The sequence below is a fragment of the Sorex fumeus genome, unplaced genomic scaffold, assembly GCF_029834395.1.
Source record: "Sorex fumeus unplaced genomic scaffold, SorFum_2.1 ptg000122l, whole genome shotgun sequence".
Classification (NCBI taxonomy): domain Eukaryota; kingdom Metazoa; phylum Chordata; class Mammalia; order Eulipotyphla; family Soricidae; genus Sorex; species Sorex fumeus.
This window is the reverse complement of record NW_026606179.1, coordinates 53,290,932-53,363,020: the sequence shown is the minus strand read 5'-3', so window position 1 is coordinate 53,363,020 and position 72,089 is coordinate 53,290,932.

Genomic DNA, 72,089 nt, shown 5'->3' with positions numbered 1-72,089 from the left:
AATCAGCCGTGGTAAATTATAAGCCATCCTGAGTAGCAACCCTCTGGCTGGCATCCCTGTTGATGGTTTTCTCTAACAATAGGAATCATGCACTTTTTTTTCCTCCCCCTAGGTCCCACCCTGACACTCGTTAGTTTTGTTTACCAGGAGCTTGGTCTTTAAGCAGTGTCTGGGTTTTCTCAAGATGGGGAATTGGCATTTTATTGCAGAGATCCCATTATATCCCCATAGGAGGCTGTCACTTCCTTAAAGTGCACCCACCTTTGGTGCCAATCTTTCACTCCTGAATTTTCCTCCTGACTGCTGGGAGCTCCCAGGCATGCTGCATGTCACCTGCTCCTCCAGCTCTTGACAATCTCCTTCCTTTGTTTCCAAATCCTAAGCAAATTGCTCCGTTGACAATCAAAGCCTGCGAACATCAAACAGCTGCTCCAGACAGGTGTGTTCTACAGTACCTGCTGTTTGCTTTCCTCAGCAGGGACTGATATGACAAACAAAAGGGAGTTGGGTGCCAACTTCCTCCCAGCATTTTTCAGACTTGGAAATTCACCCTAAAAATAGCCTTCATCAGTGGGGTGCTGTACAATCTTACTGATTCCTGCGGTTCTTTGCAAAATGCTAGGAATCTCAGTGGCTGCATCCAAGCCAAAAAAAAAAAAAAATTGCAGAGTTCTGGAACTCTTCATTTATAAAGGCTACCTTGTCACCTTACAAATAGCTTTCAGGCCAGGCACATAGCTCAGTGGTAGGGCACATACCTTGAGTATACGAGGCCTTCCCTAGGTTTAGTTCCCAGCACCACAAAGCACTGTAGCACTGTCCTCCCGTTGTTCATTGATTTGCTCAAGGAAGCACTAGCAACGTCTCCATTGTGACACTTGTTGTTACAGTTTTTGGCATACTGAATGTGCCATGGGGAGCTTGCCAGGCTCTGCCCTGTGGGCGGGATACTCTTGGTAGCTTGCCAGGCTCTCTGAGAGGGACAGAGGAATCAAACCCAGGTTGGCCATGTGCAAGGCAAATGCCCTACCCGCTATGCTGTTGCTCCACCCCGGCACCACAAAAACAAACAAAAAATTACACCTACATCTATGTTCCAGACTTTTCTTTCTTGGTGTGGAAAAATTCAAGTTTGCAGTTTGGAAGGGAAAGAAGTCTCATTTCTTCCATCTTTCCTTCTGGCACCACAGGACCTGGAAGGCCAGCATCCATTATTTTCTGTAATTGGATTTATTATGTGCTTTTCATGTACGATTCTGGATGGGACTGAGTTCTTCCATGAGATGTGCCTGTACAAAATTTGGAAGGTGAGGGGGGCAGGTGGCCATGTTTTCTGGGATTGCTGTTCTCAGCAGTGCCATAGAGACTCTGTGAGGAATTTCCTTGAGGTTGCCTTCCTAACACTTTCTGATCACAGTGATTTTCTCATCACAAAATGCACAGCAATTTCCTTGGTGGATTAGTGCTCAAAGTTGCTCCTGCAAGCCCCACCTGCATCTGTCTCTTGAGGGTTCCTATGTCGTCTCCAAAAGCTCAGGGATAACTGAATAGAAGCGGGGGAGGGGTATTGGCAGAAGTTAGGAGGCACAGTGACCAGCACTGGCTGGAGAGCAATCCTTGAAGAGAAGAAGCTGTGCATCGGGGGTTATGTTGAGCAGAGCTCGGGTAAATGAGCAGTCTAGATATATTTTAGTAGTTTTCCAGGAAACTAATGCATATTCATATGGGAGAAAGTGAGTCCCTGCAGTTGAGGAACAAACAGAGGATATTCATCGCATATACAAACAATTCCAGAGTAACAGCATCACATCGGGGTGTGTTTTCAGTAGCTAATGAAGAAAAAGGAGAAAGGGGGGGGGGTGGAGGAGGGATCAATCCTCCATAGTTTCCACTGACCAGTGCTCTCTGAACAGGGGCCCATGTCCTTATCAGTATAAAAATATTCTTAAGCTTATCTCTTGGAGTATGGAGACATTTCAAAAACTTAAAATTTGAACCCCCATGCGACCCAACAATTCATATTGACCCCCAGAACACAAAAACATTAATTTATAAGGATACAGACACACCTGCGGTCATTTCAAATAGCCAACATCTGGAAGCAATCCAAGTGGAGAAAGAAACTCTGCTCTGTGTCCAAGATGGAATACTACTCTGCCATGAGAAGAGACGAAATCTCACATTTCACTTTAATTATCATGCATTTCACTTCGTGAAATAGATCTGGTTAGAACTGGAGGGTATAGTGCTGAGTGAAGAAGGAAAAAGATAAATAGTGTAGGTTCTCACTTCATATAAGTAGAAAGAAACAAAGCAAGAGAATAGATAAGGGCCAACAGAAACACTTTCTGATTATGGTGGTTTCCTTATAAACCAAGGGGCGGTGGTGGGGGAAATGAACTCTCTGGTGGTAAAGGTGAAGTGATACTGTAAGGAAAAAATGGTTGTAAACTGAGATACCTCAAAAATACTGATTGCAGAAGTGAACCCGAGAAAGCCCATCTTCACGTGGCATCCTGCCTGGACCCTGAACTAGAATAGGGAAAGCAAATGAAATATGAATAAACTAGGACACTGCTTTTTTATATCTGTGTTCAGGCCACACAGAGAGGTACTTCAGTGCTATACCTGGCTCTCTGCTTTGGGAGGGGACCCTTTGATTCTGGCAGTGCCAGAAGATACATGTCAATGTTAGTATTATTTTTAAAAAACATAATAGTTGATTTTAGCTAGTAAAAACTATTCCATCTTGAGCCAATCGGTGACAGAAGAATGTTGGGAGACGGCTTCTCCCAGAAGGTTTTTCACTCCCTCGGAAACACGGGCCTCAGGCCAGCCAGTTTGAGCCTTCCCAACCCCAGAGTGTGGCTAAGTTTTCCAGGGGAGAAAGACAAGGGGCAAAATTGCAAAAAGCTTTAATTATTTGATTACACTAGTAATTTTGTGAGTCATTTAATACCCTGCTTTAACTTACTAGAGCGAATTCTCTTCTCTAGACTGACCCTTAATCAAAACAGAGAGCAATTGGACAAGACATTCATCCCCCACTGCTTGGCAGGGTGTGCTGAGGTAATCACGCAGCCAGCAGGGGTCCCAGGCAGCTGCAGGCTGGAGGCTGGGCGGGAGGACTCTGCCGGAGCAGCACCTGTCGCCTTGGGGCCTCTGCTCCTACCTGGCTCGTCCTCACGGTCCTCCTGTTCCTAAATTAGAGGCTGTTTGGACTTTGAATTCCCTGAGTCCTCGGCACCCTTCTCTAGCAGTCCTTTCTGCTGATGCTCTTACTAATGTGCACATTTCCTGGACCCCAAACTCAACAGTCCATCCTTAGTGAGTGAGAGCAGAGCGTGAGTCCCAGGAGCTGCGGGTTCCTTGTGCGCAGAGATTCATGACACCATTCAGGAGAGGGAAGAATCAACGAAGCCAAGGACATATGTGTACCTACCTGTGTGCTCCCCAGTGACACCTGAGCTACTCTTTCCATCACTTGGCTCCACATGGGTTTGGGCCTTTCAAAAACCTGCCAGTTTAAAGGATGGCATGCGAGCAGGAGTAGTGGCCAGGAGAACTTTCCATGGTGATGGATTGGCTCAGAGTCAGCACTGTTCTGTGTGGCAGTCATAAGCGCAAGTGAAGACTATACACTTGAAGTGTGACAAATGTGTCTGAAGAATGAAATTAAAACTAATTTTAGGGACTGGAGCAATAGCAAAGTGGGTAGGGAGCTTGTTTTGCATGTGGTCGACCTGGGTTTGATTCCCAGCATCCCATATGGTCCCCAGAGCACCGCCAGGGGTAATTCCTGAGTGCAGAGCCAGGAGTAATCCCTGTGCACCACCAGATGTGACCCAAAAAGCAAAAAACAAAACAAAACAACCCCCCCAATTTTAAAAAATAGTGACCCCCCTGCCCCTAACAGAACCCAGGGCTCTGGGTGACTCCTGACAATGCAGGGTTGATGGTTTGGTGCTCAATGGACCAGGGGGCCCTAGGGATCAAACTCTGGGCTTTATGGATGCTGGACATATACGTGACCACTTGCTTACCTTCTGGCTCAATTTATAATCTCTATATAAATAATTTTAAGTTTAAGAAGCCACAGTGCCCAGCAACTGCCATATTGGAGAGGGTATGTAACTGGGTAAGAGTTGACTCCAAAATAAAAAATAACACAGTAAGCTCTTCGGGGTGGGGGGGGGGGAACAGGTGCTTTTCCTTTCTTGCCCTACCTTGCCAAAGCCAAAATTCCTGTTCAGAAACCTTTGGTTTAGATTTCCAGATAAGACAAAGTTCACCATTCTCCTTTCTGCTGAGGGCACAGCAGCCAACACCCAACACCCAACACCCAACACCCAACACCCAGAAACGGCCCAGCTGCACATCAAATCTCAGAAAAGAATGAGGAGCTGCTGAAACTTCCCAGGTGGGACCAGTCTACAGGTTGAAAACTTCGGGGTACTCTCAGAATGGGAGTGGGTCAATCCCTGAACCCCCCAATACACACACACTCGCACTGCTATGGGAAAATCCAGTAGCTCCTGCCCACGCTCACCATCTTGCGGGCAAAGAAACAGCCCAGTAACATGTCCCCAAAAGAATATGATGCCATCAAATCTTCTCAGGTTGATTGGTCTTGCCCGAGAACTCCCAGCCTTCTCAGATGGAGACAGGCAGATTCCCTTTTGCCTGAAGGCATAGCAGCCCTCAGTTACACCCGCAATTACACCGACACCTTCCAGCATAGAAACGGCCCAACTCCACAACTGAGCTTCATCAAATTGCCAAGCCACCAAATTGTTCCCGTCTAAAACTCCTGGTTCATGCCATACCTCAAAAACTCATAGTATGGTCACCCAGTGGGCTCACAGCAAATCTCACGGTAAAGTTGCATAGAAGCCCACCAAGCTCAACGGGCCTAAACAACACAGATTGCTCAGCTGGCACCAACCAGCCCAGATCCTTAGACAATGGCTTCAGCAACATCATTGTGAGATATAACAATGATCACAAATTGACTCTTATTGATCTAAGTTTTGATAATTCCATTTGCCTTTGTGTAGCAACGAACAATATGATGCAAATGTGTACTTTGCAAAGCGGGAAGACTGGGATGGTGGGTGGGAAACTGGGGACATTCATGGAGGGAAGGGCACACAACTGATGGTGGCCTTGGTGTTGGAATATTTAATGCCTGAAACAACTGTATTATGAAAAATTGTGTAAATCACGGTGCTACAAAATTTTTTTATAAGTATGCCTCAGGGATTTATTCCATGGCTTGAAGGCCAGCCACACATGCTAGGGGAAATGGCAGCTCAGATAAATAAGGGAGCACCAAATAAAGCGTGTTGGGAGGATCCTCCCAAGATGGGAGGTGCATGCTGAAAGTAGACTATAGACCCAACATGATTGCCACTCAATGCCTATTTTGCAAACAACAGCACTCAAAAGGAGAGAGAGAGAACAAAAGGGAATGCCCTGCCACAGAGGCAGGGTGGGATGGGGGGTGGGTGGATGGGAGGGATACTGGGACCCATGGTGGTGGAGAATGGGCACTGGTAGAAGGATGCATGTTCGGTTATTGTATAACTGAAACCCAAGCACAAAAATTTGTAAGTCTACAACTGTACCTCATGGTGTTTCATTAATAAAAATAAAAAAAAATATAAAATAAAAAGTATGCCTCAGGCAAGCAACACATGAGGAAATTTATTGACCATTCTGGTACCCACTGGTACCTCACCTCTTTTTACAAATGTGAATCCAGTTCTCTTTTCTTATAAAACTAACCCTTCTTATGATAGTGTAGACAAGAAGTAGACTTGGAGACCATGAATTCCCCATCTTGAACCTTCCTATTCTTTCACTGTGTCTCTCCATCGCTGGGCCTCAGGGCAGCAGTGGAATGGGGTCTTAGAGGTTATAAGTCCACACTACTTCGGCACACAGGCATCTCTGTGTAACTGTTCTTTCTGTCATAGCAGAGCAGGACACTGCAGATAAACTTTTCAGTAGGTATGGACTGAGAGTTTTTCTTTCTGACATGTGACAAGAATCTTAAAACTTAAGGAGAAAGAGAAATAGGAGCCTTCTGGGGAAACTTTACAAATGGGACTCCAATCTTTCAAATACTCTGCCTCACTTTTAAAAGCAGCTTGACTGTTTTTTTTTAATTTATTAAGGTCTATTTATTTTAATTTTTTGATTTTGGGGCCACATCTGGCTGTGCCAAAGGGTTACTCCTGACTCTGTGCTCAGGAAACACTCCTGGCCATGCTCAGGAGACCATATGGGATTGCGGGGATTGAACTTGGGTTGGCCACATGCAAGGCAAGAGCCTCACCGCCTGCACTATCTCTCCAGCCCCGCAGCTTGACTCTTTAGAAACCTCTACTTCCACTGAAGTGCAGGAGTGTGGTAGCACAGAAGCAGAACGCTGCTGAAAGAGTGTCGTGGCCATGTGTTGAGTGGACCTCCTGCCACTGATGCCACGGATGGGTCAGCACTGTGTGAATGCTTCCTTCTGGAAAGGATAATCCACTACTCCTCAAGACCTCACTCCCTTCCTATTCCTTACAGTGGCTAGTTGCAGCTGGATGTCATGGATGAAACAACCCCCTGAAGTCATCAAGGTTTGGTGTGGGTAGGCGACCTCAGCACATCCCAATCTTGTCCACTTTGCTTGTGACTCTTGTGACACACACAAAAGAAGGGGGAAAGTATGTAAAAATAGGGCAATGATGCACACTTAGCACACACATGCGTACACCTGGCTGCAGAGTCTCAGCCAGGAAGCTCTGCAGACGAATTGGGAGGATCCTTTCACCAACACTGGTTTCTCCCCTAGAATGCCTACAGATCATTGTTTTGTAGCTCAAGAAATAACAATCTTTGAATTTAGTAAATTTCTGCAACTTACTTACTGCAACTGGTGGAGGATAAATCACCAACCAGACTTGGGTTTATTTTGCTAAGAATTCATATTTAGACCTAAAAATAAATGGGATTTTTCTCTTTCTGAGTTCTCTCATGTAGACAATTTGTTTTTCCTGCTGGGAACAGAGCTTCATGGAGACACACATCATGCCTCTATGGTCACAAACTATGAGTCTAGAATTTAGTAGCACTTGGGGCATTGTCAAAATATTGACTTGATCCTGGTGGAGTTCCCAACAATTTTGCATGGTCTTTTGGGAAGATAAACACATCTGCTTGGTCCAGAGCAGGATCTGAACTTAGAATTCTGAAGGCCAGGTTTCCCATGAAGCTGAATGGCTTCTTCCAGATGGTGCTATACTCAACTGGAAGGATTTCCTCTCCCTTCTTCAATCATCTTTCATCTCCTTTCTCCTGTCCCTGTCACATACCATTTCTCACTGTACATACTTATTTTTTAAAAAAATTTTATTAGTGAAATACCATGAGGTACAGTTGTAGACTTACAAATTTTTGTGCTTGGGTTTCAGTTATACAATGATCGAGTACCCATCCCTCCACCAGTGCCCATTCTCCACCACCACAAATCCCAGTATACCTCCCACCCCCCCAAACCACCCTGCCTCAGTGGCAGGGCATTCCCTTTTGTTCTCTCTCTCCTTTTGGGTGCTTGGTTTGCAAAAGAGTAATTGAGTGGCAATCATGTTTGGTCTATAGTCTACTTTCAGCATGTGTCTCCCATCCTGGGCGGATCTTCCCAACACCCTTTATTTGGTGCTCCCTTCTCTATCTGAGCTGCCTTTACTCCTAGAGTGTGCGGCTGGTCTCCAAGCCATGGAGTAAACCCCCCTGGTACTTATCTCAGCTATTCTTGGGCATTAGTCTCCTATTTTTTACTTTATGTTCCCTAGATGAATGCAAACTTTCTATCTCTGTCCTTTTCTTTCTGACTCATTTCGCTTAGCATGATACTTTCCATGTAATACCACTTGTATGTAAATTTTATGACTTCATCCTTTCTAATAGCTACAAAGTACTCCATTGTGTAGATGTACCAAAATTTCTTTAACCAGTCATCTGTTCTCGGGCACTCGGGGTTTTTCCAGATTCTAGCTATTGTAAACAGTGCTGCAATGAACAAACAAGTGCAGATGTCACTTCGACTATACTTTTTTGCCTCTCTGAGATATATTCCCAGGAGTGGTATTGCTGGGTCAAATGGGAGCTCAATTTCTAATTTTTTGAGGATCGTCCATACTGTTTTCCAAAAGGGCTGAACCAGTTGGCATTCGCACCAGCAGTGAAGAAGGGTCCCTTTCTCGCCACATCAATGCCAACACCAGTTGTTTTTGTTCTTTTGGATGTGAGCCAGTCTCTGTGGTGTGAAATGATACCTCAATGTTGTTTTGATCTGTATCTACCCGATGATTAATGATGTAGAGAAATTCCTTATGTGCCTTTTAGCCATTCGGATTTCTTCTTTGAGAAAGTTTTTGTTCATTTCGTCGCCCCATTTTTTGATGGGGTTGGATGTTTGTTTCTGTGGAGTTCAACCAATACTTTGTATATCCTTGATATCAACCCCTTGTCAAGTGTGTATTTGGCGAATATCCTTTCCCATTCTGTAGATTGTTTTTGTATTTTGGTCACTGTTTCTTTTGAGGTGCGCAAGCTTCTTAGTTTAAGATAGTCCCATTTGTCTATCTCAGTTTTCACTTACTTGGCCAGTTGAACACACTTTTACAAATTTAGGTGCAGTGCTACTCTGAAAGCAAAAACTTCTGAGTGGTTCACCTGGAGGGAAAGGAATATGGGGAATATTCTCTCTTCATCTTCGTCCTGTTCTCATATAAATCTAGTTTTCTTCACATTAAAACCCCATTTCTCCCTAATTCTTCTGGATGATGGGCCATATGAGACTTCCTCTCATTCAGGGAACCTCTGATTTGAAGTTGATAATGTGCTATGATGTATCTCTCATACACCTCTTAGGATACACAAAGAATTAGCCTTTTATTATGGAAAATATAAAATATATTCAAAGGTTAGCAAAAGAATACAGTGAATCAATCACTTCGATAATGACTAATAGTCTGCTATTATTATTTCATTTATCTGACATATTATTATTTTTTGGATTCATTTTTTTTAAGTAAGTCCAAGTTATCAGTTCATTTCTCTTACAAATATATCAGGAGTTACTCTAATTTTAAGGACTTAAAAGTCTCATTGTCACATTGTCTGGACCAGATAGAGAGTACAGCAGGCAAAGTGTTGCCTTTTATACAGCTGAACCTGGTTTGAGCTCTGCTATCTCATATGGTCCCTTGAGCACTGCCAAGAGTGATCCCTGGGCACAGAGCCAGGAGTGAGCCCTGAGCAGCACTGCCTTAATGGCCATAAATAAGACTGATGGGGTCACTTATACCAAGTCCATAAAAGCAATTAAAAGAAATATCACCTTCTTCTTTCAATGAGTTTTGATATGAAATCTAAGGTATATTATAGAGTCAAAAAAAGAGTTAACTAGAAAGTATACAAGAAAATTCTGGAAGAATCTGGAGGGAGAAGGCAACAATAAAATGGAGTGGAAATCCTAATAAATTCCATCCTACCAATTTTGAATTATTTTACCATATTGATTTTAATGGAGAAGATTATTCATGAGTTCTACTCAGATCTCTTTAATAGCCACGTCCACCCTGACCACATACCAAATTCCGCAGGACGGATATGTCATTCCCAATGTTCTTCCTTTCAAAATCCGACACACCATCTCGTCGGTAAAGAAACAAAGAGCACCTGGTCCAGACAAGGTCAGACCCGAGCTCCTGAAAAACCTACTGTCAGTACTCATCAACACACTGGCTTGGCCCTTCACATGCTACCTGTCTGAATGTAAGGTTCCATCCCAGTGGAAAACCAACAGGACTGTATTACTATAAAAGAAGGGAGACATCCACGACATTGGCAACTATCACCCAATCTGCCTATTGTCTGTCATCTACAAGCTGTTCACTCGAGTCATCCTGAATAGGATTGGCAGAACACTAGATGAAGGACAACCATGCGAGCAAGCCAGGTTCTGAAAAGGTTTCAGCACGATTGACCATATCCACACAATAACCAAGCTCATTGAGGTTTCTCGGGAGTTCAAGATGCCTCTCTGTCTAACATTCATTGATTTAAAGTAAAGAAGGCCTTTGATTCTGTTGAGATGGAAGCGGTCATCGAAGCCCTAGCCAATCAGGGCATTCAAACTCAATACATCAGGATCCTCCGTGAGCTGTATTGCGGATTCACTACCAGGATCTCACCATTCTACAAAGAAGTGATCATCAATGTCAAGAGGGGTTCAGCAAGGTGATACTATTTCACCAAAACTCTTCAGTGCCACCCTCGAGAACGTCATGCGACAACTGGAATGGGAAAGCATGGGAGTGAAGATAGATGGTCGGCAACTACACCACCTCCGCTTAGCTGATGACATCATTCTAATAACACCAAACATCAGCCAAGTGGCACAAATGCTGGCCAACTGCAACCGTGAGTGTGGAAAGGTTGGATTACAGCTGAATCTCACAAAGACAATGTTCATGAGAAACAGTCTTGTTTCTGATGTTCCATTCACTCTCAACGGAACAAACATCTCCAAATGCAACAGTTATGTGTACCGAGGTCGAGAAGTCAACATGACGAATGAGCTGGCACCTGAGTTGCACAGGAGGAAGAGAGTGGCTTGGAATGCCTTCAAGAGTGTCAAAGAAATAACTAAGAGGACGAAGAACCTCCAGCTCTGGAGCACATCTCTTCGATTCCACTGTTCTTCCTGCATTAACTTACCCCTCAGAGAGCTGGGCCATATGAAAACAGGATGAGAACACTATTCGGGTCTCTCAAAGAGGAATCAAAAGAGCTATGCTTGAAGTATCATGCTTCACTCAAATGAGAGAAAGAATCCGGAGTTCCGACCTCCATCAACGCTCAAGATCAGGGACACTGTCTCATTTGCCAAGGCATCAAAAATGAGATGGGCTGGACACGTAATGGACTACAGCCATTACCAACTGGATTCCACAGGGCGTCAAAAGATCACGTGGCCGCCCACCTACGAGATGGTCAGACTTCTTTTTCAAGACCCTGAATGATCAGTTTGAGGCTCTTCATGTTCCTAGAATAAGTAGATGCCATTGGGCTACACTAGCACGCAACAGGGATGAAGTGGAGACCTTCCTGGCACCCACTCGAGCAAATGGATGAGTAACGGGATATCGAGTGATCAAGTGATTGATTTTAAAACTCAGGTTCTTTTTTTTTATCATTTGGGTCAAACCAGCAACTCACAGGGGTTACTGCTGGCTTTGCACTCCAGAATTACTCCTGGTAGTGCTCAGAGGACCATATGGGATGCTGGGAATTGAACCTGGGTTGGCCACATACAAGGCAATCGCCCTACCTGCTGTGCTATTGCTCCAGCCCCTAAAACTCAGTTTTTAAATGTGTATTCTAATCAGAACAAATCTGGGAAATACTCTCTGTTTCTCTGTGCAAATATTAGGGTAGAGATTCCGAGCCTGCAGGCTTGTCTGATGTTCCTCTCTCTCTCCTGGTCACCCAGGAAGGTGACATTCCTCTCTGAATATTGTTAGGGATCATGTGACTGGGTTCAGCACTAACATATGTGTAGGAGTAGTATATATATACACCCTTCCAGACATTTCGAGACTCTTTTTCCTTGTTCTGGTCCCTCTGGGGCCCTTTAGATGACAATTCCCCACAGTGAGGGAGCCAATTTGACCTGCCATCTACTGGTTTCCATTTCTTGCTTCTTTCCCGGCCTCCCATGCAATGCTCATATGTGCTGTGGGACTCTCTGAAATACTTCCAGATCAGTGCTCAGCTGACAGTGATGGAGGTCACACTCAAACAGTGCTCAGAGCTTTCCAGAGCAATACCTGCTAGTGATCATAGGACATGCGGTGCCAGGAATAGAAGTTGGGGTCTAGTGCCCACAAAGCATGCATTCTATCCCTTTGTGCTATCTTCCTGGATCCTGGACCTGTTGTTTAAATGTTAGTCACAGTTAGATATTTGTGTCAATCTTATTGGGTGTTATGCTGATATTTTTGAAGATCTTACCTACTAGAAGCACAGCACAGAGGACTGCCCTAGCTGGCTTCCCCAGTGTGCAGACTTTTTATGCACAAAGAAGAAACTTTTGTATTAATTCACCCAATTTTGGGATGTTTCCTGAGCTTAGCAGATATTCTTCCAAGTAAACTGGCAATGACAGTTAGTACCACGGGGCAGGAGGGATGCCTGCAAAATGGGTTTCTGTGGACCACATTACCTGCCCTGGTGATGCCATGTGGATTGACTCTAAATCTCTTCCCCTCTGCCCCAGGCTCCTAATCTCTATGATCTGTGTCTATTTACCTCTTCTAAAAATAAACCATGTAGAAGGCATACCAGGATGTCCACCTTTCCATGGCAATGATATCCCAAGAGAGCAACCACAAAGGCTAACTGCATATGGGTCATCTAGACTTACAAAGGACCCCAGAAAATGCAGTTAATTTGTCTAAGTTACTGAGCGTCATAGCTTAGTCTAGTCTACCTATATATCCTCAGACCACTTACTTTAGTTTAGGAAACCTTACTTTAGTTAGGAAAAACAACTGCACAATTTTGTTTTTTTTTTGGGAGGGGGCACCCCTCATGGTTCTCAAGGCTTCCTCCTGGCTCTGCACTCAGGAATTACTCCTGATGGGATTTGGGAGACCTTATGAGGTTCTGGGGATAGAACCCATGTCAGGTGCATGCAAGGCAAGTGCCTGACCCTCTGTCTGATCTCTCTGACCTACACAAACCTGTCTTCAAATAAATTGTGGCATAGCTCACATAACTTATTGAATACTGCACTGTATAATAGTGTTTGTTGAGATCATCAGGAGCTACAGCTTGATGTGGGCTCCTTGTTTAGCAAAGGGTATTATACTGAATACCACCAGCTGAAGAAAAGACTGAAATGGCTTCTACACAATCTATGTATTTGAGCTCCAAATTGGAAAAAAATCCATGTAGGGAGGGTATTTGAATTGGAAAATGAATTATTTACATTAGTGTTTTTTTCCAGAGTTAGAAAGAATACAAGGTCCATACTGACTAGAAGGCAGTCAATGACCCCGAGTTCTACTTCGTCTAGAGAGATGTCCTGCGACAGTAAGTCAGATGGTGGAGGAGTTCAGAGGGTTAGGGAAGAAGTCTGGGATTTTCTCTGAGGCACATATGAACAAATGGAATGAAATGTTCTGTTAAAATCAATCTATGGTTTTATGGTACTATGCATGGTGATGAAGAAGAGGGAGTGAAGGCAGGAAGAGTGATTCCTTGTGGGGTTGAGGCTGGGCTCTGGTTGAATGAAGAGTGAATGAAGAGTATCTGGAAATAAAAGAAAAAAAGAACAGATCTTGGAGATTAACTGGATCCTGGGTGGGGGAAGCAGGCACAGTATTTATAACCATGATCAGAGAAGTAAGAGGAGGAAACTATGAGTTTAAGATAAACCTACTGAATTTTAGGTGAGATGGAAGTAATAAGAACAATAGGTGATAGGAGATTCTGTATTGGAGGGCAGAGGAAAACAGTGATTTATAAGAATGGGAGGAGCAGCAGAAAGAACTGGAGAAGGTTGTTAAAAGAAGACTGAGAATCTGAGATATGGGAAGAGGACTTGAGAGACTGACAGAGTAGCAAGTATCAGAGTCACAAGGGGAAGAGTCAAGACTGGTGTGCGGAAGTGGCAAGACTGATGGTGACATCTGAGGGTGGTTTCACTAGCACTGTCTGAGCCAGGGCTCTCCAGATAAACAAGCAATTCTGTAAGCATCTATCTATATTGGCTCAAACAACTAAGGAGGCTACTTGAAGTCCCAGGATCTGCAGTTGATGAGCTGGAGACCCAAAAGAGCTGGTACAGAGAAGGAATGCAAGTCTAAAGACTTGAGAATTCAGAGAGTCAACTGCATGCATTCCAATTCAGAAGTTCATGGGTTCAAGACCCAAGCAGAGCAGATGTTTCAGTTACAGTTTGAAGGCCAGAAAAGACCAATGTCCCAGCTCCATAATCAGGAGTTCCCTATTCTTCAGACTTTTGGTCCTATCTGGGCCTTCAGCTGATTGCTTGAGGATCATCCTCATGATGGAGGGCTATTAATTTCACTCAGTCTGTGGACTTAAACATTCATCTCATTCAGACAGACCCACACTGGCATACCAAAATAAAACCAAATATCAGGGCACTCAGTGCCTGATCAATTTAACATATAAAATTCACCATCACAAATGTCATGAGATCAGTTTCAGGGGGCAGGGATGGGGTACAAAATAATGTTGAGAGTCAAAGGGAGAAAAATCACAAGATTACCTGAAAGGGCAGCGGGTCGCCCAAAATTCCTTTAAATGATAGAGAAGACCTTTGGATCTGAGTCTTCTTCACTAACTCAGACAGACAGTCATTCTTTCATTTCCCCTTCTGAAGATGATTAAATTGGGTATAAAATTTTCCATTCTAATAATATTTGCTCAAAGGTAAGTTTAACTCAGTTTGCATTGCTGGTAGGCAGGCCAACTATTGGCAAAAACAGGTAGCTCCGAAATGATCAGGCACAAAGGGAAACAAAATAATCCAGCTCTTGATCTAAATGTGTTCCGGATAAAGGTACATTTTGCTTACCAAAATAATCAAAGTTAATTATCTATGTTATGTGTGGCTTTTCATTAAGGTGAAACATGGTTCTGTCTCTCGATGAGCATGTCAACTACTTCAGTGCTTACTTAAGTACAGAAAATTACACCTTTCGAGGGCTGTTGCCAGATGTTCTCAGAGGGAGCCAAGGAACTCTCAGTTTAATTAGCTGGATTGGGTAACAGTGATATGTCTCTGTACCAGTCCCCACCTAATCAATGCTCCAGCTGAAGAGACAGAGCAGGAACTGATTGCAAAATCTTTAGCGTTGTGATAAATCCTTCTTAAGCTTAAGGACCATTTTCTAGAATCCTGGTTCCAAGTTTCCCTAGTGTTGCTCCTTACTAAGTCCCCCGCCACCCCTGCTTATAATAGATACAACGACCCCTCTGGACCTGGACCTCAGCCCTTGCAAGTTTTCTTCCCAGAAATGACTTCTTTCCCTTGTCATATAGCTTAAAGGAGACAGTGCAACTACCTGTCAAATAGCCCTTGTCTTCAGAAAGTCCTGGCAACAGTGCGCTTTCCCTTTTGTTTTGTTTTTGGCCACACCCGACGGTACCCAGGGATTACTCCTGGCTCTGTGCTCAGGATCACTCCCGGTTGGCTTGGGGGCCCACATGGGGTTTGGGGGGACAAGTCCTGTTTCCTTCCCTTTATTTAACAGAGAGTCCTCTCTGTGCTGCTGATTGAGACCCAGCATTAATTTACAATTCAACCCCCAATATATTTTTAGAATCATCCGATACAGTATTACCATATCATATATAAATGTTCAAGAAATGTTCTTGTTAGATCGTTGAGTGTGATTGTTAGAGTATAAAGTATAATTAAAGGAAAGAGATTATAGTTAGCAATACTGTGTTACATACTGCAAAGTTGTTAAAAAATCAGATCTCGCATGTTCTCACCACAAAAGAGAACTGATAATTATGGGGCATGATAAAGCTGATGCTATGGTGATAATCATATTGCAACATAAATATGTACCTAATCAGTGTTGTATTGACTAAACTTATACAATGTCATATATCAATTCTATCACAATAAAAAGAATTTAAAAAACAGAAAGCGCTCTGTGTTATACTATACATTATAAAAAGTATTAAATATATCACATATATTATACCTACGCCATAATAATATATTTATTTTTTATCAGAATTTTTTTTGGTTTTGGGTTCACCCCTGAGAGTGCTCAGGGATGACTCCTGACTCTGTGCTCAGGGGCCACACCTGGTTGGCTCGGGCGACCACATGTGGTGCTGGGGATTAAACCCTCATAAGGCAAGCACTCTACTGACAATATTTGTGTCCCCGCCCCCCCCGATACCTCTTTTTAAATGGTATGTTCTATACTGTAGTAATTAATTATATTTCAATTATACTTAAATAATCTAACAGGAGCCTTCACTATTGGGTTAAGGTCCATGGGCTTCAGAACAAACAGAAGAGAATCCTTGGGCTGACTAGAAACTCCCACATACAATAGTCCACAGAACAGGCACCTTGGGGCGCAGGGCAGGAGGGCCTTTCTTCCTGGCTTCAGTCTCCTCATTTCCAACACAGTTCCGGCTCCTACCACCCCCTCATTCACTCACCCAGGGACAGCAACAGCTGCAGGTTCCCTCCAGTTTTCTTGCTGCTGCTGCTGCTGCTAGTAGCCCCTGCCTTAAATTCTCTTCCTCTGCACCCTTCCTGCAGTGCTGCCTCCCACTGGGATCTTGACTGATGAGATTAAATTTAAGAAGCTGCAGGTAGGGGGTTGCTTTTCGTCTTGCTGGAGAGTCCTCAGTGCCAAGCATAACAAACACTTGTTTGATAGAGGAGAGGGGGCTTGGCACCCCAGCGGGAAAGGAGGAGGAGGAGCTTTGAAAGCTTCAGGAGAGGAATCAACCCGGAGCATGAAGCGAACATGCTGGCGTTTGGGCATAGACAAGTCTGATCTGTACCGCTAATTTTGAGACTTTAAAAAGTCAAATAAATCCTTCCTGGAGGCTTGTGATTCCTGTCCTGTCACTGTTTTTTTTTTTTTTTTTTTTTTTTTAAAGAGAGCTACATCAAAGCCCCAGGCACCAGAATTCCCCAGAACCCTAACTTCACAGTCCTGCTGGGGGACAACTGCAGATCCTCAATTAAGAGAAGTGGAGGTGAGCAAGGCACCCCCTCCTGCTATAATTACCCCTGCCTTAATATTCTTTTTCAAGCTTTGTTAATTGAAATTAAACAGCTGCCTCATTTAGACAGGGACACAAAAAAATCCATTTTCAGCCTTCTCTGATTTAACTCAGACTGACAGGCTGTGAGGAAACCAGGGGCAATTTCACGCCCCTGGTTACCGAGTTCCCCAATGCCTGACCCCAGAGCGAAAAGAGTGTTAGGAGGGGATGTCTTTCCTGCTGCAGGAGTGGCGCTGTCCAGAAGCCCACAGGACAAAGGCCACATTAAGTTAGTCTCATGAATGCGTGGCCAAGTCTTTTCAGTGCTCTGAATTACCAAGATACCTACTATGTTATGTTGTGGGGGCCCAGAAATACAGAAGAAAGAAAAATACCTGTCCAAGTGGGTCCTTGGCAAGGCAAGTCATCCAGGTTGCAATGGTGGTCAGGGGTGGTTTTGTGACCACAGTGTAAGCTATAAATGAAAGGATGCTGAGAGGAAAGAAATATAACTCTGCACCCAGGGGTACCCTAGGAACTTCTGGAGAGGCGGTTCCATCAATCCCAGTCAATCCCAGGACATCCTGGTACTATAGGTCTCATGAAGCAAACTGGACTGTGAGTTGGAGGGCTTGAGTGTTCTGCTTCACCAGATTTCATGTGTGCTTTTGGCCTCAGTTTCCTCATCTTTATAAATGAAAACAAATACCTATTCTTATTGGTGAGAGAATCAGTGAAAGCATAATGATCTCTTTGGATGAAAATTCCAGCCGATGTCATGAAATAATAAGTATTAATGTGCACCCAAAGGAGCTAAGGGCTGGGGAGGTGCTCCAGTGGTGAAGTACTCGCCTGGTGTGTGCAAGACCCTGGGACTGAGCACCAGCACTGCCTGACCTCTCAAGCACTGCCAGGAAGGTCATGGTGGCTCCCAGTTCTGCTCTGCCGGACAGAGCAGCTCCAGGAGAAGCCCAGGCCATTCCCCTCCCCAACGCAGCCCTGTTGAGTGTGGCCTCTATCAAAAACACAGGAAAACCTGAGAAAGATGAGTACTCAAACAGTGATATCAGACATAAGAAGGAGTAACTGAAATCTAAAAAAGCTCTTACCAAGCAGCAACTTACTCAGGGGGAGCAAGTGGGAGTTAATTCATATTTACATTTTCTCTTTGGTACAGGTGTAAGGAATGAATGCCACCTCCGTTCAAGTGCCACCTAATTAGAGATCATTTACCTGATCACCCTAAAAGACAGTACCTCTGTCATTTATTTTTACCTTTCTTTCTTTCTTTCTTTCTTTCTTTCTTTCTTTCTTTCTTTCTTTCTTTCTTTCTTTCTTTCTTTCTTTTGCTTTTTGGGTCACACCCAGCCGATGCTCAGGGGTTACTCCTGGCTCTGCACTCAGGAATCACTCCTGGTGGTGCTCAGGGGACCACATGGGATGCTGGGAATCAAACCCTGGTCGGCAGCATGCAAGACAAACGCCCCCCGCTGTGCTATGGCTCCAGCCCCTACTTTGCTTTTCAAATATACTTCTCAGCTTATTAGCTAAGTCCCTTGATTAAAATATAATGTCTAAGAGAGAAGAGATTGTGTCTATTTTGTTCACTATTGCCCCCTCAGGACCTACAATAGGGTTTGCCACATTGTAGATTCCCAATTAGTATTTACTGAATGCACTGAATAAATGCATGATAAAAAGAACTGTCAGTGCAAAATATTTGTTCAAGTACTTTGGTAAAATATTAGTATCAAAATTACCATCTCAACTATTTTTGAGTGCCCAATTCAGTGTTTTTAACTAAATTCCCAATGGTGCGCTACCCTTACCACCACCCATCTCCAGAACTCTTTAGTCTTGTAAAACCGAGACTCTACCCGTTAAACACTAGCTCCCCATTTCCCTTCCCTCTAGACACTGAGAACTACCCTTGTATGTTCTGTCGCTAAGATTTTGACTGCTCTAAGTGCCTCATGTAAGTGGAATCACACAGTGTTTGTCTTTTTCATGACTGGCTTGTTTCACTTAACATAATGTTCTCAAGGTCACATGTGGTAGCATGTGTCAGAATTTTCTTCCTTCTAACGGCTGAAGTGTTAAATATTTTGATTCTACAAAAATTTTTGTATGGAGGGTACTAGGAGATATCCAAATACTCCATCCACTCTTCTTAAACATGTGCTTTATAAAAATAGTGACTATGCTGAAATTATATTGAAACTGCAAAACAAACTCAGCAAAGAAATATTCACTTGTTCTAATATTAAGGACAGTATCAAAAGAGGATGTCAGTATCAGTATATAAGACAGAAGTGGATGAAGACTCTAGGATACAGAGAACCATTAGTTGACTCTCTCTCTCTCTCTCCACATATATATACATATATGTATATCTTTTATATATACATATATGTATATCTTCTATATATGTAGTTTTTGCTCACCAGTTCATATAATAAAAACATACACAGACACACATATTATTCAATATGGGGAAAGTTTTTCCTGGAAGTGATGGGCCATCTTTTATTGAGTGAATATCCTTATACAGATCACTCACTCTAAAGAATATTCAGGCTTCTAGATTCAATGAATGACATTCTGTTCATTGAAGGTGATCTTAAAACCCCAAAATAAGATATATAGGACTCTTGATTAAATACAGTGGATCAACTCCATGTCTTTATCTCTGCTTACATCTAAGAATTTATTAAAATACTGTAGCAGAATTTAAAAAAGATATAAACCAACTATAGAGGTGACCTACCAGATGAGAAGCTTCAATGATTTTTGAAAGTTAGAAAGCAGATGACTAAATGAAATGATTCACTTAGCAGGGTTGAAGAGGTCATAGCTTATGCTTCATTTAGGGGGTGATATAAAAAATGGCCTTGGGTTGTAGGCACAGGCATTAGAAAAAACCGTGACCAGAACATTTGACCTATCTCCCTCCTTCCAATCTCATTTCTCAGGAGACCAGCAGAATACCTCTCTCCTCCTAGCAGACCAAAGTTTGTTTTTTGGATTAAAAGGTAGATCTACAGACTGGATTCCCCCACATGGCATTTTCCACCCAAAAACCCTAAAGTAAATCTCACTAACTAGCTATCCTTAGTACCAATCTCAAATAAAATTCCTTCTGATAAGGATCTTACATTTATTTATTTAATTGGGAATTGAACAGGTTTTATTATTTTATTTTAATTTATTATAGTTTTTAATTGAATTACTGTGAGATACACGGTAACAAAGTTGTTTATGATTTGTTTTCAGTCATACAATATTCCAACACTCATCTCTTCACCAGTGTACATTTTCCACCACCGATGGCCTCAGTCTGCCTCTATGGCAGACACCTTTCTTCTATTTCTCTATTGCTTGAATATAACATTTAAATAGAAGAAAACAGCAAAGATTTTTGAGAAAAATGTCTAAAGTGAAAAGTAGAAATAAAAATAACAGTAAAAAGAATGAAAGTGAAGAGAATAATGTAGAGAACATGAAAAATGTGTAATACAAAGAAAAATCTATAGTCCATTATCTTATAGGGATTTGAGAATGAGAACTTAAAGTAAAAATTTTATGAAATCAGGCTGTACAGCAGGTAGGGCACTCAGAAATTATAGCTGGAAGTCAAAAGAAAAATTGTGTGCAAATATGATGCTAGAAGACAATAATAGAAGAAAATGAAGTAAGACCTTGCAAATGCTGATGGAAATTAATTTTAATCTTGAATTTTATAGTTGGACAAATATTAGAAAATATGAATATAAAGATATTGCAGGCATGGACAGATGTAAAAAAAGTTGCCTTGTTAGAGAGAAATGGCTCGGGGTCACATCTCCAAAAGAACAAGATGCCACTGAATCTCCCCGGGTAGACTGGTCTGGGTTGAGAACTCTGGGGCCTCCTCAGAATATGGGGTGGTGTGTGCAGTTTTCTCTCTCTGCCTGAAGGCACAGCAGCCTGCAGGTACACCTGACAACTTCCAACATAGAAATGGCCCAGCTCCACAACTGAATCTCACCAAACTGCCAAGCCACCAAAAAGTTCCAGATCCATAGCTTCTGCTATGTATGACACCTCAAAACTTCATAGTATTGTTATCCCAGTAGGATCACAGCAAATCTGATGAGAAAGTTGTTTAGAAGCCCGCCAAGCTCAATGAGCCTACACAACAACACAGACGGCTCAACTAGCACTAACTAGCAAAGTAGTTCCTCAGACAATGACTTTATAGTGTTATTCCTCATATGAGGTATAACAAAGATCTCACACTGACTCTTATTGATCTAAGTTTTGATAATTTTATTTGCCTTTGTGTTGTAACAAACAATATCAAGTAAATTTGTGTGTGTATTACAAGGGGCAGGCCGGGGTAGTGGGTGAGAAACTGGGGACATTGGTGGAGGGCAGGGCACACAGGTGGTGGGATTGGTGTTGGATTATTTAATGTCTGAAACAACTATATTATGAACAACTTGTTAAACACAGTATTATAATAAAAAATTCAAAAAAAGGAGAAAATTTGCCTTTTTAGTTCTCCTATTAGGAAGCAATCATTGTGGTCGTGGTCCCCTGAAATGAGAGTCTAAACCAAGAGAGAAGAGGAAATCTAGGGACCAGGGAATCCATCCAACTCAGAAAAAAGGTGGAGTGGACTCTCCAGATATTTGTGATAGCAGGAATACAGATTTACTGGTGCAGATTAGAACAAGAGAGAGAAGAAGAACTCCAGGGGGAAAAAGGCTGTGGTAGGTAGTTTCTAAAATGGTCTAGAATGATCTCAGATTCCTGGCAGTTATGCTCTTATATAATTCCTTTCTCTTGAGTACAGTCTGGAGCTGGTAACTTGCTTCTAATACATATAAATGATAAAAGTACTGGGGTGTAACTTTCATGATGAGGAGAAAAAAATATTTTGGCTTCCATCTTGTTCATTGTTTTTTGTTTTCATGGTGAAGGAAATTAAACCATAGGAATGCATGCAAGTGATCACACACATACACACATGCAGAAAAGCACACACACGCGTGTGCACACACATGCGTGCGCACACACGCGCACACACACACACACACACACACACACACACACCCCAAATGTCCAACCACTGACCTACATTCCTGGCCCTCACCCTCTTTTTTCTTCCATCTGATTGCTTTGATGAAAGCCAACTACTGTATTGTAAGCTGCCTACAGAAAGGTCCATGTGGCAGGACACTGAGGAAGGGCCCCAATCAAAGCTCACTGAGGAGATGAATCCTATGAATTACCTATTGAGTGAACTTGAAATCTAGGAGGACTCAGTATTGAGATGACCCAGCCCCAGTGGATACCTCCAGCACAGCCTATGGGAGATCCTGAGCTGTTGATTGATTGTTTTACCATAGGAATTGTGAAACAACAAACCTCTGGTTTAAGTCATAATGTTTTGGGCAATTTGTTACACAGCTATAGATAACCAATACAAGGGAGTTGAATGAAAACCTAATGAGATGGAGATGAAAAAAAGACCAAAGGTAAGTAGGAAGAAAATCAATAAAAATCACACAAAAGTTTCTATAAATACCAAAGATTCCACTGAAACTGAAGTTGTAGTTCAATAAATCCAACTGTACTTTCAGGCCTGGCTTAAGAGAAAACAGTATTTGTTTTGTTTTTGGCCTCATCCAGAAATTCTCAGGGATTACTCCTGGTTCTGTACTCAGGAAATGCTTCTGATGGTACATGGAGGGGACCACATGGGATGCTGGGGATAGAACCTGGATTGACTGTATGCAAGGCCTACGTACTGTATGATACATATCTTTCTGGTCCCAGAAAACAGTATAGTATTAACATAGCTATAATGTTGTCATTATTCACTTAATCACTTAACTTCCCGTTAGTCGTCGATTTGCTCGAGCGGGCACCAGTAACGTCTCCATTTGTCCCTGTCGCGTGCTAGTGTAGCCCAATGGCATCTGTTCGCTCCGGGAATATGAAGAGCCTCAAACCGATCGTTCATGATCTTGACGAAGAAGTCTGACCATCTGGTAGGTGGGCGGCCACGCGGTCTTTTGACATCCCGTGGAATCCAATCAGTAACAGCTCTAGTCCAACGGTCGTCTTTAAATCTCATTACGTGACCAGCCCATCTGATTTTCGACACCTTGGCAAATGAGACAGCGTCCCTGATCCTTGATCATCGACGGATGTCAGAACTCCGGATTCGTTCTCTCATTTGAGTGAAACGTGATATTCCAAGCATGGCTCTTTCTATTCTTCTTTGGGAGACCTGAATGGCGTTCTCATCTTGTTTGCGTAGGGCCCAGGTCTCTGAGGCATATGTTAATGCAGGAAGAACAGTGGAATCAAAGAGATGTGCCTGGAGCCGGAGGTTCTTCGTCCTCTTAGCTATTTCTTCGACGTTCTTGAAGGCGCTCCAAGCCGCTCTCTTCCTCCTGCGCAGCTCGGGTGCCAGGTCATTTGTCATGTTGACCTCTCGACCTAGGTACACATAGCTGTTGCATTCGGAGATGGTCGTTCCATTGAGAGCGAATGGGGCGTCAGGAACGAGGCTGTTTCTCATAAACATTGTCTTCGTAAGATTCAGCTGTAGTCCTACCTTTCCACACTCACGGTCAAAATCAGCCAGCATTTGTGCCGCTTGGCTGATGTTTGGTGTTATTAAAACAATGTCATCAGCAAAGAGAAATCGAGAAGTTCTACATGGAGCTAGAGAAGTTCTATAAAGAAGACCACACCTTCTACAAGATCATTGTGGGTGATTTTAATGCCAAGATAGGACCAAGAAGATCAGCTGAAGAACTTCACATCAGGACCCATGGCCTAGAATGGAACGAACAGGGTGAGAGACTGTCTGAGTTCATCATGTCGACCAAGACCATTCATGGTAACTCACAGTTCCAGAAGGCAGAATCTAAACGATGGACATGGGAGTCTCCTGGTGGACGATTCCACAACGAAATAGACCACATCATATTCAATCGACGGTTTTGCCTGACTGATGTCGCTGTTGTCCCAAAATTTCGAACGGGATCGGACCACCGTCTCCTTCGTGCAAAATTCTACTTCACAAAGCGGGGAGAAAGGGCTGCAAAGTTCAAAAAGAGAACTCCCAGAATGACCACCAACTGGGAACTCTTTGGTACTATTGCGGCAACATGGGAAGATGCCATTGTTGACAACATTGACGAGGAATACGATCGACTGGTTCAGCACCTCCATGAATGTGCGAGGAACGCCAAGAGAGAGATAGCCACAAAAAGTCGCCTATCTTCAAAAACTCTTGAGCTAATTCGCCAGCGTGGTTTGGCGCATGCGTCAGGCAACCGCAAGCTAACGTCCGAGCTTGCAAAGCAGTGCAGAGATGCAATCAAGGAAGACCTCAAAGAGAGAAGAGCAGAAGTACTGGTAGATGCGGCAGAAGCTGGGAAAAGTATTCGTAAGGCCCGCCTGTCCTTCGCCAACTATAAGACCAAGATGACTGCCCTCCGACATCCTGATGGATCTATCACATCCTCCAGAACGGCAATGGAGAAGATTATCCATGACTTCTACTCAAATCTCTTCCATAGCCATGTCCACTTGCCGACATACCAAATTCCACAGGATGGGTATGTCGTTCCCAACGTTCTCCCTTCCGAAATCCGACACGCCATTTCGTCAGTAAAGAAACAAACAGCACCCGGCCCAGACAAGGTCAGACCTGAACACCTGAAGAACCTGCCGTCAGTACTCATCAATACACTGGCTCGGCTCTTCACTGGCTACCTATCTGAATGCAAGGTTCCGTCCCAATGGAAAACCAGCAGGACCATACTACTGTTCAAGAAGGGAGACATCCATGACATTGGCAACTATCGCCCGATCTGCCTATTGTCTGTCATCTACAAGTTGTTCACTCGAGTCATCCTGAATAGGATTGGCAGAACACTAGATGAAGGACAACCATGCGAGCAAGCCGGGTTCCGCAAAGGATTCAGCACCATCGACCATATCCACACGATAACCAAGCTCATTGAGGTTTCTCGGGAGTTCAAGATGCCGCTCTGCTTAACGTTCATTGATTTAAAGAAGGCCTTTGATTCTGTTGAGACGGAAGCGGTCATTGAAGCCCCAGCCAATCAGGGCATTCAAGCCCAATACATCAGGATTCTCCGTGAGCTCTATTGCGGATTCACTACCAGGATCTCACCATTCTACAAAGAAGTGATCGTTGATGTCAAGAGAGGGGTGCGGCAGGGTGATACCATTTCACCGAAACTCTTCAGTGCCACCCTCGAGAACATCATGCGACGACTGGAATGGGAAGGAATGGGAGTGAAGATAGATGATCGGCAACTACACCACCTCCGCTTTGCTGATGACATTGTTGTCATTATTAAGTATATAATTTAAATAGGAATAATATAAGATGAAATAAGATAACTAAGTTCTCAATACTCATGATTTGAAGCCACTGGGTAATTTCTAACATTGCTAACACACAAAAAATTGCAGTTTGCATGCATAATTTCTGCTGCATCTACCAGCACTGCTACTCTCTCTCTTTGAGGTCTTCCTTTATCATTTCTCTGCACTGCTTTTCGAGCTTGGACATTCAATTGTGGTTGCCTGAGGCATGCGCCAAGCCACGTTGATGAATAAGCTCAAGAGTTTTCAAAGATGGGTGTTTTTTTGTGGCTATCTCTCTCTTTTCCTGCCTTCTGCCGCATCTACCAGCACTTCTGCTCTTCTCTCTTTGAGGTCATCCTTGATCGCATTTCTGCACTGCTTTGCAAGCTCAGATGCTCACTTGCGGTTGCCTGAGGCATGTGCCAAACCACGTTGGCGAATAAGCTCAAGAGTTTTTGAAGACAGGCATTTTTTTGTGGCTAAGAAGAGCAGAAATGCTGGTAGATGCGGCAGAAGCTGGGAAAAGTATTCATAACACCCACCTGTCCTTCGCCAACTACAAGACCAAGATGACTGCCCTTCGACATCCTGATGGATCTGTCACATCTTCCAGAAGGGCAATGGAGAAGATTATCCATGACTCAGATCTCTTCGATAGCCATGTCCACCTGCTGACATACCAAATTCCACAGGATGGATATGTCGTTCCCAATGTTCTCCCTTCCGAAATTCAACACGCCATTTTGTCAGTAAAGAAACGAACAGCACCTGGCCCAGACAAGATCAGACCTGAACACCTGAAGAACCTGCCATCAGTACTCATCAATACACTGGCTCAGCTCTTCACATGCTACCTGTCTGAATGCAAGATTCCATCCCATTGGAAAACCAGCAGGACTGTACTACTGTACAAGAAGGAAGACATTCTTGACATTGGCAACTATTGCCCGATCTGCCTATTGTCTGTCATCTACAAGCTGTTAACTCGAGTTATCCTGAATAGGATTGGCAGAACACTAGATGAAGGACAACCATGTGAGCAAGACGGGTTCCAGAAAGGATTCAGCATGATCTACCATATCCACACGATAACCAAGCTCATTGAGGTTTCTCGGGAGTTCAAGATGCCGCTCTGTCTTATGTTCATTGATTTAAAGAAGGCCTTTGATTCTGTTGAGACTGAAGTGGTCATCGAAGTCCTAGCCAATCAGGGCATTCAAACTCAATACATCAGGATCCTCCATGAGCTATATTATGGATCCACTACCAGGATCTCACCATTCTACAAAGAAGTAATCATCCATGTCAAGAGAGGGGTTTGGCAGGGTGTTACCATTTCACCTTCAGTGCCACCCTCGAGAATGTCATGTGATGACTAGAATGGGAAGGAATGGGCGTGAAGATAGACAGTCAGCAACTACACCACTTCCGCTTTGCTGACAACATTGTTCTGATAACACCAAACATTAGCCAAGCAGCACAAATGCTGGCTGACTTCGACCGTGAGTGTGGAAAGGTTGGACTACAGCTGAATCTCACGAAGAAAATGTTTATGAGAAACAGTCTCGTTCCTGATGTTCCATTCGTTCTCAATGGAACAAACATCTCTGAATGCAACAGTTATGTGTACCTAGGTCAAGAAGTCAACATGACGAATGACCTGGCACCTGAGTTGCACAGGAGGAAGAGAGTGGCTTGGAACACCTTCAAGAGTGTCAAAGAAATAGATAAGAGTTTGAAGAACCTCCAGTTCTGGGCACATCTCTTCGATTCCACTTTTCTTCCTGCATTAACATATGCCTCACAGACCTGGGCCCTACGAAAACAGAATGAGAATGCTATTTGGGTCTCCCAAAGAGGAATCAAAAGAGCTATGCTTGGAGTATCATGCTTCACTCAAATGAGAGAAAGAATCCAGAATTCAGAACTTCGTCAATGGTCAAGAATCAGGGACACTGTCTCCTTTGCCAGTGCATCTAAAATCAGATAGGCTGGACATGTAATGAGATTTGGAGACGACCGCTGGACTAGAGCCATTACCGACTGGATTCCATGGGACGTCAAAATACCATGTGGCCGTTCACATACAAGATGGCCAGACTTTGTCAAGACCCTGAATGATCAGTTTGAAGCTCTTCGTTTTCCTAGAATGAGCAGATGACACTGGGCTGTAGTAGCATGCAACAGGGACAAACGGAGACGTTACTGGCACCTGCTCAAGCAAATCTATGAGTAATGGGATGTCAAGTGATCAAGTGGTCAAGTGATGCATAATTTATAAATATGGATAACTATGATAAGTATTGAGCAGAAATTTGGGGCTATCAGAAGACAAACCTAGAAGAGCTGAAAGTGTTTGTCCTGTGGAAAAGAATAAAGGTTTAATATAGGAGAGGAGTAAAATGGAGATTCCTGGTTTTCAAGATAAGTTTGGACTCCATTTAAATGCTTAACTTTGTGTATGTTACTTTGATGTTAACTTTGCTGGACATAATATGGGAACACAAAGATTGATAGAATAAATTTAAATATTGAAGAAGCTGGAAAATTTTAAATAAAAAATTTAAACGTGCATTTTTAGGTGTCCAGAAATGAAGAGAACTCAAAGCACATGATGACAGGTGACTTGTGGAGCAACTGGACAAAATTTATGCCTTAAAACCTGGACTTTAACCCTTCCACAGATTCTGGAACTTGCCTCTTTACCAACAGTGAAAAATGTTGCTAAGAACTGAGCACCTCCAGTTATGGCCCTGAGATTTCTTCCCCTCACAAATGTAGCTAAAAAGCTCTGCCTGTCAACTCAGGATGAACATGAATAGACTATGTCCGAGGCAGAGGAAGAAACTTTAAGAGATTACTGCTATCATAATATGTGAATGTGGCCAAATTCTCCTACTATGTGTATATCAATTCAGAGTCTAGATGCCAATGAGACTTTAAGTAATAACATTCTGTCTGGCAGTACTGAATCTTTCAGGGTTGTACAAGCAATGATAGAAGTGCATCATAAAGACACATTTTTCACACAGAGCATGTGTAAGACTCCACAAAAAGATAATTATAAAATAGAAATACATTCAATATTATAAGCAAAGAACATTCGGTTCAGGAAAATAGAGCTATCATACTAAAAATCTAATAGAAATAGAGGAATACAAAAGGCATTTTAATAATATGCTAAAGATTCTAAGAATTGATGAAAAGAAACTTTAATATAAAATTAGTGCATCATAAAAGGACAGGTCAATATATATATATATATATAAGAAATGAAACATGAATTTAGAAATAAAACTGAAGCATTTAAATATATACTCAATGGTGAGTGAAACAGTTTAGATACGGTTGAAGTAAGAATGAGACAATTGGAAGAGAGACCAAATGAATAATACAAAGTATTGTGCAGTCAGGTAATAAGTTATGAAGGAAAAAATAAAAAGAAATCCTAGAAAGATTCTAATGTGTGCCTAAAAAATAAAATAGAGTGAAGAATAGTAATAGCTGAGAAAATTGATTAGAAATTACAAAATCGAAGTCATATTTGTGTCTTTTGATTGAAGAAGTGTAGAGTCCCAAGTGTAATAAAACAAACAAAATTCAAACCTAAACACAGTACAATGAAGTCAGAAAATAAGGAAATAAAAACTTCCAGAAAGAAAAGGCAAAAACACAATTGGTGGTCTACAAGAAAACAACAACAACAATAAAACCAACCAAATACCAGCCACCATACTCTAAATTCTGTAAAAACAACTATGCCTGGATATAACAGAACAACCTTCAAAATGCATAGGGAAAATAACTGACAATTTGGAATTTTCTATCCAATTAAGTGACCATTTAAAAAGTGAGGTAGGGGCTGGAGCGTTAGCATAGCGGGTTGGGCATTTGCCTTGCACGTGGTCAACCAAGTTCGATTCCTAGCATTCCATATGGTCCCCTGAGCACCACCAGGAGTAATTCCTGAGTGCATGAGCCAGGATTAACCCCTGTGCACTGCCAGGTGGGACCCAAAAAGCAAAAAAAAAGTGAGGTAAATAAAAATTGGGAAAAGATTTTTGCACACCATACCTCAGACAAGGGGCTGAAAATTCAAAATAGAACTCAACTTAACAATGAAAAGTAAATAACACAATAAGAATGGGCAAAAGATCTAAACAGACATCAACCCAAGGGAGATTACAGATGTCCCACAGACAGATGAGAAAATATTGAGAATAACTTATTATTATGGAAGTGCAAATCAAAACCATAATGAGATATCATATCACTGTGGTTAGATTGGTTTATGTCAAAAAGTTAGAAAGTAAACAAGTGTCGGTGAGGATGTGGATTAAAAGCAACTCTGTACTGGTGACCAGAGGGGTAGAGTGTGGGGGAGATTGCTAATGATCACAAGTATTAATTTCTCTCCTTTCTGGGTACATGATGACATGAACAATCTGTAATCCTTTCATCTCCATGCAATGGAGCGGTGGAATTCTGGACAAAGGAGCAGAGGCAGAGGCCACTGTGTGCTGGCAAATGTTTAGAAATGGCTCTCTGTACAACAATATCTGCATACGTTTTTGAGTTTATTATAAACTTGCTGATAAAAAGCACATATTTCAATTAATAATATGACAATGACATTAAAAATATGCAATAATCCGTACTGTAATTTCCACTTAGCCAACTGATTCCACAGAAAGCTTTTGTTGATTTTTACTGAACTCTTATATTAGAACCAACCTATGGTTACAATTGATGAATGAGTGTAGCTCCAACACGAATATTGGTTGATATTTTCTTTTGCATTATTGAGTAAGCAGAATAATGAATACATTTGTCAGAATTTACTTGTTTATCAGTAGTAGGGACAACTTCTTTGCTGAATCAGTTAATAGCTATCAAACACTAGAAGGATATTTCCTTAATATTCTGTGCTTTTACAATGTAATGACTACAGAAACAATATGCTTTTTTGTTTTTTGTTTTTTTTTCGGGGGCATACTTAGCTGTGCTCAGGGCATATTCTGGCTCTGTGTCCAGGAATCAACTCCAGGTGGTGCTTAGGGTTTATTCCTGCTCTGGGCTCAAGAGAACTGATGAGGTTCAGTGTGGATCAAACCCAGATTGGCCACGTGTAAGGCAATGCCTTATCCACTATACTATCACTCTGGTCCTGCAACATGCTTTAATTAATCTAGATTTTTAATACTTCAGTTGGTGGGTGTGACCCCCGCCTACTGGAGTTTGGAGGATCTGGGTGGAGGATGCTAGGCCTAAATCCTAGTAGGCTTGGAGATCTCGGGCCCGGAACCCGCGTGATTTTGTCCCTCTGCCAGTACCTTTGTGTGTGCGGAGAGTGGTCTCAGCATGGTGGTGGCTGGTCCTGGAGGTCTTTGGTTGCCAGAGCCCTGGTCGGGGCGGGGAGGAAAGCTCAACCCGCTCCCCTCCAAGGGGTCCCAGCGAGCGAGGACAGTTAGGCGGGGGGACAGGAGACTGCACTCTTCTCTTCCGGGAGCTGGATTTTATAGTCTCTGAGTCTTGGCCATTGATGGGATACACGGCGCCAGGGGGCCAGTTGGTGGGTGTGACCTGTCCCCACGCCTGACTGTCCTCGCTCGCCGGGACCCCTTGGAGGGGAGCGGGTTGAGCTTTCCTCCCTGCCCTGACCAGGGCTCCGGCAGCCAAAGACCTCCAGGACCAGCCACCACCATGCTGAGACCACTCTCCGCACACACGAAGGTACTGGCAGAGGGACAAAGTCATGCGGGTTCCGGGACCGAGATCTCCAAGCCTACTCGGATTTGGGCCAAGCATCCTCCACCCAGATCCTCCAAACTCCAGTAGGCGGGGGTCACACCCACCAACTGGCCCGCTGGCGCTGTGTAATCCCATCAACAGCCCAGACTCAGAGACTATAAAAACCAGCTCCCAGAACCGCATGGCCGCATTCGCGGCCGCGCGACATCTTTTTATGACAACTTATTATCTCATTTCTACTTTGGACAAACTGGCAGGTTACCGAATGTAGCCTGCCCACATGGCAGGGCCTGGCAAACTCCCCGTGGTGTACCCAATATGCCAAATACCAGTAACAATGATGGGTCTCATTCTCCTAAAGAGCCTTGAATAGAATCTCAGGGCTAGGATGAAGGAGACGTTACTGGGGCCTGCTCGAGGCAATCGACGAATAACAGGATGATTTGATTGATTGATTTTAATACTTCAATTTTTTTTGTCTCTAGACAATTAACAAAACAAGAAAGCCTCATTAATAGCGTTTACTGGTTTCTGTGATGTAAATCTCCCTTTTGAGGAAATAGGAGGGGACTGCCTGAGCTGTATTCAGAGGGGTCAAGGACCACTTCTGGTGATACTCAGCCAGTTAGGCTGAAACACTCAATGGCAGGGCCTGGTGATACACTGCTTCTTGGGCCCAGTGTGGCTGGGGGCCACAAACGTTGCAAGTGATAGTGCTTGGGAGAGGGTATGCAGTGACAGGAACTGGACTGGACACTTGCACCTGTAAGGCATGTAGTCCTGACCCCTCACCCTGTGACTATAGACCCAGTCCTACACTATGTCCATGATAGATAAAAGATACACAATAGTCACACAGAGTACTTTCCATTCGCAGATACCAGAGATGTAAATAAGCTCAAGCACAGTTAATAAGAAAATGTAGTCACTGTCACTGTCACTGTCCTCCCATTATTCATTGATTTGCTTGAGCAGGCCCAGTAACGTCTTCATTGTGACAATTGTTACTGTGTTTGGCATGTCGAGTACGTCATGGGTAGCTTGCCAGGCTTTGCCGTGCAGGCGAGATTCTCCCGGTAGCTTGCTGGGCTCTCTGAGAGGGACGGAGGAATCGAACTCGGGTCGGCCATGTTGGCCGCTTGCAAGGCAAACGCCCTACCCGCTGTGCTATAGCTCCAGCCCAAGAAAATGTAGTAAGACCAGAAATTTGAATGACTCTTGCCATTTTTTAAATTTAATTTGAATTTATATTTAACTATTTGCTCGAGCGGGCCCAGTAACGTCTCCATTGGAGACTTTGTTGTTACTGTGTCTGGCATATCGAATACTCTCGGTAGCTTGCCGGGCTCTCCGAGAGGGGCGGAGGAATCGAACTCGGGTCGGCCATGTTGGCTGCGTGCAAGGCAAACGCCCTACCCGCTGTGCCCATACAATTTATTTATTTATTTTTTAAATCATGTCTGTATTTAACAACCAGAATGTAAAATGCCTAAAGTTAGGTGGCCCTCGCACATAATTCATCTGAGGCTGTGTCGATACCTCACTTCTAAATTGTTCAGCATAACCCTTAACCTATTGTCTCTCCACTCATTGGCCAGCTCAGTACAGACCCAGTAAAGGACTCCAAGTATGTTTGGGGGGCAGCTGAATGTGAATCCCTAAGCCACCAAGGAGATACTTAGAAGGGCCATCCTTTGCTGGTGGGAGAGGTGACAATGACACATCAAGGACACATACAGAGATGGGAAGCTAACCTCCTGAGAGGCCAGAATATTTTAAACCAATGATAAGTGAAGATGAAAAAAAATTACAATAAAAAATAAAGAAATGCTATGCCAAGGAGATTGTTCCAAGGGCCAGAGCACATGCTTGGCACGTGGGAGCCCTGCATTCAACCTCTGGTACCTTATGGTCCTACAGCATTTCTAGGTGTGTTTCCCAAATAAACAAGAAGGCAAACAAGCAGAAGAGCGCCATTAATAAATATCTACCTTAAAGGCTTTTTTTTTTGCCTTTTAGATCACACCCAGTGATGCACAGAGGTTTCTTCTGGCTCTGAACTCAGGAATTACCCCTGGCAGTGCTTGGGGGACCATAGGGGATGCTGGGGAGCGAACCTTGATCAGCCGCATGCAAGGAAAATACCCTGTCTGTTGTACTATAGCTCCAGCCCCTCTACCTTAAAGTTTGTGTAAGAAAAACATATGCATTTGTTGTGTCAGGTCTTCAAAATTTGAGGTTGTTATAATAGCATCTATCATGACTACTAGACTGGTGTACTCTGGTAGAAAATGTTAAAAACAAGACTATAGAACTAAAATAACTCTAAAATATATTAAAATAAATCCAAAATTTAGTAGCTAATACTACAAATCACAGCACATGATTCATAGTCAAAGCTAGTCATTTTTTCAAATTTTTTTGGATCACACCCAGCAATGCTCAGGGGTTACACCTGGCTCTGCATTCAGAAATTACTCCAGGCGATGCTAGGGGAACCATATGGGATGCCGGAGATTGAACCCAGGTTGGCCGCATACAAAGCAAATGCCCTACCCACTGTACTGCCCCCGCCATCCTTTTTTTAATGGGTCTCACCCAACAGTGCCCAGGGCTTGCTACTGACTCTGTGCTCAGAGATCACTCCTGGCAGTGATGAGAAGACTCTGTGTGGTGCTGGGGGTTGAACTCTGGTTGCTATACTTGGGGTACATCCCTCCAACCCCAACGCCGACAATCTTCAACATCATCTCTAAGATTATTGACATTCTCCTTCCCTTCTTGGCTTTTATTCATCCATATCTTTGCTCTTTTCCTGTGTAAATCCAGGGATTGAAAGTATCTCAAATACAATATCTCTGATGTCAAACTTCTTCACTTATCGTTTATTAATTTATTGATAAATGGTTGGGTTCAAAGACTAGAATTATACAACTATAGATGAAATGTTGTTATTAGGCAGAAGGATTAAAATCATCCTTTTGCTTTAAGATAATGCTGAAAAGCTCCTATTAACTGTGAGGCCACTATATATTAAAGTCTACAGAATTCTGTCTGAACCAATTATCCTCTAAAGCTATAATCTGCGGTTGTTTCTCAAGGAATATTCTGAGATTACTTACACTAAGCATAAGGAATCAGTGGGAAAAGCACTCAAAATATCCTTTTATGGAAATTAAGAAATGCCCAGTAATAAATCAGTGGAGTCAACCAGACAACAGAAAGTCTTGAGAAACTATTTTCTCCTACTTTTAAGGATTCTTAAAAATTTTAAATATAAACATCTAACTCCCAAGTTGAAGGAGTTGTCAACATTTTAAACTACAAACCTATAACCTAGCACATAAAAATGTTCCAGAAAAGAGTGGGTAAGGACACTGCAGGAAACACACTTCTCCAGACCCCATCCTTCCACTCATTCACCAAATGTCCCCTGGCCATGCCCCACAAGTAGTCGCTGTGATGACTTAGGATTCCTGGAGGCGGTGGCATGGACACATCATTAGGGAGGCCAGAAAGGGGTACCCTTGGCTTGAACACGCTTATCATATTTGAAAAATGTAGTATACTAGGGACTTTGATTGTGTGGAAGTCCCTAAGAACATACTGAAAATTCTGTTCTTTCTGCAGTCAGGGAGGGCGTCAATGAGGACATTTGCTTCTGTCAGAAAGACAACACACGATCAACTTTATGGGTTAAAATGCACAAGGCTGGGCCGGAAATAGAAGACCATTGGGAGGGATGGGCCCTGGTAGTGAGAGACAGAAACAGGCCTAGGGGGATGGATGGATGGATGAAGGGGAAATGCAAAGGTGGGAAATCCACTGGGTCCGCTGGCTGAGGGGGCCTGTGTGGGGAGCACAATGTGAAAGCAGGGTTACCACATAGAAGACTCACGCCTGTAGCATCTGCCAGCCACTCAGTGGGGTATCTTTCCTCATTTGGTAAGGGTGAACAGGAGGCAAGCACTCAGTTCTAGAAATGCTGAGTGGAAGATGCCATTGGGCAGATGCATCCTCAACTTACCATTTCATGGGTGAGTCAATTTCACACGGAAGTTATGGGCTACAGTTGTGTAACTCTAGTCTTTGAACCCAACCATTTGTCAGTGCATTAATAAACTATGAGTGAAGTTTGACATCAGAGGTATTGTATTTGAGATATTTTCGATCCCTGGATTTACACAGGAAAAGAGCAAAAATATGGATGAATAAATAAAAGACCTCATTGTGTTTAGGGTGCTAAAAGAAGGACCTCAGTCTCAGCCAGATCACAGTTCATGGTTCAATTCTCTAGCAAATGCAGTGAAAGCAGCCTTTGGTCTAACTGAGCATTACTAGATGGAACTTAATGAAAGAATGAAAGAAGTGCATTTTAATCTGCCAGACCCCCAAATTTTTTCCCTAGCAATTGTAATACTCCATGCTACTGTGAAACTTGAGGAAATAGATACACTCATGTATGACAGTTGGAAATAAACTGGCAGAGCCTCCTGGCAAGTCATTTGGAAATATATATCAAGAGCCTTCAAAAGGATTATGCCCTTTAAACCAATAATTCCTCAGGCTATTCCAAAGGATGTAACACGTAATTTCAAACAAACTTTCTGTACAACGATGTTTATCACCATAGTCTTGGTGGTAGTAGCTCAAGAAACGGTTTAGATGCTGATTGTGGTGGACCAAGCGAGTAAATGATGACCAGTTTGTGAGACGGAATACTAAACAGCCATTACAAATGCTGCCTGGGAGAAGTCTGTTACTTACGTTTGCCTGGTAAATGGAAAAACAATATATTCAGGATCATCAAATGTGGGCTGGAGCGATAGCACAGCGGTAGGGCGTTTGCCTTGCACCCAGCCAACATGGCCGACCCGAGTTCGATTCCTCTGCCCCTCTCGGAGAGCCCGGCAAGCTACCGAGAGCATCTCGCCCGCACGGCAGAGCCTGGCAAGCTCCCCGTGACGTGTTCAATATGCCAAACACAGTAACAACAAAGTCTCCAATGGAGACGTTACTGGGCCTGCTCGAGCAAATCGATGATCAACGGGAGGGCCTTTACCCTTTACCCATCAAATGTGCAGATGAGAAATCAAAAGCTCATGCCTAGGAAAAGAAAAATGTCCAGAAGGAAGCACAATTTTAATTGTTGTCTGTTTTTAGGCACCAGAATGCTGTTTTCTCTTTCTTTGACCCATTCTTTTACATTTCCCAAATTTTCTACCATCTGCCTCGAACAACTCTTTGATCAGAAAACTAAGCTCTGACTAGGAAATACAGAAAGACAGGCGAGAACTTGGTGGAGGCTGTTTTTGGACGGGAAAGGCATCAGAGAGGGCTCAGGGAGGCATTTGGGTATCTTCCTTCGGGCCGGGGTTCCGCAGCTAGGCAGCTAGGAGGACACCCTTGCCTGTTCCCCCCCCCCCCCCCCCCCCCCCCCCCCCCCCCCCCCCCCCGCCAGCCAGTATCTGTGCTGGGAAAGGTGAGATCACCTCAGGAACAGAGGCCTCTGGGCACTTTCACTCAGGGCTACTTGATTATTTCCTAGAACTGGCACTTTCTTGGGGATCCTGTATTATTTCCCTTTCCTGCAGCCAGCCACTCTTCAGACTCTGCAGACCCCGAGCCGCGCGCGATGGGAGGGGGCAGGAAGCACGCAACTGCTCGGAGACACACTAGAAGCCCAGAACGTCTGAAAGGTTAAGCAAAGACTGAGGCATGAAGAGTGAAAAATTCTCAATTCGACAATCACGCCCCCCTTGCTACCCCCTGTGGCCCCCCTGCCCACAACTCTTCCTAAAATGGAAAGAAAGGGTGCGGGCTGACATTAGGTACTTTAAAATATGCAAAATTAGGAGCTGGTGCAGACCTCATTAACACCCGCCTCCAACATCATTAAGATGTTTCCACGAAAATTAATTGAGAGACTCATTAAAAATAAATTAAGAAAAATGTGTTGCAGAGCGCCTGCACTCAGCTCATAAATCACAGCTCAGAGCTCCGGCCCGCTGCTCCGGCAATTAACTCCAACCTATTTGTTTTATCCTGACTGTGAAAATTAGAAAGCAGACGTGGAGATTAGATTAGGGACGTCTGTCAAGCGGAACTTGAAGTGAATATTTTAGGATACAAAATGGAAACCAGGAAAACAAAGAAAGCAGAGATTTCATTCTGCAAATCTTGTCTTTGAAAAGTGACAGGCAGATGAAGGGGGGTGGAGGGAGAGCGTGGGGAAGAAATCCGGACACAGGAATCAGGGCGGGTGGGGGAGAGAGAACAGAGGTTTGAAGTCTTCCAGATCGCACAATGCATTTGCATTATAAATATAAACAGCTCCGCCTTTCAGTAAAGATGGCACTGAAATGTAAAGTAGATGCTCCTGATGATACTTGTATGAATCATATTTTAATGTTTAGACATACAGTCATTTAGCCTAATCACTCAAACACGGTTACTGGTCTCCTGCAGTATGTTATGTATCAGGGATGACTTCTTGATCACTCCTCCATAGGTTGTGAAATATGTCAGCTCCTCACGTGTGTTTCTCACTCAACAACATAACCCATGAGCGCCGGACTGAGTAGCAGGCTCTTGACTGGGCTCATTCACGTACGCGATCTCCTTTAACTTTCTGTTTCTCTCAGGAGCACCATTTCGCAAGATGTGAAGACTGAGGCTCAAAGAAAGTGACAGGCATTGAGGATGCTTGGCAAGTCCGAGCGATACTTGGGATTGCAACGCCCAGGCTTCAAGATGAGACCAGGGACACAGTTTCTTTCTACTCGAAAGTCTATCTGTGGGCCCAAGAGTTAGTACAGGGGTGAAGGCACTTTGCCTTATATGTGGCTGGCCCTGGTTCCATCCCCAACAGAGCATAAGGTCCTCTGAGCACTGCCAGGGGTCACTCCTGATCACAGGGCCAGAATAACCCCTAGCCACGGTTGGATGTGATCTCTTCCATCCCTTCTCCCCTAAGTCCATACCCTCATTTGTTCTTTTCTTGCCTCCACCTTTTTTCTTCCACAAATATTTCTGCATGCCTACTGAATGCCAAGCATGGCTGCAGATCTGGGAATACAGTGGCAGTTTGTTGAGTTTGGACAGAAAGGTCTGGGTAAATTACCACAGAGACAAGGGGCTGCTGTAAAGCACATGCCCAGATACCATGTGAAGGAAGCAGAGACTCTGGCTCTTAGCTGGTTCCCATACCAAAGGCCCACTGTCCCTGCCGTGAGCAGAGGGGGTGAGGCCACCACTTTCCAACTCACTTGCCTTGAAACCTGGGCTAAGTGATTTAACCTCTGAGTTTCCACATCTGTAGAATGGGGAGAATGCCAGTACTTGCCTCAGAGGTTCATTTTGAGGAAGAAATCAGAAAATCCATTAGCAGCCCTGAGCAAAGTGGCTGGCTCAGAGTAAGCACTGAGTAAATGCCAGCTGTTATTATTTAGAGGTGACATTTAAGTTGGTTCTTAAAGGAACAGCGGGAATTTAATCAGAACTCCATTTCTGGGGACAGCTGCAGCCTATGGGTGGTCTTTAAAATTATTTGGATCTTTCCAACAAAAGAGGGAGTGAATAATCTGGACTGGATAATGAGGGCCGCCTTGCCCATTGGGACACGTAGTCTGGCTGCCCGCGGGCCTGGAGAGAGTGGACTAAGAATGAATGAGGTGGAATGTATAGGGACAAGCACAGTGGCAGTTTTGTTTCATACACAAGGGAGAAAGATTAAGGTTGAGGAGGTGTTTTGACATCACAGTTTTCTTACAGCTCCTTCAGACCCTGCATGGGAGACAGCTACGGATCAGGAGAGAGGGAACCAGCTCGAGAGCCACTGGGAATTCAGTGAGAGTGAGATGGATTACGGCTTCTCTTCTGCTTTAGCCAAAAAGGTCTGTTGCAATCCTGGACTCTAGGTTTGTCAGTTCATCCTAGTTTTGTAAGGTTATATGAACCCAATAAGATGCCAATATGCAAATTGAGACTCAGCTGGATATTCTGATATGACCCAACAGTTGTTTACAAACAATGAATATTCCTTATCTCAGCCAGAGAGTTAGTATTTTGACTATTACATTATGCCACCAGGAGTTAGTATTTTTTTTTCGTTTTTGACTTTTTGGGTCACACCTGGCGATGCACAGGGGTTACTCCTGGTTCTGCACTCAGGAATTACCCCTGGCAGTGCTCAGGGGACCATATGGGATGCTGGGAATAGAACCCTGGGTCGGCCGTGTGCAAGGCAAACACCCTACCTGCTGTGCTACTGCTCCAGCCCTGGGAGTTAGTATTTTGAATATCACTCTTGTCCACAAACAAGACTGAATTGAGGCCAACTTTGAAATACATGAAATTTGAGAATAAACTAGCACTGTATCACTGTCCTCCCATTGTTCATCGATTTGCTCGAGCGGGCCCAGTAACATTTTGAGACTTGTTGTTACTGTGTTTGGCATATCAAATACGTCATGGGTAGCCTGCCAGGCTTTTAAAATATTTCCTTATTAGTAGGAAAATTATAAGCTAACATTTAGAATTGTCCTAGTCATTTGCTTATTTATTTAGGTTTTTGGGCCACACCCAGTGGTGCTTGGCGCTTACTCCTAGCTCTGTGCTCAGGAATTACTCCTGGCGGGGTTTTGGTATTGAATTGGGATCAGCAGCATGCAGGCTAGGGTTTTAACCCCTGCTTGATCTCTCAGAAATATCCTTCTAAAAGGCTTCTATCTCTTCTTTAACATTTAGAAATCTGCTGAAAGGTAAATATCTTAAGAAGGCAACATTTTACCAAACAGGATGGATTTGACGCCCTTTCCAGATGCTTTGATAGTGGAAGGGAAGGAAGAGCAGAGGCTGATGGGAGCAGACAGTCTCCAACACTGCCCACATAAAGCTAATCTGTCTCAGGAATTTGCCCAGGGCAGGTCTCCTAATGGCTATACTTGAGAAATATCATCTTCAGCTCCATTCTCTCAGACCCAGGCTCTCAACACTGTGTTCTGTGATCTCTATATCCTCCCTGTTTTCTGCGTACACTTTCTTCACTCAAAATTCAGCTTACTCTGAGTTCTTGCAAAAGCTTTTCTACTGAATTTTCTCCCCCTCCGATACTCCAATGATAGACTGATTGTCTTAGAGCATCGACCTCATCATGTCATTCCTCTGTCCCAAGCTCTGGCCAGCTAAAGAATAAAGTTCAAACTTCTCAATTGGTGCTGTCAAATCTTGGCCACAGTGATCTTTTCGAGCACATTCCTTACAAAGTTCTAATATAGTTGATGTTTGCCCAGTCAGACTACTCACTATTGTTTAGGCATTCCCTACACATTTCTCCTTCTTTCATGCCTCTGCCTCAGTTTATCATTACCTAACAAAATTTAACCTCATTGTCAAAGTCCAGACTACACTCATTTCCATAAGGCTTTATGAAATTACCTCCTATGGCCTCAGAGAGAAGTAATTTATTTTGAGTTTCCACAGTGTCTACCAAAAGTGACCAAATGATCTTTCTTATGGCAATGATCACATTGTCTTTGATACAAAAGATATGGCAATATGTGCACTGGAAGTCACCTCACCAGATTTCAAGTTACTGAAAGTTATGAGCTGGGTCTCATTTGTGGCTCACACACAACTTGTACTTTGCCCATAGGGACAGCACCTTAAATTTTGTTTTACTTTACTTATAGGAAAACTTAAGGACTTCAACACAGTCTTACACTTGGTCTAGGTGACTTACATAAATAAACACATCAATTCTATTCTTGATTATGGAGAAGAGCTTGTTGATTGATTTGGTTGTGTGAAGTAGCGGTGGAGCTGAGGCCATCTCTCAGATTTCTGGTCCAGTGCTCTTGATTCATTCTACTCAATGCACATTCCTCAAAGAATTATGTATTTCACAACATCTACTGCTTAAACTAGAATATAACCCACTGGTGAAGCTGTGTCTGAGCAGGACAAGTTCTGCACCCTTCCCTTCATATCAAACGATTCACAGATGGTAAAAATGAGTGCCAATCGCACCAGTGATGCCTTCTGCTCACATTCTGCCCGAGCTAGGTTTGGGTCACTTTTATCTCAGAATAGCAGGGAATTTAATAAGTCAATAGCCCCCCCTACAAAATCACAGATGCTTGTACTTAGACCTACTCCTCTATAAATGAATAGTCACATTTCAAGAAATAGGGCTGGGTGGCAGATGAACAAATTGCTACATTTTATTTTTTTAACTGAAGGTCACCTGTGCATGCAAACATGGTTCAACATGTGCGTAGGTAGGTGTGTGGGTGTGCGAGCACACACACACGCACACACACACACACACACAAAATAGCAGAATAGCAATCTTCAGGGGCAAAAAAAAATCTGGGTATGCTACCAGTAATGATTCTCTGAGATGCTCGGCACATTTTCTTGCTGTCAGTGCCGTATTTTCACTGACGAGGGTCATTCCCAGCAGGAGACTCCACCCTCCACTATAGAATCTGTCCTCTGTCAAATACATATTTTTATGCTTTATTATCCAATTGGGTTGGTCCAGGCTTTATGAGCAGTGTCTGAGTCTTCCACTGGGAATTCTTTGGCTACTAGATTATTCTGGGCTGAGGTTATCTTTCTGTTACTTCATAGGTATTTTTCTAGTGCTTCCTGCAACAATAATTAGGACCATTAGCATGGCCAGTGACTTTGGACTGATTTATCCTCTTAAACTCATATGCAGGTAGAAAAGATTGATCTGCCTTGGTTCTGCCACGGTCCAAATGATGCCGTGGTTTCCACTGCTTAGCCAAGCATTTCTGGGGTTAATTTTCATTGAAATGACCCTGACACTAATGACAAGTGACTATTTCTGCCCCCACTTGCAATTTTATAATAATGTCCTTTTGTCTGCTTCTCAGTGAAGGGTACAGAGACATTGCCCAAAGCCTCCATTTGTCCCCATTACATTAGACTCTTACTTTAAAATTTCAGAGTTTTTTTTTTTTAAAGAACCTCACATTCTTCTTCAAATACTAAATCATTAAGGACACGAACTGTGTTTTTCAAATAGCGATATAGTGAGAAGTTGAAATGATAAATAAGCAAACAATTTCACATCTGAACTGACAATATTTTAGGAATTCACTAAGAAGCATTTGGGTTTGAATCTTGTTATAATATATTGGGAGTGACCTTTCATCTGTTCCTTAACTCCTTATCTACATCAGCAAAAATAAGGACAATAATGTTCACCTCAAAAGATTTTAGTGAAAATGAGAAAAAAATTTTGTGAAAGCATTGAATGGTGCTCAGATGTTGAATGCATCTGAGCATATTATCATATTACCAGATAGCCATGACCTAATCAAAGGACCCACCCCAAATGCCCATGAAAATGTAACTAAAGCAAGAATTTAATCTATTTTTTATGCCCCCTGCCTAGTTTCATTTATACTTAAAAAAAGCCTATAAAATTTAATGTTTTTAGGAATTGTAAAGACTATTTAGCTTATCTTCCTCATTTCCTAGGCAAAGAAAGTGAGATCCGGAGAATTTAACTTAAGGTTATATGACCAATAATTAGCACAGTCTGATTTCCCATATATCCTGCAAACATGATAGTTCATAGCATTGTTATCTAAGATGTTCTAAAGAACTTATCCTTTTCCTCGAGCCTTGCATGAGAAGGATAACAGCAATTCATCTTGAATTGGTTTTTAAAAAAATTTATATAGTTCTTTATGTCATATAATAAATATATCTCTTGTATCTATTATGTTGCCAATTAGTAAAGGAACAATTAGATAATTTAGGGAAAAATTGCTCATTAGATAATTTAGAAAAAAATTATAAAATATGTAAGAAAAAAGAACATCAAATCATTCAGTGATTTCTATATCTACACATATATTTCTCTTTCTTTTATGTCAATTAGTGTCTGCTATTTGTGTTTGTAATTATAGTTAAGGAGACACATTTGGAACCACAAAAATATTCTGGTGCCTTATTTGGTCAACACAGAGATAGTTGCACTGGGAGTGACCAGCAGAGTGACTGGACAGGAGGGATGGCTGGAGAGGCACAATGCTAAACTATGTCAAGGACATCACTTTCCATTCATGGGATTCCTCTCCATCTATTTTCCTATCTGTAAATGGGTTTAATGATTTCTCTTAAGGGACCATATGATAATTAAATGGAATCAAATGGATGGATGGTACAGAGAAAGTCCGAATACATTTATTCTTAGTAGCTGTTAATGAGGAGAGCTGGATAAAGGGGAGGTGGATGATAGGAATCCTAGGAGATAGAGTTCTTTCTAAGTTTAGGAAATGTTTCAACTGATTTCTCTGATCAGCGTTGCTTTTCATAGAATATGTGTGGCCTATTATATTATAAGCAGATTGTTCTATTCAATCATATGGAAAATAAGATGGCCATGACTATAAAAATCTTTAAGTTTAAGGGGAAGTTGAATATTCTGAAACAGCTATAGGGATAATTAAAATATTACATATCTCTTATCTTCTTATCCAGTTCTATGTGTTTAATCAATTATATATCTGTGACTTCAAAAATCTCTATCTTAACTTTTCTTCCAAGCTCCACCATGCCTATATCCAGTTGCCTATTGTTATACTGGTAAACTCAATGTGCTGAAAGCTGAATCCATCACCGTCTTGCCCCAATTTCTCCAAGCAGTTCTTCCTATCTTTCTAGAAAATCACTGCCCACTTGTTCACCCCATCAAAACTTGGGGATCTTCTTCAACTTTTCCTTATTTTCACCCTCCACATCTTACCAGTCACCAAAGCCTGCTCTTCTAAGGTATACATATCTCCAGGCTCATTCTTTTACTCTATCACACGGTCATTATTCTGTGCCAGCTTCTCCTTATTTCCTGCCTGGATTACTATAGTAACTTCCTCACCAGTCTCCCTGATTCTGGTCTTTCTCTCTCCCTTCCATCACTCATATCCCTGACATGAGCATATAATCAATCTGGATGAAAAGGAGCTGTAAACGGCAATAGATATCAATGTCTTCAAATCATGTTCTTTAAAAAATATGATGTCATAGGTTAAGGCATAATCACTTAAACATAGTTCTCTTGGAGACAGGTTGACTGCTCAGCACCAGAATCAAATGAAATATAAGAACATATCAGTTCACTTGAAATAATACTCACGGGAAACCGACATTTATTGGATTTTGCGGAGATGATGTGGAGGTTAGGAATGCTGGAAGGGTATGGTGGATGAAGATGAACTCCTCTCGAATTGTTAGGGACACGTGGTGTCTGTGAATGGGCCAGGGAAAAGTTCAATTACTGAAGCTTATTATAGACCGATGATTCTAGGAGCTGAAGTCACAACCTATAGTAATACAATTTCTACCACCACCTCCCACCCCAAATGATAAAATGACAATAAGGGGCTTCATCAGCTTCATGACCACAACAAACTCCACGATACTAGGACTCTTAAGTGAGACCATTAACAGTGCTTTGAACTTGCAACATACCTATTGCCTGCATATAAGAGGGGGAAACAGTCTTACTAGGCATGTTCAGAGAGAAGGGCAGGAAATATAAAATGGAATGAAACCACATATTTTAAGTGGTGTTTCCCAAACTATATGTTATAAAAATTAATGTAATTTTATCATGCTAACCATTGCTCATGGGGCATCTGGGCCACCTCCAGTAACACTCAGTCCAGATTGTTTAATTCTCAGGCCCAGTGGTGTTCAGAGGCCTTTATTGTGCAGGGGATTGAACCTAGGTCCTTGTACATGAAAGGCATGTAACCCTGGCTACTGAGCTTTCTCTCTGGCCCTAGACTAATATTTTTATAAAACACAATAAAATTAATTTTTGCACAGGGAGTCTAGGGTCACTCCAGGCAACACTTGATCCAACCAGGCTAGTGGCTCAGGACAAGGATCTGAGGAGACAGTGCTGCTTGGACCCTGTGGTGTCAGGGAACACTTGGGCCATCCTGGGAGGCTCATAAGCTTCTGTGGCTACATGTGGTGAAGTTTAGGAGACAACGTGGGACCAGAAATTGAACCAGGGTCAGGTGCGTGTAAAGGACGACCCTAACCCCTACACTAATTTGCTGGCCTGGAGGCTTATTATTTATGTATTTTTTAAATGACTACACTGTCCAGATTTAAATTACCATCAGGCCACTGTAAAATTTTATAAACACTTTCTTAATTTTTGTATTTTCCCATTATAAATTGGTAACAGGCACTTCACAGAGAGGCCCTGGTCCCTGGACCACCCTCTGAGTAGCCACTGTTTAGGATTTATCTAATAAATGACAACTGTCTCACAAAAATATTCTCTTAGAAAGACACTAACATTTGCTTAATGTTCATGTCTCTATTTTCAATGACTAAAGCACTTGGCTATTTGGGTTTTGGAACACATCCATTTCTGGTTAGGCCCACCACCACGAGAAAACCCCAAGAAATCAGTGAGCACCAAGGCAGCCTCCAGAAACGCAAAGACTGGGTGGATTTAAAGCTCTCGACAGAGAACAGGTAAGCTTTGACTACAGTGTTGACTGTAGTGCTTAGCAATGGATTTTTTTTTTTTTGCTCAACCAACCATTAAGAATGCCCCTCCATGACACCTAGATCTAATCAATTATCTTGTCTGATTTGATAGACTGATGGCCATAGTGATAGAAACACTCGTGATAGGGCAGGTTCCTTTAACCTGTATTGGATAATAAATATCCATCAAACATGAGCTCCTCAGCTTCTTGCCATTCTTATTCTAAATACCGAAGCAGCTGCCTTGCTCTCTGAGAAGACATGCGTTGTCTGTGTTTAGAAAAAGCAGAAGGAAGATCTCAGTTTCTTATGTCCCCTCATGTAATACATAAACGGGGCTCAAAATGATGATGCAAGAACAGTGAAAAGGATGTGTTGGGGACCAGAATCCAGAATGCTGGAGCCCCCCACATGGATCCTGGGTGGATCGCCTAGAAGAACTCGCCCTGAAGGAAGCCCTTCACATTTGCTTATGTTTATTTTCAACCAAACCCATGTAATCTCTGTCTGCCCACCCTTATACTTTTCCTATGTAAGTCCTCTCTGATTTTAATGAAAAGGTTGCTGGCCATTAGCCTGTAACTCATTCTTCTGTCCATCAGCCAGAGAAATGTCTATCGGTTCCAAATGCACCAGGGGACCCAGTCACCACAGGTCAGTGACAAGGATAGACAGAGGTTTTTCACTTTTTACCTTTAAAATGGAGGTAATGGAGACATTACTGGTGCCTGTTTGAGCAAATCGATGAGCAATGGGATGACAAGTGATACCTTTAAAATCTTTTTCATGGAGAGCTGTTATACTGTGGCTTGAAACCCCTGTGAAAATAAGCTAGTGAGACTCGCAGGTACTCCAGTCCTCAGGGCCTATGGTGAAATAATGGCTGGTGGTAGTTCACTTTGGAACTGAGAGAGAGAAAGAGAGAGAGAGAGACAGAGACAGAGACAGAGACAGAGACACAGAGAGAGAGAGTTTGTATTAGTTCAGATCTCAACTTGGAATACACATCTCAACTTCAACTCTGACATACAGGTTTGGAGGACAGAAGATCTGAGGGAGATGGCATTGAAGGCCACTTGAAATGGGCAAAACTCAGAAGGTCTGAGGATATAGTAGTTCAAGGTGGCAAACATGCCCAGAACTTGTAAGCATTGGGGGTGCAAAGCTAATAAAACACTGTATTTTTTGTCCTTCTCTTTAGGGTATTGTGTCAGAAGCAAATGGAGATGCAAATAATGACAATATGGTGGAAACAATGCAGAAGCAGAGACTTATATCAGGGAAAGATATTTGTACATCACAGAATGATGAGCTCTACTAAAAAGAATCATTGGGAAGAAAACAGAAAAGTTTACAAAGCTATTTCTAATAATGGCAAAGTGACTCCCCCACATTTAAACAATCATTTCTGCAAGTTGCTAAAAGAAAAACCTAAAGTCTAGTTCCCTTTTAGTAAAGCATACACTATTACCCCCACTTCTAAGGATTTAAGTTAAAAGGTCTTCATTTGGACAATGTTTCTTCACCCAAAACTTTGCATACACACTTACCACACCCCATCCTGGAACCTAAACCACCCAGTCGAAATTTTTATTTTTCAGGTAGAAAAAAAAAAATCCGAGTACATGGAAGGGATGAGAAAAAAACAAATAATAATGGATGAAAAGAATTAGACCTACTTTGTTACAGTGATTATTCGGTTCTTTATTTAAAAAAATCTTAATAGTTTTTATACCCTTAATTTATTTTAGGATTTTTCACTGCCTGAGTGCTGCAATACAACTGATTTTTGTATATTGATTTGGTGTCCTACAATGCTGCTGTAATTGTTTTGTTTTGTTTTTATTTTTGGGTCACACCTGGAGGTGCTCAGAAATCACTCCTGGTGATGCTCAGGGAATCATATGAGGTTTCTGGCGATAGAACCTGCGTTGGCAGTATGCCTCCCCCACTGTGCTATATCTCTGGACCCCCATACTCATTTATTGATTGTTACTATTTGTGAATTTCTTAGAACTTTCCATATATAAGACCATAGGTTCTAAAAACAGAATAAAATTTAAATAAGTTTAGGATGGGCACTGGTGGAGGGATGGGTTCTTGATCATTGTATAACTGAAACCCAAGCACAAAAATTTGTAAGTCTATAACTGTACCTCATGGTGTTTCACTAATAAAAAAAAAATAAAAAAATAAACAAAGTAAACCCTGAGTATTCAGGGTGTGAACCAAAAAACAAACAAACCATAATAACAACAACAAAAAAACACAAAAGCTAACTTTAAGAGTAGACATCCTAGATTATAAGGACTCTTATTTATTGAAAAATGATTTAATTAAAAAAGAACTATAAAAAATAAAAAAATAAAAGTTTGGAAGAATTAAAAAATTTAAATAAGTTTAAATTAAAAAAAGTATAAGAATATTTTCCCTTTTCACTTTTCAACCAAGATGCTTTCAATTTTTTTCTTTTTCTTCTCTCAGGTTAGAACCTTCCAGTACCGTGTTGGCTGGAGGGGAGAGAGCGAGCATCTTCTCTCGGTCCTGATACTAATATTCAAATTCCCCATTACTAAGTATGACATAAGGGCTAGGATTTCTGCACGTGCTCTTTATTCCAGACTGAGAACATGGTCTTTTAGTCCTTAGAGCTAAGGATTTTTTAAAAAAGAAACCTTAAACTGAAGTTGGATTTGATAAAATGCTTTAGAATAATTATAGTTTTGGATTTTAAAATGACATCATTTAAGTCTGCCTTTCCAGGAAGGCAGATTATGCCCCTAATTCGTTTATGGATGAATTCAGGTGAAGAGTTAAAGACACAGAATGCCATTGTTGTGCCTTAGCTTCTGTTGGTTCCAGTTAACAAGGTGCTACAGGTCAGAGAGCTCCACAAAGAACTTGCTAGATAGATTGTGATGGAAATAAAAAATTCAAGCATTTAAAATTTTCAACCAGCAAAAGATAAAACTGAGAGATGTTTGAGCAAAAATACAGATTTTTAAAAAAAAAATTAAAAAAGGAACTAACCTCATATCCAAGACCTAATCAAGATCAAAACTATCATTCAGGGTGCTGAAATCACTGGAACTGCTCTGATGCCTTCACCTGGACAAGCTGACAGAGGGAGAGAAATGATGATTGAATTATAACATGGCTAAGCTTCTGCTGGAATTTATATGCAATTTCCACCCACACATCGCTGGGAAAGTCTTATGACCTAGTCTCACATCAAAGACATTTAACCATATGGATGAGTGCTAAAAATCAAACAATAAGTGAGTGGTTATGTATAATCATTTCATAGGAGAGGGCAGCAAATAATGGAGAAGAGTAATAGTATCATCATCATCTGAGTTTTTCAGTGACAAGTATTTTGCTTCTCCCTTTTAAAGGGAAAATATATTTAACCCTTCCCTAGATAAGGCATCTTGGAGTCTTACCTAATCGGACTACCAATTTAAGGAACAGAATCTCCTTTGACTCTGCTTGATCCCCAAAGCACTGTGACCAGCACACAAACGTGGCAGGAGAGGGTCAGGACAGCGGTCGGAAATACTCCCATTCTAAAAAGGAACAAAGGGAAATCACACAGCAGTCACTGGTGAATAGCACTTCTGAAACCTTTGTGGGAAGACAGGGTAAAGGTGTCCGAGAAGAGACCACTTCCGCTCCCTGGCAGAGCGTGCCAATTCAGTGTTTTCTGCCATGGCGCTGGGTGGTCCCTTCCTCACCTCCCTCTCTCATTATTTCCCTTGGTTGTGTAGGAACAGAACATTGAAAAGTCTGTTCTCCACTGACGTTTTGCTGGCTTTATACAGAAGACTAGGGGCTTCAGGGTCATTTTTATATCAAACAGTCATATTCAAATAAAACAACCAGGGTGGGGCCTCTTAGGAAGGGATGCAATGTTAATTCTGAACCTTCCAGTCCTTGGCTATGGGCTGTCTTTCTATCTAGATATTTCATTTCTTTGGAATTGACTTTGTTTCTACGGCGCTTAGTCCATATGCGAACAATCAATTTCTCAAGTGTCTTGGGGCCCTGTCTCCTTCTGGACTTGATTCCTGGTATCCGAAGCTCTAGTTCTACGGAAGAAGCGGTCATTAGTTAATCCATGGACAGCACTGGCACCATGCTGGTCACTGACATATCTGTTATGTTCGGAATATAGTCAGAAATGTGGGTCTTACTGTATAAATTAACATTGTTTTCAAAATACAGGACAATGGAGTCTCTTTTCTCTGATGAGAACCACTCTAGTTTAATGAGCTTGCATCAGGAGTAATTTTTCTCTCCAGGTGACATGTGGCAATGTCTGGAGACCTTTTAGTGCTCAAAACCGAGGAGAGTTATCATACTTAGTGGGCAGAATCCAGGGATGGCAATAAGCATCCTATAACACACAGGGCAGTACCATGGAAATGGAAAGTCTATTAACACCCCAGATAGCACTCTCTAGAGAGAAAGCAGATAAATTTCTGCATTTGTGCCACCAACCAAATGTAAGCTCTTCATTTTTTCCTTGCCCAGAAGCAAAAAGTAAAATCAAAGCCCACTTGTTTTAATAGTTGGTGAAATCACAATTTGTATTTTAACTCTTTCATTATCTACGAACAATCCTTCTTATTTGTTAATACTTCTTTCTTTAAATTAATTTAAAACATTGAATCACAGCGAGATACGCAATTACAAAGTTGTCCATGGTTCCCATCATATAATGTTCCAACACCTGTACCTTAACCAGTGTTCATTTTCTACCACCAATGTCCCCAGTTTTCCCCTTGTTAATATTTCTTACAGAATGCAAAACCTTATGACCCCTTCCTTTATTTACCAAAAGATTTTCTTTTCTGCTAAAACACTTTTAAAAATAGATACAGATCTTCTATTCTTTAATTATTAAATTCTTGAAGAAATTCTTTTAAAAATTCTTAATTTTAATTCTGCATCTTTCTTTAGGTTCTCTTAGAAGGAAAAGCATAGCTATGGGGAGACCCTGTTCTATATAATACCTGCTTTACGTTACTGTTACCATGTGCCTCCAAGAATTTTCCTATTGCTAATGAGTGTTTGCGAAGAAAATCCGTAAAGTTTCACACTTGAATGGGGGAATACATGTGAGGAAACAGGAATTTGATACTATGGATTTTAGAGTACGAAAGCACCAAGGAGGTATTTTAATAAGAGGCAGAACATACTAGACAGCATTCAGTCAACAGTTGTCAAACAAAGTAAGAGGGAAATTAAAGATTAGAAAATACCTACCAGGTCATAGGAGATAGAACTTCCTTCAGAAAGCAAGGCGGGCCATACCCTTTAAGTATCCAGATTCTAGAAGAAGAAAAGAAAATGCTGGTTCAGTCCTAGTTTCAGATGCCAATTTATGGAGCCCATTGACCACAATGAGAACTTGAGCAGAATCTGGGTGAATTATTCTAATATTTCAGATGAAAATAGAGAGGAAAATAAAGCAGCATGACTTTTTTTTTCTTTTTGCAAGCAGTGATCTTGGTTAGTTTCAAATTTCTCTACCATATTCCTTAAAGAAGGAGAATTGAGCCTTCTAATCGAATTCCTGACCAGGCAGATCATTTGATCAGATAGATGTTCTATTAATATTTTGTACTTCTTCATTTCATGCCACTTTCCATTTTATTCCTGGTGGCATGGTTGGGAAAAAAAGGCTTGATTCTTATCTCTTCCTCAGGTTTTCCTTTTTCTTCCTTTTGACTTTTTCTCGGTGACATCTGTGCATTAATCACTGTTTAGCTAAGTTGCAGAGAACCCTATTTTCTAAGTGGGGGAGAGAATGCTTGCCAGCCTGTGAGTCGGAACCTGGGTGCTGGCCTTGCATCTGAGGCTCTGGTTGAGCGCTCAATGACAGGTCACTTCTCTGTTGTCTTAGTTTAATTAGGGTCATATACAAGATCCCTAAGCTGCCACTTTCATCTCAAATATTCCCTGCATGTTGAATCCTTTTTCATAGGCAGAAAAGTAGCTTACTATTTTATTTTTCTTTTGTTTTGCCACTTAAGCACTGTATGTTTATGTGTGCGAGAGTGAGGGTGCGCGAGCGAGCGAGAGAAATGGACACACTTTGACAAAAACACACACTGAGATGGTGCGGAGAACGGGAAGAGAATAGACTAGTTAACCTTGGAAAACAAAAAGGTGTTAAAACCTCTAAATAAATTTGCGTTGAAGAAAATAGGCAGGTGGATGACGTATAGTAGTTAGTATACAGGCATCTTATAGATGTGGTCGTATTCTTACTTAACAGATGCATGTGAAATATATGTGCATTTATCATGGCTTCAAAATAGCATTCCCAGAAATGTCACTCTCTCCCTCCCCCAAGACAGATAAGGCACCTGCAGACTCGGACTGGCCACAGAAGCATCCCTGAAAACCCCAGTGCTTTTATAAAGCAGGCCAAGGCTTTGAAGCTTCAGCTTTAAATCGCCCCAGCAACTCCCTGCTTGTAATGAGGACAGCATTTCCCTAGTCAAAACATTCTGCTTCTATTTATAGGCGTTCCCTTATCTGAATAATAAACAGAAGGAGCAGGCTATTCTTCTTACATCATGCTCTTGCAACTACCCTACTATTTAATACAATACCAACAATTAAAAATGTTTTCAGCACCACAATATATAACAGTGGATTTAGTTAATTACCTTAGAGAAGACACTGACCAATGTATATTTGAATAGTCAAGTCTTGGAAGAATATTTGATTGGTCTTTGTTTACCTAGGGCTTCCAATATTCCCCCCTGCTATTTCACTGGGGGAGAAAAGATTTCAGTCTTTTAAGTGATTCCAGAAATATCCAGTCTCCCTAGTTGAAGGGAGGCTGTATTCATCTGTTAGGTAACCTCCCATAGCTGATGTTGCTTTAAATAAGGATGGCAGACAATACAACGTCCACAGAGACCGCTGCGATTCACTCCTATTCTTTACCCCATGTAAGATTGTATTAGGTTATTTAATAGACCTCAATATATTCAGTAGGTACAGAATCCATACCCCCAAATGACTGGTGCTTAATTCCATCCCTCTGGTCTGTTTTAACTAAGACGTTTTCTCCCATGAATATAATCTTCATTATCATAGAAGTTATTTTTAATTTATAATTAACAGCCTCTTTCTCATTACGGACGCCTTGATCGACTTAGACCCTCCAGACACATCTTGTCTGGCACGTTGCTGGCTGGGGCCTGCAGTTCTCTGAACGTGCAGTAGGTGTCTATCTTAGCCTTTCCTTCATCCTTCCTCCTCCTCTCGTCCCTGACACTGTGATATAGTGCATAATTCCAAAATGGCAGCTTTTTGAAAATTCACCTTGATTATCAGACATTAAAAGTGACTCATCCCGCAGTGACTGTCTGGCAGAAGGGATGGGATCAGACAGCAAGACAATGAGGGGACTGGGCGCATTAGCGCACTAGATTACAGAGCCCATCAAAAATACCTTTGTTCTGTCAAAGATCCAATCATTTACTAGTTGTGTTCTGCAGAGGAGAAAGAATGGGAAGGAAAAATCCACCAAACAAACAAACGAAAAAATTCATCCAAGAATTAGAAACCTTCTTAGATCTCTTTATTCTAGGAAAGGCAGGAAGTATCTGATCGCCTTACACAAAAGAAGGAAAGATGAAGATTGTTTTTCTAAAATGGGAATCTATAGACACCCCCCCCCCCACTCCCGCCGCCTTTCCAGTAGATATTATGTTTTCTACACTAGATTCTGCTCTCTAGTTTCCGGTAAGAGGGGACTTGGCAAGTTAACAGAATTTGGTTTTAGCTACGGCTACACTGAGCCTGATTTACAGGCAGAATATTGAGAAGACAAAATATCCCCCAATTAGAACATTTATTTGCATTTAAAAGCAAAGTTTCTGAGTTCTGTGAAGTCACATTAGAATAATAACCAAGAAATTTGTGAAAGGTGAAAAGGGGAAATAAGAGTGAGGGCCCATATGCAGTGACAGTTGGAGTTTTGAAAAGAGAGACATATGAATCATTGCATCGAGCATTTGTGTTTATGTGCCTGGAGGAGGAGGGGGACTGAAGACCAAAAAGGTGAGCAATGAGAGCATTCAGACAAGCCCGCGTGGGTGTGGAAGTGGGTGAGAGGTGTGCTACGCTGTCAGAATAACCACAAACCTGGCTAGCTTGTCTGATTCTCCAAGGAGACAAAATACCCCAATGGGAGGTTGGTGCCTGGTTTTCTTCTCCTTTTTTGTTGTTTCTTATTTTATTTATTTATTTATTTTATTTTTATCATTTTCATCATTTGCCTATGAACTCTAAGAAGCAGTTTATCAGTCATGGAAAATGCCCCAAAGGGGCTCAGATCAGAGCCAGTCTTTGAATTGTGTACTTAGGTGGATTTCCCTGCCAAATGCATTAATGTGATTAAAACACAAATTCCATAAACAGTTACTTTTCATCTGCTTAGCAATAGTGATGGTGATGCTATTTGCCATTGGTGGAGTTCGTATTTTACAGAGTCCGAGGAGACGCAAATGTACTTCTGTTCACGGATGCTGTGGCTCCTTGGGAGGATTTGGCAGGTCGCCTCCACCAGAAGGATGGGGACAGGGGCTGCTGACACCATGCCGGGCTCTCTGGGTAACAACAGCGGTATCTGAATGGACTCTCATTTAGCAAACAGATTCATTAGAACAGCTCATTGCATTCACCAACTGTACAATATACCTAGGGGGGTTGTCATTTCTCTCTCCTGCCCCCGTATTCATTTCTACTGTCAGTGACAGAAAACATATCCTTTTTGGATCTCTGTTAGTTACCCCTAAGCGACTTTATTCCTTTATTGATGGGGAAATCGCAGGTTCAGCAGGACTGCCTGGTCAGTGGGGCTCAGCGACAGCCACATATCCGGAGACCATTTTTTGTGTTCGGATTCACAACACATACCCTGAGTAGGAGAGAAAGAAACATATAAGCTTTAAAAATCGCTGCTCAAACCTGACCAAGAGATTAAAGGGGAGGGAAGAAGGGGAGGACCCAGACCAATTTTCACACACCAGCACTCCTAATGCAGGGATGGATTCAATGAAAGGGAGACCAGCATAAGAGTTTTCATCAGTGGAATTTTAATAAGCCCTAAAGGTTAGCCTTCGACTTCGTTAACAAACAGTCTAGAGATAATTTCCAATTTTCAATGTTTATAGAATAGTAGTTCCTTGGTCGTAATCAAATTCGGAGACTGTTGAGAGCCTATTCTGCATGTCCAGCTGACGCTGAAACACAAACCATCAGAAATTATTAAATGTGTGCTCAAAATCAAATATGGCAGACATATAGAGAGGAAGAAATTCTGCATATTAAAACGATCGCATTAACCTGCTCTGATGAAATCAGCTCAGCCCAAGGAAACATATTTAGAAAAAGCCTGCGCCAAGATTTCAGCTGTGAAGAGGGTAATGATTATCCAATATTTACGTGGACAGAGACCAGGAAACAAAGAGAGATCATAAACAAAAGAGGCAACGTGAGAAGCCAGAGTCCCTGTGGCATGGAAATGGGTCTCAAAAGAATACAGAAGCAAACACGGACCAAGCCCTGCACTGCTCACTAGAGCATAGGTCAGCCTGCTGAGAGAACTCCTCCTCCGCCGCTCCCTTCTGCCCTCTCCGTTCTGCCTTCTCTTTACTGAACCTTTGCAAAACTGCCAGATGGGGAAGGAGTAGGACTAAGATCCTAGCCACATAAAACAAGAGCAAAGGGTAGTTACAACAAAGGGTCACACCCAGAGATTTGACTTTTCTGCAAATTGATTGCAGCATGGAAAGGGAAGCAGACCACTAGCCCTCCGCGGCCATCAATTTCCTAAAGACCCTGGACAAACAGCAGGAGCCTGAACTGCAGATGCCAAAAAGGAGCTTTCTTCAGGTGGTGCTGCTTTATGTCTTCCAACACAACAGCTCTCCTTTCTCTCTCAGGCTGCCACTTCCTTTCTAGATTTGGAGACAAAAAATTGAAGTGTTAAAAACAAAACCAGTGGTGTGGAGTGATAATACAGTGGGTGTTTGGTTCTAATCTTCGGCGTTCCATATGGTCCCCCTAGTCTGCCAGGAGTGACACCGGGGAACAGAGCCAGGAGTAAGCACTACCAGGTGTGGCCCACAAACCAACAGAACAAAACATAGACAAAACCATTGTTGTCTGGAGGTTCTGAGTCTACAAAGGCACACGGCTGACTACACTTTGGTCAGATTGGTGCATGAAAGTGCACAAAGGTGCTGGTGAGGAGTTGGAAGTTCTGGGTTCCAACTCTGTTTTGCATTTTAATCCCTATGTAACCTTGGCAAGGGCAATCAGCAGCTACAGTTGCAGGTAATGTCAGACAGGGACTTTGAATCATTTCAAAGAAAATGAAAACTGCTTGGGGGTTGGAGCGATAGCATAGTGGGGAGGGCATTTGCCTTGCATGCGGCCGACCCGGGTTTGATCCCCGGCATCCCATATGGTCCCCCGAGCACCGCCAGGAGTAATTCCTGAGTGCAGAGCCAGGAGTAACCCTGAGCATCGCTGGGTGTGATCCAAAAAAACAAAAACCAAAAAACACAAAAAAAGAAAAGAAAACGAAACTGCAACAATAGTGGTAATAATAACTTTTTTATTTCTGGACTGGGCAGTACCAAGGGCTCACTCCTGGCTCAGCATTCAGGGCTCACTCCTGGCCGTGATCAGGAGACCACAGGGGGTACTGGGGACCGAACCTGGATCTGCCGCGTGCAGATGCCCCACTCACTATACTATTGCTCTTGTCCCGAATAATAACTGTTTTTTTTTTTTTTTTTGCGGGGGAAGGGGCTTCAAAGCGGTGTTCTGAGAACCTAGAGGCCACTCTAAATGATACTCAGCCAACAGAGCCAACAGTTTAGCACTAGGGAGTGCAGATGTGGTGTGCCTGAATCCTGTGGATCAGTGCTCAAGGCCTTCAGGTCTACCTCTACAGTCCTTGGGGGCATCCAGGGTTATAAGTGATGATGCTCAGGCAGCCATCGTGGCTGTAAGGATTGAGGCTAGGGCACCCGCCGAAGGGCATTTGCTCCTACCAATACTCAGCACAAAGGTTCAATGCCAGGTGTATTCTCAAAAGAAACAATACTTTTATTTTGTAGGTATTGTTGTTACTCCCATTTCTTAGATAAAGAAACGGATTCAGGGAGGTTCTATATCCATGGTGATCTGCTGGTGGATGATGAAACTGAGCTTCAAAACCAGATAATCATGCACCCATAAGGCTACTCTTTTCTTTTGCACTAGGGATGCATTCATTCCAGGAAAGGCAGCCCCTGTACCTGAATTACTGCTGTGCTTTGGTCCTAAAAGCAAAGACCTTCCACAGGTGTGTTCCCAGAATCACAGTCTTAACCAACACTGACTTCTTGGCTTCTTTCTGGTACCCTAAGGTTTTACAAATTCCTTTCTGCCAAATTTTCACAGGTGTTGTATAGTCCTCTTGGGGCGCCCTGTTCTCGAGAGGCCCTTCTCAAACTCAGTCTGCCATCAGAAGTTCTCTTCTCGCCTGCTGATCTTTATTTGTCCCTCTTAACCACTTCCTCGAAATTTCTTTGTGCTGCTATTATGCTTGCGTTTCACCACCCACAAGATACTCCATGATCTGCTCCAGCACTAGTACCTCTTTTGTTAGCCTAATGGCTATAAAGTCACACTTTGAAAAGATATATTCATCTCTGTTTTTTTCAGCACCATCTGTGATAGCCAAGATATGGAAACCACCTAACAGTTCATTGATGGATGAATTGATAAAGAATAGAGATCTATGATGATTCATGAAATTATGAAGATAGGATATACAAACAATGGAGTACTACTCAGCACTGTGGAAAAAGATGAAATGTTGTCAAACATGGATTGACTTTAGTGTATTATGCTAAGTGATTTAGGTGAGATTGAGAAAGACAAATACTTTTGAATTTGATTTCACTCATTTGTGAATATAAAGAAACAAAGTAAACAAGCAAGCATACCGAAACAAAAACAAACTCTTAGATAAAGAGAAGAGGTTGGTTACCAAAGGGGAACAGGGTTTGGGATGGGTGAATTGGGTAAAGAGAGTAAGTTGGGAGAAATATTGATTTTTGATGATTATCATGATGTAGCGTACATAGATGTTGAATTATAATGCAGTACACTTGAAAATTGTATAATGCTATAAAGGCTGCTTAAATAAAATCAATATAAAACAGGTTATGTATCCTAGGCTCAAAGAAGTTTGGTAACTTATTTATATACCCTGTAAGGCTATTTAGGAAAATATTCCTATGGTTTTTTTTTTTATTCACACATTTCAAACATTTCTGACACCAGATGCATGGGCTTTCTATACCAAACCACGCTTCAATACCAGTTGGGTGTCTTACAATTCAATTAAGTAACCAGAGTTGGCACATATGCCACAGGTCTAGGGGTCATTCCCAAATGACTGCTCTCCATTTCATATGACAATCACAAGCAGTGGGTTCCCAGGTTACCTGTAACTTCAGTTCAACTTGGTTACAAATAGGCAGTTCCAATGGCCTCTTCAGGTTCAATCATTTGCTAGGATACTTCCTAGAACTTAAGTATACACTTAGGTATACTGGTTTATTTTTTATGATACATTTTACACACACACACACACACACACACACACACACACACACACACTAAAAGCTTCGAAGCATAAACAAAGAGATACATAGGTGATGGCTGGCAAAGTCCCTGGAGCAGAAGCTTCTGTTCCCATTGAGTTTGGGTACTCGGCTTTTCTGCCACATAGATGTGTTCACCAATGTGAAAACATTATGAGCCCCATACTTTTGGGACATTTTATTGAGTTTCCATCTTGTAGGCATGACTGATTATTAACTTAATCTTTTCCTCCCTACTCTCTTTGAAAGGGGTCAGTGGGCTTAAAGTTCTAGGCTTCTAAAGACGTTTTTTCTAATGGACAGGAAGATCATCTCATCTCATCTCATGCCATCCAGAGGCCCATTGAGAGTCAGGCCATTAGAACAAAAAACCAGGTCAACCAAGAAATCCTAAGGGACTTAGGAACTGTGCTGGTAGGAACTGGGGAACAAATATATACATATTTGTTTACACACACAAATATACACACACATATAAGTATTTATATATGTATATACACCCACATATATACATATGTGTGTGTAGTTTTCTATTCACAATGGTACAATCATTTCTGATCTGACCTCACTTGACATTTCAGTGACATATAACTCACTTATATCGGACTACAGCTGAATCTCACAAAGACAATGTTTATGAAAAATGGTCTCATTCCTGATGTTTCATTCACTCTCAATGGGACTAACGTCTTCGAATACAACAGTTATGTATACCTAGGTTGAGAAGTCAACATGATGAATGGCCTGGCACTTGAGTTGCACAGGAGGAAGAGAGCAGCTTGGAACGCCTTCAAGAACTTTTAAAGAAATAGATAAGAGGATGAAGAACCTTCGGCTCCAGGCACATCTCTTTGATTCCACTGTTCTTCCTGCATTAACATATGCCTCAGAGACGTGGGCCCTACGAAAACAGGATGAGAACGCTAATTCAGGTTTCCCAAGGAGGAATCGAAAGAATTATGCTTGGAGTATCACGCTTCACTCAAATGAGAGAAAGAATCCAGAGTTCAGACCTCCATTAATAGTCAAGAATCAGGGACGCTGTCTTGTTTGCCAAGGCATCGAAAATCAGGCTGGACACGTAATTGGAGACGACCACTGGACTAGAGCCATTACTGACTGGACTCCACAAGATGTCAAAAAATCGCGTGGCCCCCACCTATGAGATGGTCACACTTCTTCATCAAGACCCTGAACTTGAGGCTTGAGGCTTGAGGCTCTTCGTGTTCCTGGAACGAGCAGACGCCATTGGGCTAGACTAGTACCTGACAGGGATGAATGGAGACGTTACTGGTGCCCGCTTGAGCAAATCGATGAGTAATGGGATTTCAAGTGATCAAGTAATATCTCACTTTGGTGGCTCCTCACTAGCTGTTCTACTTGTCTGTTTGAGGGACTACCTCCTCAAATCTCTTCTCACTATGAGCTCTTCTCCAGTTGTAAATTCCCATTCATTAAAAAATAATTTAAGTGAATATCCATGAAATAAACCCTAACAAAGCTGTTTATAATTGTGTTCCAATCAAACAGTTATCCAACACCCATCCTTCCACCAGTGTACATTCCCCACCACCAATGTCCCTGTTTCCCTCCCACCCTTTCCCACTCCCCACCCCTAGCCTGCCTCTATGGCAGGCACTTTTCTTCTTCCTCTCTTTCATTTTGTATCCCACTTCATTTTTAAAGTTCTGTTCCAAAAGCTACTTTTTCTAGTAAGCTTTTCACTTTTATGGAATTTTCGATGGTACATATGGCTTGTACACTCAACACTTAGCATGATCGTTAATTGGTTATTCCTCTTTCTCTTCTTGTTAGCCAAGGAATTCCAGGAGGGCCGAGACTCTAATTATCTTTGTAGCTTTAGTGCCCAGTACAGGGCCTGGATCATCTTATTTAATCAATGAATATAATGGAAAAAGGAATAGCAAGAGGGGGTAGAAGGTTTACTTTTCTTAAAATATAAGGCATTATAAAAAATAAAAAATATTCTATTATGAGAAAACTATTCACTGCTAAATGTCTAGTATGCTGTGCAAGAATGAACTCACTGTTTTTATAAACAAAATTATAGGCAAAAAACAGCTCAAACTGTTTTAATCTTTCTTTATCTGCCTGATGAAGAGGTAGGTACATAATTTCCCAGGTGAGAAAGAGTACCTTACCAGCACTCACTAGCAGTAATATGGTTAGCTGAATAAGCACAAAATCTAAAGACTGCAGAGACTTAAAAACTGTTTAATTCATGAAACTAAGATAGTTTATCAGGTAGCATGTAGTTAAGTATACTTAAACACAATCACACAGTATTTTGCTTGGTCACCCTCATCTGGGGGTGTTGGAAGAACTAGGAGAGGAAAGAAGCATCCTCAGGGATTTTTCCTTATAGTACAATTTTTACAAAGAGCTGAGTGGACAACCTGCAAAAATAATAAGCTTCAGTGATCACACAAGCTTCAGCTACAATTATCACAAAGAGCAAGTCTGCTGTTCAAGCTTCTAACTTATCCATGTGACTTCAGCACAGTCCAAAATGTCACATTTGAGTTGAAATGACTACAGCCAATTAGGTAATTTCTACCAAATTGGGTCCATTAATACTTGGGCATTATCTTGAGGGAGAAATAGAATTCCATGACAAGGTGCAATGTGGCTTGTGAAATATTAGTTTTGGACAATCACAAATCAAGATCCAAGGGTATGTTAAATTATTCAGCATTCTTGACCTCATTATGAAGTGACTTTATATGGGTTTCTGCTCTTATTCATATAGTCTCAGGACCCAAGAAGCTTGATTTTGTTTCCTTTCCCTTGCCATTTCCCACTTTCATCTTCTTTTTTCCTTTTCCACTATGTATCAGAGATTGAGTGTACATATCTTTTAATTTTTTATCCTGTTTAATTTATAATTTAAAGGAAAATTTCAGAAACACAGACCCAGAGAATTTGATAATATAATGACATATAAGAAATATGAATATTAACTAGAAGTTTGGTTTCTATGCCTTTCATTTCTAGTGCATAACCTCAGGGAATACTGAAAAATATTTCACCTGGACATCTTTCATGTACCAAACAGAAGGCAGTACTCTGTCACACCACCATGTGTACCAAACAGAAGGCAGTACTCTGTCACACCAGGCTTTAAAAATGAGCCAGAATTTTAATGCCAAGTCTGATTCTGGAAGGTTCTGAAGCGATAGTGACAATATTATTTTCTAAGATAACGGGATCACATTCCAGTTATCTATTGATTCCATTTTTTTCCCAAAGAAGTTTGGAACAAAGAATGGTTGTGACCAAATTTCTACAGCAAGTGTGCTGGATATTTACAACTCTAAATTGTCGTTCTCACGTTTTAAAGCAATTTTTAAACTCAGCAGACAATTATTCCAATGCGACTAATAACATTGGAATTTACAAGTTAAAATACATAACTGAGGGCAACGCAATGAAATGACTTGAAATGGAGCAAGTGAATGCATCAACATGGGACAAAAACCCCGAGATGCTCAGGAGTTACTCCTGGCTCTGCACTCAGGAATTACTCCTGGTGGTGCTTAGGGTACCATGTGCAAGACAAACGCCATACTCACAGTACTATCCTGGCTCTGCCCTCCCCTCCCCTGCAAAGTTTTCATGCTAATACTCTTTATGAAATTAACAAAAGAAACTAGGCAACATTAGCCTGCTCGTGGTCATTTCTTCTTTTAGATATGCGTTTTGGAGATGTGTGCAAGCCTCAAATACTCTGAAAGCAGAGATGGGACTTGATTTCCTCATAACCCAACCAGATGGACCAGAGCGGTATAATCACTTTCACCACTTTTAAAATGCTCTTCTTTAGAACTCAACTTCTGATTTATTCCAGAGTGGAGCTGTGAGCCCTCAGGCTCCTACAGAAGTGGAGAATTTTTTAGCAAACTAAACACAGGCATTAAAATAATGTTTGAGTTAGTTTTAATCACAGTGGCCTAGATTCTCCTGCTCCCCAGGATTCTCCTGTATCCCTTCCGTGTGTGAGACACACGTGAGGGCTGTCCATGGGAAAGACTCGGTCATGCATCGCAGGCGGGAGAATTTAGGTCAATTACCTTTTGAAGTGTGATTCCTTTAAACAGTCACTCAAGGTAATATCTGGCTAACTGCGCTGTGTATATTAGAAGTGACCTGTGTTGTTTCTTTCCATACTGCCCTTTCATAATGAATGACCAAAGGATCACGTTTGTATAAGAAAAGAAAAGAAAAAACTACAACAGAGCAAGAGAAGCTTCATCCATATTCTTTTTGGAATCTGTTAAGAGATCTGGTTTAGAGATCTGGTTTACCTCTTAGAAGTTCTCTGTGGGAAAGTAGATGTCTCCACATTGGCCTTTCCTGGCTGGAACCTTATTTTCTCTATGTATAGGCTGAGGAGACCAAGAGGTTAGCTGTTACCTCAGGACCCTGGACAAATACATTAAGAAGTAGAATAACCATCAAGAAGGTAGATGTTTGGGGAGGTGGGGTATGGAATGAGGGAGTATTTGCTACAAGTCTGATCTCCAAGGTATTTTTTTCTTTTTGGGTCACACCTGGCGATGCTCAGGGGTTACTCCTGGCTTTGCACTCAGGAATTAGTCCTGGTGGGTTCAAGGGATGCCGGGAATCAAACCTGGGTCAGCTGCATGCAAGGCAAACACCTTACCTACTGTGCTATTGCTCTGGACCCATGATCTCTAAAGCTTAAAAAAATTTTTTTAAGGTACTCTGTACTCTGTGTGCATTTGTTAATTAGCTCTTGGAGGGAAAACGACACTGAAAATTGGTTTTGGTTTTGTATGCTCTGGTTTGGGGGCCAGTGGTGCGTGGGTGTTGCTTCCGGCAATGCTTTGGAAACCAAGTAGTTCCAACATTGAAGCCGGGGCTCCTCATTGGGTCACCTCCCTGGTCATAGTTTTGTAATTTTAAAAGGTGTAGAAAAAATTTCAAGTGTCTTTTAATTAGTAGAACATTATTGCTTTTCATATCAAGGCAGGGCTTAAGAGAAAGAACATACGGTTCTGAGGTGACAGAACAGCAGGTAGGGCATTTGCCTGGCCTGTGGTCGACCGAGGTTTGATCCCTGGTACCTGAGCACTGCTAGTAGTGATCCCTGAGCACAGAGCCAGGAGTAACCCCTAAGCACTGCTCGGTGTCTGGATCCTCTGCCCCTCCAAAAAGGAAAGAACAAAAGTAAAAATAGATACGGTCAAAACAACATCATAAATATAGGAAATACCTTCAATAAGTTTTCAGAGAAAACAAAATACAATTTGTAAATATTACTGATGAAATCAGTTGCTGTTTATGGTTATAAAAATAATATATTGGGGCTGGAGTGATAGTACAGCGGGTAGGGCACTTGTCTTGCACGTGGCCAACCTGGGTTCGATTCCCAGCATCCCATATGGTCCCCTGAGCACTGCCAGGAGTAATACCTGAGTGCATGAACCAGGACTAACCCCTGTGCATCACCGGGTATGACCCAAAAAGCATTATATATATATATATATATATATATATATATATGGCATAGAGTTGGAGAAATGTATTTAAAAATCACCCCAAATCTTTCGATTGAGAAATATCAATTTACTGAATTCCATACATTTATATTTACACATAATGGGGCAAAATCCTAAAAGGTTGTAAATAACTTTTGGGCTGGAATGATAGCACAGCGGTAGGCATTTGCCTTGCATGTGGCCAAGCCGACGGACCTGGGTTCAATTTCTCTGCCCCTCTCGGAGAGCCTGGTAAGCTACTGAGAGTATCTCGCCCGCACGGCAAAGCCTGCGAGCTCCCTGTGAGGTATTCAATATGCCAAACACAGTAACAATAAATCTCACAATGGAGACGTTACTGGGCCCGCTGGAGCAAACCAATGAAAAACGGGAGGACAGTGACAGTGACTTATTATTTATTCATTTATTTAACAGTTCCAATTGTGAGGACTCCCAAGCAGTGTTCAGGGGCTCTGGGGCTATTCCCAGCTACACTCAGATGAAGGTTCCATGCTGAGCCTGGTAAAGTAGTATTGATCTGGCCCACTGGAGCTAGGAACCAGGGTCTCCCCAGCTATGCTTGGAGGTTCACATCTGACTATTCCCCACAGTGCTCAGGAGAGACCCGAGATCCAACTTGGGTCCTTACATTCCAGGTATGCACTCCAGCTCTTTGAGCTATCTCCGTGACCCCAGGAGTGTTTCCAAGATTTTATATGCAGCCAATAAGAATTCTGCTTTTTCTAGATTAGGTTAGTAAAAAAAAATTAATAAACTGAAAAAAAAACTGAGTTTTTTTTTCAGATCTGCAAAGAACTATACCACTTAAATAATCAGAACCTGTTTCCTGTCACTGCCTTCCTCCCATCAAACTTACTAGTTATTAGAAAGTTTAAGATAGCTTTCCAAGATGAATGAATTAATTCCATTTTGAATTTCAACAAATATCCAACAGTGAGAGCAGTGCACAAAATCCATTAAGCTTTGTGACTGTTCATTATGAAATTCTGAATTTTAACCATCTAGAAATATAATCCAAGCTCAGATTTATTTTTCCTCCCTCAAGACTGAAATACCGAATAGAAGAGCAGGAACCTCTTCTTTGGGCTTTCGGCAGCTACAAGCAGGTAGAGGAGGCAAAAAAAACCCTCCTTGCTTTTCTTCTGGGTGTTTGAGCGCCATTCTCTCTCAGTGTCTTGGCTCATCTGGGTTATTATGGGCTTGCTCTCAGGAAAGCGCTCTGCTCTGTTTCTGGGGAATTAGAGAATGGCAGATGTAGGTGTATACACACACACACACACACACACACACACCATTTTTCTAAGCACATAGACAAAAGCAGGTAGTTGTTGTGGAAGGGATTTGCTCCCCCACAATTTGCTGAGATGGGGAAATTGTGGAACAGTTGAAGAGAGATAGACTAATAATATTTTGAAATAATCTCTAGATGCTCATTACTGCAGTCATTGAGGAAAGAGTGCAGGCTTTGGGGTCATCAGGTCTTTTATTTATTCAGTCAACAGATACTAATGAGCCCATCCTACGTGGTAGGCACAATTGGAATTGCTGAGGAAGCATCAAAGAGCAAAACAGACAAAAATTCATGTCTTGGTGGAGCATACAATCTAGCAGGGGAAGAGGACAATCAGGATAACATTAAAGGGTGAAAAGAAAACAGCTGGGTAAGAAGTATTGGGAAGGGTGGGGGAAGGCTCAGGCTTTAAATGGGATGATCAGGAGGAGCCTTCCTAAGAGCAGGACATTTGAGTCCAGAAATAAGAAGGTGAGGCAATGAGCCATTTAGATGCAGGGGGAGTGGATTTCAGTTTGAAGGAACTGTTAGTGTTAAGGCTATGGGGTGGGTGGATGTTTGCTATAATAGAGAATGAGCTCTGCCATGTCCAAGAGGGCAGGGATGGGTTTTCATACAGAACCTTGAATACCAGGAGGATTTGAGCTTTCCTCGTAGGTTTGAATCCCTGTACTGTTTGCCAAAAGTCATACACTGGGTGACCCTCCGGGCTTCCACGATCCTGGCTGTGAAATGGGAATCTCATGAATTATACACACTTATTTTGATGGTTAAAATAAAATATCAAGCACAATGTCTGATATGTAATACAATTTCCAAGAAATGTCATTTTTTCTTTATCCCTCTGGGTATCATCTTATAGATATAATATAAATGGGTGATCTGATGGGTGATACTTGAGATATGTCTCCAGGTAGATGTAAATTTTGTGAGTGCATAATGTTTTTCTCCCCAAATGAAACCAAAATAGCACCCAGTACTACCATCAATACATGCTAATGGTTTTGGGGATTCAGGTTGACCAAGGAGCTAAATCTTAGATGTATCAACCATTAGTGAAGACTGATATATTAGTGGAAAGGTACAGGAAATCTCATTATTTCCCATTTCCATTGAGTGTCTATTTCAAGGTTAAAAAAATGCTATCTGTCCTTATGGGCACATCTGAACATTCAAACAATGCCAGATAAAATGGTCGGCTTGCAAACTTTTGAAAACACCATTGCCTGCAGGGTTGAAAGGGCCTCTCTTAGATATCAATCTGTTCTGCGTTAACTTTTTTTACATGACGGTGGCAGTTTTCCTCTTATGTGGTGGTATCATTAGAGTTTCACTGGAGTTCACAGAAATCATTTTCTGGCTAAGTTTCCACTCGAATCCAGTTGCTATAGAAGTCGAACATCAGTGGGGGAGGCAATTAGTTAGCTAGTTATTATGACTTTACTTACTTAGTACATTTTGAGCCGAAGGAAAAATGACAAAACCCTAAAATAATTCTATAGAAATATACAAGTGACTTCTTTTGCCCATAGATCATTAGCACAGTGGATAGGATTTCAAAGAAGCCACCAACACCTATAACATCCTCTCCTGTTGTATTATTATGCAGCCGTCAGCAGTTAATAGGGCCCCAAAGAACCATTTTAATGAAAGTTACAGAGGACTTGGTTTTGGGGGAATGGAACTATGGGAAGCACTAAAGATGGAGTCCTCTTTTGAGGTAAATAGCAACAGTATATAAACTATTGCCATGGCAATTCTTAGGGTGTTGGCTGTTTCATTGTCAAGACTCTTGTGGTATCTTAAAAATGATCTGCCAAAGACCTTCTCCAGAGGAGAATGCATCGCTGCTGACTCTCCCACAAAGTCTGCTCCTCTCTTTTCCTTTGGGCAGAGGATGAGGGGACGCCTGTCCGTGCTGGGGGACACTCTCAGCTCATCTCCGGGGAGACGCTCCCAGAGGAGCTTGAGGGAGGGTATGCCGTGGTTCTGGGAACTGAACCCAGGGCTCCTCCATGCAAGGCTTGTACTCCAGCCCTTCAGCCACTTTCCCTCCCACTTACCTTCCAAATATATGCGTTAATCATTTCTCTTTCCTTCTCCTTGGAACAAATCAAAGACTGAACAATGCAAATATGTATATAACAATAAACATGTCTACACATACCCATACAAACATATATTCATATGCAGGCATACAAAGTGTTTTTTTTCATTATTATTAATTTAGACACACCCCAGTATTTACAGTTCCAAATGAGAACTGCCTTTTCTCAACAGTTGCAAATAAAAAAAATCTGGGAACTCTTTTCTAGCCCGTTCTCTCATGACCTCTAGCTCTTATTTTGGTTATTATCATTGTTGGCAAGTTTTCACTACTTAACAGTAGACGGGATTTCTAAAAATAGCCAAGAGTCAGTTGGAACCAAACTTCTGATATAAAAATGACAAGTTGGATAATACTAGTCTTTTCGTTTTGTTTTGGGGGCCATATCCTGCAGTGCTCAGGGGTTACTCCCGGCACACTGTTTGGGAGTCACTCCCCGGGGTGCTTGGGGGACCATGTGGTGCTGAGTCGAACTTGGGCCTCTGGCATGCAAAGCCTCACTGAGAGTCTCTGTTGGCTGTGAGCTATTTCCTCAGTCTATCTAAAAATACTAGCAGAACAGTAAACTTTCCTATTTTGTTTTTACTCAACTAAATAGCTATTTAATATTTTTTTTAGTATGGCTTAAAAAAAGTCCTGCTTAATAAAACAGAGTAATTGTTAAATAATTTACACACTAGCATATACTTAAAGTATACAATTATTTGATTTTTAGTGTATTCATAAATGTGTGCAACCGCATCCCAGGTAATTTTCAAATGTTTCACTACCACAAAGAGAAATCCTATATTCTCCAGCCATCGCCCCTCCGGTCCCTCTCCCCTCCCCTCTCCCTCTTCCCCCCACTCCATCCCACCTGTCTGCCATTTCCACGGTGTTTGTAAACCACCTGAGAATGTAAGGAACTAATCTAAAAAGGAAACATCCATTTTTCAGATCCACTATACAGATATAGGCATATGACTTTTCTCTCCCTTTGTTCCAGGTTCGATGCTTATAAGCAAGTTGATAGACATTAGTGGTAGGAGGGATAAGCAAGTAGGTAGCAGACAGAAGGGAGATACAGCACGTTGGCGGGAGAGAAATGGACTGATGAGTGGATTGAAAGTATGGAAGGGGAGGAGAGAGACTGCTTAATGCAGCAGCCCAGGCTGCTAGCAGACAGTACTTGAATATAAATCTTAATAGTCGAAAAGATTAGTCAGCTGACCTGCGAAGCCAGATTCTGATGGAGTCCTTTTCAAACACCCAATTCCATCTACTCTGGCAACTCTGAAAGTTACAAATTGCCTCCCTGGGTTCAAGTGGCTCTGACTAATTTTTCCCATCCGGTTCTCTCCAGATCTTTGGAGTGGATCAACGGCTCGCCGGGAAAAAATGATCGAGGGGGTTGACTGTTTTCCTGGCCGGCAATTACCCAAAGATTTGAGCCTGGAGCCAGAGAACAGAGGCGGCTTTTCCTAGGTTTGTTCTCTGAAGACAGGAGAGTGCCTGAGAACGAGAGGGAAGCCAAGCCTGGAAGTCGAGGGAGTTTGTGATTGGTGTGGGGGATTTTTTTTTTCGCCCCCATTCGTCTCTCGGGTCTGCTGTTCGAAAACAAAATCAAAATTACGAAATACAATTCCTCCCATGCCTTTTTCTCTTGTTTGGAATTAAAAATCATCTGCTGAACGCTTTCTCACTTCAAAACCCAGTAAGGTGCTTTCTACTATCAAGGAAGGTGCCCCAAGAATAAATTGCTCCTATCAGAAATAAAGCATTTCAGTTCTGCCACAAGCGGTGAAATCTGTGTTTATAAGTCCCTCCAAAGGCAACTGCATTTTTGCTGCTCTCCTCTCATTTTCTTTTGATGCATAAAACCTGTAGACTGGAGCGCTGTGATTGCATTCGGCTCCGGAGCAGGGTGATTGTAAATATTCATTGGAATTCAAGCGAGCTTTCCCAGGTCTCTCCCAGGGCTGTGCGACTCTGCAAACAGCAGCGGTGCCACATTAGCTCAGCCCGGAGGCCGCCTATTCCCCCACAGCCCCTAGGACCATTTCTGTGGAGTGTGCGCACGCAGAGAAACTGGCCCTTAAACACCATTTCAATCTACCATTTCACTTGCTTTTCCTTTTGCTCCCCATGACTGCTGATCCTTACTAATTCTGTCTGTCAGTTCCAAATATTCATGAAAAAAAAAAAACTTGCCCTTGACTAAACGTCCAGAGCCTGTATGCTTTCTCTGCACATGTGCTCAATCTAGTTAGATCAATCAGATTCCAGTCATTCTATAAATACATATACAAATATACATGCACTCATATATATATGCATATGCATGTGCATATATACAGCAACTCTAGATGGAAAATAAGAATAGATACTTAGGCTAAGATACAATGCACTTACTGGTTTTATTTCCTTTTTTTCCCAGTTAAAAGCACAGGAATTAAACGTAAATAATAGGGAACTGGGACTGTCATATTAGTTATAACAATTTAAGAATACAAAATTATTGACATATTTTGAGCATAAAAATTCAATCAGAAGGAACACACTGTTAAATGACAATGCTGACCCAATTCTCAGTGTTACTGCCCATAAGATTGAAGTTGAAGATTCAAACCAGGCTTCCCTAACACTTCCTGATAAATCTTCTGCATCCCAGAAGATTAGATTCCAACAGAATGCAGGTACCTGCCATATTAACTTCAAAATAATCCAAGGAAGAAATCAATTCACAGAAAAAAATGACCTATAGAAAGTAATAGAGAGAGAGAAAGAGAGAGATGTTATCAGTGATGAAACATTTCAATGCAAAAGCAAGTCTAGATTGAAATTCTTTGGGTCTGGCCAATGGTTAGACTTCGTGATGAAAATGAAAAATTACTTAAAGTGACAAAAATAAAGGAATGGTCAAAATTTCATAGATACATAGAAATTTACTTTAATTCAATAAGGTGAGTTCATGAGCAAAAGGCACTCTGCTAGGCATTTTGAAGGATAAAAAGTGATTGATTTATGTGCCCTATGTCTTAAAGAGTTTGACATTTATCAGCAAAGAGAAGATGTGCAGATATTTATCTGTGCTGTAAAAGAGGCAAAATACTTGGTTACCCCAAGATGGTGGGTAGGTAGGTAGTGAAAGGAAATTATGGGCACTTCCAGAACAGAAATAAAAATCAACCAGACATTGAAGGAGAAGGATTCTGACAGATGACAGAGGGAAGAAGAAGTCCATCCTTAGAGATGTTGAGGGTTGCACTGTGTCTCTCAAAAAAAGATATGTTGGTGATCTCCAAGCATCACTGGTTGCAGATCTGATGGGTTCAGGAGCACCCCTAGATATGGCCTTTGAGGTCCCCCCAGAACTTCCACAAGTGGCCCGGGCACTCTCTAACAGTACAGGACCGGAACAGCACCACATCTTCAGGCCCCTGCATTGAACTACCAACACAGTTGGCCAGGAATTGCTGGAGGGACTCCAGGGTCCCTGAGCATCTGAGCATCTCTTAGGAGGCTCCTAAAACTTTACTCTTTTTTTTCTTTTTGGGTCACACCCAACAATGCTCAGGGGTTACTCCTGGATCTGCACTCAGGAATTACTCCTGGCAGTGTTTTGGGGACCATATGGGATGCTGGGGATTGAACCCGGGTCAGCTGTGTGCAAGGCAAACACCTTACTGCTGTTTTATTGCTCTAGCCCCCCAAATTTACTCATTTCTGTGAAGTCTCATTTACCCAGAAGTGTTCAGAGAATACTCCCAGCTGGGTGTGCAGGGGGTAGCTCCCCATGGTGTTGAGCATCAGACCTGGGGCTCCCTCATGGAAGCACACACTCAGCCCTCTGAGTCATCACTCTAGCCAGAAATTACTAGCTTTTGTATAGGTAGCGGAGGGTTTTCTACCTACTTAATGCCATGTTGAATTAAAAACAGCTTTACTACTTGTACTTTCTAATTTTTTTTTTTGCCTTTTCTGTCTCTCCCCACCCCTAAGTAGAGACGTAACTTTAATGTTCAACTCCTTTCTTAGGGCTCCCTTGCTTTCCTCAAATATTTGCAGGTCGTTAGTGCGGATTTCAAGAAAAGGTGGGTAATTAACCCCCATGTAAAATCCTGCTGGGATATTGAAGTGGACAGGACTCAGAAATCATTTGATATCAGAATTTAAAATGTCAATGGTAATTTCACTGTATCACTGTATCGCTGTCATCCTGTTATTCATCGATTTGCTTGAGCGGGCACCAGTAATGTCTGCATTCGTCCTAGCCCTGAGATTTTAGCAGCCTCTCCTGACTCATCCTTCCCAACAGTACCGCATTGGAGGCTCTGTCAGGAGAATGAGACATATTATTGTTACTGTTTTTGGCATATCGAATATGCCACGGGAGCTTGCCAGGCTCTGTTGTGTGGGCAGGGTACTCTTGGTAGCTTGCTGGGTTCTCCGAGAAGGAGAACTATACTATAAGAGGTCATGCAGCCACATATGCGGCTGCATGCTTCTGGGAGCTTTGCTTTATAGTCTCTGGATCCTGGCCATTGATGGGATTTCATGGTTCCAGGGGCAGTTTGTGGATGTGACTGCCTAGCTACTGGAAAATGGGGGATTTGGGTGGAGGAGGCCCAGTCCCGATCCAAGCAGGCTTGGAAATCTCAGCCCCAGAACCCACACACCTGGGTACCTCTGCCGGTTCCTTCATGCTTGAGGCTCGTCTGAGCGTGTGGAGAGTGGCCTTAGCATGGCTGTGGCTGTATACCAGAGGTCTTCGGCTGCCCAGACTCTGCTTGGGGCGGGGAGGAAACTCAACCTGTCCTCCTCCAAGGGCCCCTGTTGAAAACAGCCTGGTGTGCAGGCAGGAGCAATTCAAGAAAGAAAAATTTAAAATTATACTGAGAGGTCATCATTGAAAGGTTCAGGAATGACGGAGG